Raw genomic sequence first — 72,089 nt, forward strand, 5'->3', positions numbered from 1 at the left:
TCTACTCAATTAATCAATCTAATCTACCACAAGGATAAACCGATTATTAATTGGATCCTCTTTTACCGAAACAAGTATTGTGCACACCAAAGATTGTAAAACCCAAGTCAGATCTTCAATATCTTCTTTGTCTTCAAATCTTCTTAAATCTTCAATAAAAACCTGCACACAATAACTTGAATCTCTAGTGATCAATCACGCACAGAATAGAGTCTGTTAACAATGGATTATCACAAGATCGTCTTTAGAGCTAACAACAGTCTAAAGATCCCTGTCGAAACTCTGAACTAGTTTGAGTGAATCTTATATCAGAAGAGAATATTTTCAAGAATAAACAAACTAGGTGCAATCAGATTTCAACCACCATTAGTCAATCAAATCAATCGAAAACAAAGATAAACCGCAATTATCTAGTTTCCCACCAATGGGTCGCTCTAGAGTTTCTCAATCCCAAAGAAGAATTTAAACTGAGCGGCCGTAAGAGATTTCACCTAATTAGATTACTCTCCTCTCTTATAGGCGGCTATACCAGTAACAACAACAAAAGAGTAAATCTGTTGTTACGAAGGATTAGTTTGCTAGAAAGGAAAACTTCGTGTATTTATAGACAAGGAAGTTTGGACACCAAGGAATTTCCAAAATTGAAAATATTCTCAAGATATTCATTAAATAAAAAATTCGGTTTCCATAATTCCTAGAAATTCTCTGTCCAAAAAATAACGATCGAAATCTCTCGGAAAATCTAATTAGTAAATGCACATTACCAATTCTGTAATTTCCCTAAAAAATGAAATTAATAACCTTAATTAAAAGATTCTTAACTTACTTATGTTTCGATCCTGGGATTCTCTTCCCTTAGCCGTTAAGGAATATCTTTGAACAATTATAGAAATAAACATTCATAGCACGTGTTCAAAGTTTGTCGACATCTTTACTTTGTAAGTTCTCTTTCACACTTACAACCTTGAAACCGATTTGCCACTCTTCCAAACAAGTTTAAAATTGGTTCATCTGACTTTTAAGAACTATGTGATTGATCAAACCAAAATTCAATCACAATCATGGGTTTAACGGTTCTACCAACACAAGTTTCGGTTCTACCTCCATGTGAGTACTACGCATAGTCACACTAGTTTCCCAAAGATTCGGTTGAATAGGTACTAGGATCGGTTCCCCACATATATATGGTATCTAACTTATATGTGTTGTACATGTCCATATGATCGGTTCCCCTTTCTGCTATAAACCTTGTTGCACCCCATACAAGGATCGGTTCCCCTTGATGTACTGCACCCCTTACAAGGATTGGTTCCCTTTACCTTACTAGGATCGGTTCCCTTTCCCTTACTAGGATCGGTCCCCTTTCCCCAAGGTCAGACATCCGATCATACCACAGGTGATTACTTAAGATTGAATCTGAACTAATAAAAGTTATACCTATACATAAGTCAGGACTTTGTGAATAGTTCTACCAAGAACACAACAAGTTGTGAGCGGTTATACTCTATCACACATATTGGTTGTTCATAAGATATGCAATGAATAACAAAACCAATAACTCCTGCCAATTTTCTATTTTACGTTTGCGGCAACACACTACTGCCGCAAATCGATCACAACCATCCAACTTCGCCAGCCGAATTGAGTGGCTTAAATTTAATTTTAGGTGACCCAGGGGATGTCAACGTGCTCGCTGGCGACCCACCTTTGTACATGGTCGATCGACCTACTCAAATACAAATGCAACACCTCGAATCGCTCGCTTAAAAGGGAGTTGGTTGATCTGCCTCCAAACGCTAAAAATCGCGTCAACAGCGTTGAACGACTGCCGCAAATCAATCACGACCATCCAACTTCGCCGTCTTAGTAGGACGGTGTAGATTTATTCTCAGAAAATTAACAACGTGGCATTGTGGACACCTCCCTTCACTCCTCCACAGGGAGTGATCGACCAGATGGTAGTTTTCCCATAAGATACTCGAACGACCACCCAAAGTGGTCGACCCCGCTTCCCTTTTAAGACGCTTATCCGTGACTTATTCAACCAGGCTCTAAAACAATGATGCTTCATACACATCGATTAAATTGAGCTTCTTTTATACGATGCTTCACATGCATCAAATACATACGATATTTTATGTCGGCCTCATTAACAACTTAGTTGTTTCACCTAATAACACCATGTTATTCTCCACGGCAGGTCCCACGACTTGACCCACTTATTCGAGACATCAAACATGTCACAAAATGTGGGATGCTTACTGGGGTATTGGTCTGGCGGCTTACAGCGTGCGGCGTGCAACGCGTCCATTACGAGAACGTGATAGGATAGACAGATGGTTAACAGTAGTGAAAGTAGTGGAAGGACGTGTGATCAGTCTTCCTTCGAAACACGATAATCACTACCTCTCGCACAAATACACTTCTCCACTACTTCACTTCCTCCACTTTCTAAGAGATCAGGGTGAGCTTAATGACTTGTATAAAAATATATTTTCAATCTATTTCAACGAGGAAGAACACAAGTGTTATCAACAAAAGTAGCCATAAACCATTTTCTGATACGCAAGTCATAAACAGCCACACCTTCATAATTCAACACTCTGATCTCAAACACCTTCTCCGCTTCCCTCCCTAAGATCAACTCTTCTCCTTAACTTTGTGACCGAATTGAATATGGAACGGACATTTCTTGGCTTAGGCCAGAGTCTTACAGATTGATCTCTCTAACCTAAAAGCATTCCCGTGCAATGCATTTGTTTAGGTTTTGAATTCGTTACTCATCAACACACCCAAAATTACCAAAAACAACAGAATCAGTTTTTACCCTTAAACAATTGGCGACCACAGTGGGAGATTGATCTCTCGATTGCAAAAAAAATCATTTTCCCTATCCTGTTTTTAATTTCCTAAAATTCTCAATATGGTTGATCTTAGGAATGGTTCAGAAACCCTCAATCCCAATTTTACTTCTCCCAGCACTGACAATACATCACATGTTATTCATGAATCCGTTCTTTCATTCAAAACCCTTGTCGAGGCTATGGAGTCTCAATATTTTAAAACTATTCATGATTTGATGAAAATCCTGAACGATATTATTAGGAATCAAGCTACTATTGTCAAGACGCAGGACGGAGTATTTGCGCTCTTGCAAGTCCTCACGGATCAACTATCGAAGGAGCCAACACGCATTCATTCTGAAGGAAACGCCATCGACAATCCATTTTGGATCAATACTGATGGTAGTAGTGCTTCTTCCAAGATTCATATTCCTATTCCTAGTGAGAAAGATGAAGCCTTGAAAGGAAAAGTAGCCACCAACCTAACTTGTCTGCTCATGAAGATTGAGAGATGCTTCCTCAAACTCAGAAAGGAGACTCGTGGGATTTAACACGATCTCATCAGAATTCTCGCAATGAAAAGGTGATTTCATTATGTGTGTCCTTCCTGGAAAGTATCAATTCCCATATTGCATCAGAAGCTGCTAAGAGATCCGTTGCTGCTTTAATCAGTCGATCCGAACCTTCCCAGAATGAAGAAACTCGTAAAGACGTTCAGGAGAGCAGGTGTCTTTCCAATAAAAGACCCAACCTCCAATTAATCACTCGTGAGGGTGGAAAGAGAAAGCATTCGGGGAACAACTATCAACAATCTAAACGTCTGACTTCCATTTCACATAGGACAAATGAGACTCCACCATTCCCAGATTTTTCCTTTCCAATGGAAGAGGTGACTGAAATCTTGGAGGTCTGGATACAAGATGACGTCATCAATCTACCTCGTGTCAAACGTCCTCCAACTAAACAAGAAATGGAAGATCCCAGGTATTGCCGCTTCCATAGGTTTGTCAACCATCCTACCAGTGACTGCAACAAATTGAAGGACGTCTTCGAGGAGAAGATCGACTCAGGGGAACTTCAACTAGGCACTTAAGGAGTGTAGAAATACCATCCTCCTATTAGAATCTGTTGCATGCTTTCTGGGGACTCCGTCTACAAAACTGCGCAGTCAACCATGGAACATGTGTGTGAAATTCTCCCTTTTTCCAAGGCACAATGTCAAGATATCTTTGCCGCTCTAAATTGTGTTGTACCGGGAAAGAAACTACCTTAGATCGATGAATCTTCCCCCAGGCCTAAATCTCTTCTGGAAGACATGATTGGCATAAACGGCTGGGGGCTCTTAGCCACTGCTTATCTTAGAGATGTCGAGTTGTGAAAAGCGTTGATTAAAGCAGGGACTACGAAGGGAAGTCCAAAAGCTCCATATCGTATATCCAGAGGCTCAAACGCACGAGTAAGTCTTCTCGAACAACCTCTTTTGCAGTCTGTTAATCCTCATCTCATCAAGAACTGGGGACTTGATCCGATCGTCATCCCGACTGCGACTAGGCGATGTGAAGAGGAAGCTGATCACTGTCGATATTTTATTAAATATTTAGAAGAAGTCTCGGTCGAGGACAAGAGGTCCAGAGGTCAAGTAGAAGGATCCTTACCTAGTTTCTGAAATTAAACAAGGTGACTATTGCAAACTCCTTGGTACTGACACCTGGGAGGAGTAGCAATACACACTAGATAGCTCCCATCAGTTTCTGAAACATTGTATTGCCATTTCCCTAGTATTTCCCTTGTTTTCATACAATACTTACGATTCATCCAAAATTTTTGCACCAATTTTCATTCATAGCTAAGGTTTCAGTGAAACACCATTTCTTTCAGAAAACAAAAACCTCTATTCTTCAAGAGTATCCACCTATCTGTTCAAAACCAAATCAAACCACAAAGGAATGTCTCGTCTTTCCAAAACACCTAAAGGAAAAAGTCATGGGAAGGCAATAAAGGCATTCAAGGGAAATCATTCAGCAACATTTCATCTTTTTTAGAGAAAACACTTTTTATATCCCAAAGAGTAGCCTGCTTCAACTTCAACTTCTGAGACAGTTTCTCAATGCAAATTTGGGAATTTGGAAATCCCTTCACATAACCAGGAAACATTAAATTCTAAGTCTACATACATGTCTTGAGGATACTTTCGATATTCGATCACTCATTTAGAAGCAGCGTGCCTGATCATATTACACATTTGGTTACGGAAATTATCCATACTTCTTCAATATTCGGGCGTACAATTCAGCATACTTCGCTGACACGTTGAGCCCCCTAATTAACACGTGATTTACATGAGGAGCGTCAAATTGAGGTTCGAGGGCGCATTCACGTCCTCAAAACCGTTGGTCGCCTCCATTACCTCTCGGTTCTTCCTGCAACGTCATCCCGGATACATGTAAGTCCAACAAGGGCGTTCATCTTCTCAAAGCATGAAAACTACAAAAGAAGTGGAGAAAGATTAGTTCAAAGCTATCCAGATAATTCGGCCAGTCAAACAGAGCAAAACATGTACATTCACGTACATCATAAGAATTGGAGACCACTGTAGCTACTCGAGCACCACCTGCAATCCTCTCTGACATAACCTATTTCTCCTGGGGACTGCCTCCACCTTGACTAGAGGATACCACTCATGCGCCCACCGAACAACTTAAAGTCAAGGACTTTTTCAATCGAGCACAACGGAGTTCGGAAAATTTTGAAATTTACTGGAGAGGTTGGAGACAGAAATTACACATTTCAGAGAAGTTCGATGGTACAGCTTCTACACCCTCTGTTCCAGGAAGAAGAATCGTCACGTGATTAAGATGAGTCCTAACAATTGTATAGGATACTTCGAAGAATCCATCATCCATATTGGGTGTGTCTTTGGAATCATTAATTCCCCTTGGCTTAGTAGCAGAAATATCCCCAGATTGCTTTGTTGCAGTTGATACTCGCTCCGCTGCTGACAAAGACAGTCAATCACATCGAATTGAACATGGATATTGCACTCACATTAATATTATGAAGACGAGATGGACTTACCTTGTTTGGTTTACATGAAGATGGGTGGGTCTTGATGTTGGTGAAAAACAGGAAAGAGCATAAGATCCCTTTACACCCGATGAAATTTTAAAGATGGAAAGGGTTTCTTCCTCTCGCTCATACGAACGGGATTTAGAGAATCTATTTGAGCTCCAAAGACTTGACCGGACATGCCGCTTTCTTTTTCTACCATTGATGAGCAAGAGCGGTGATTTGTTGGTAGCCCCTGATTAAAAGCTTCTTCGCCAGTACGGATGCAAAGGAAGTTCAAACCAAGCGATATACCTCTGGTAACATCTATCTACTTCATCTTATTGGTTTTGTTTTTCGTCTGTCACCATCTAGTGCTTACCCCACAACAATGTCACTGTTACGTGCTAATCAGGGGACTTAATGTTAATGGTGGTTTTTAGTTTAGGGCGAAAATTGTAAAATTCTATCTTCCTGACCCGACATCGGAAGTAATAGACCTTGATATGTTTATATTCCACAAGGAATTTGAAGAATATACCAAAATCTGATGAGTGCCTATGTCGCTCTTCATATTATGTTGAAACTCAAGTTCCTAGATGAATTGTTCACTAGTATAGAGCCTAATGAGTATTTAATCTCCTAGTTGCATTATTCACTAATGAAATGGATCCATTTAAAAGTGTTGAGTGCCTAAAGCCTCTTAGATCATATATGTATTGAGCAATTAAATATATTTATGTATATAAAATTTACTCAGAATGGTGCATGTAGCAACAATCCCAAATATTCGATAAATTTTATCTTGCACCAGCATTATTTACTAATGCATAGCCTGCCTAGCGTTTTCCTATGCTATATTCCCCAGCCGAACTCTCAAAATTGGAATGACATGACGATTAATGTTCACTCGCAACGGAGTAGCATGAATCTCCCGAAGTGTCAGTATTGGGACCTGCATGAAAACACCCACATAGGTAGGGATGAACATGGCTTCAGTTTTCCGCTGGAACCGGACCAAACCATACCAATTAGAAAGAAACCAAACCGAACCATTTCCTAATGGATTGGTTATGGTGTAGAAAGTGGAAAACCGATAGTGTTGGTTTTGGTTTGGTTTGACCTCTAAAACCGAACCAAAAACCATTGGAAAACCGATTAATTTTTAAACTTAATTTCTACCGTTGATTTACAAGTATTAGATATTACCCATTAATTTAGAGGATAAATAGAAACCCTAAATCTAATATTTCATTATGATACTCTCCCTCTTTCTCTTTCTCCTTCTCTCAGTCGCCTCCCTTCTCCACCCCCAACTACAGTCGCTGCTACTCGATTTTTTTCTTCCCGTCTTCCTTCTTTTTTATTTGTCAATAACTAAATTAAGATATATTATATATCTTCTTTTGTTCTCTAGAATTGGAGTAAGCTTTAACTATTCTTGATATTTTTTTTATTTTTTTTTTGTCTGTAAATTTGTGTAAACCAGTACTATCGACAACTATGATTTTTATATCTGTAAATTTGTGTTTTTTTTTTTGGTTTTACATAATTATTGGTTAACCAAAAACCACTGGGACAAACCGAAACCAACTGGAACCATTTGGAAACCGAACCAATGGTTAATGGATTGGTTTGGTTTAGATTTTTAGAAACCAATAGCATTGGTTTCGGTTTTGGTTTGGCTAGAAACCGAACCAAAACCGACCATGAACAGCCCTACACATAGGCTACACCACCCTATGAAAAAGAGATCAGCGCATTAGCACACCTTTTAATTAAAAGTTGGCGCGATCGAACACGCTTAAATTCCTTAAGGAAAATCTAGACTGTTAATATCAGTCTCAAAAATAATCACGGCCACACGATTTGGCCGCACGATTCAATAGACCTAGCGTGCTCCTAGCGGAATTAGGAAATCATTACGATAGCCACCGGAGGGCCCACTAAAGCCCTAGTTGATCGAGTTCTATTCAATTAACTTCGAAGCGCCCCGAACATCAACTCTAAGATGGGTGTTCGCGCAAGCTCAAACGAGCTAAGACCGTTAAAAATGGTCTTGGAAGCATCACGAATGTCCAACTTTTCCATCCTAGTTGGACAGCTTGGATTCTCCTACGAACAGCGCAAGCATGATAATCAGTGGGCCCATTAGTGACCTAGTCGATCGACTTGCATGCGGCAAACCTATAGAGTGCTCAATCGCTTACCCAAACATGGGCGTTCACGCTGTGTAAAATAGCTCAAACGAATTGAGATCGTCAAAGACGGTCTCAAAAGGCATTACATCCGTCCAACTTAGCCGGTCTAGTTGGACGACAAAGATTGCATCTTGAGGGATCAAATAAGCGTTGGCGTATCCACCGGCGACCCAGCTACACCCATGGTTGATCGACTTGCTCGCGGCAAGCCGATAACGTTTAGGTGACCCAGGGGATGTCAGCGTGCTCGCTGGAAACCCACCTTTGCACATGGTCGATCGACCTACTCAAATCCAAATGCAACACCTCGAATCGCTCGCTCAAAAGGGAGTTGGTTGATCGGCCTCCAAACCCTAAAAATCGCGTCAACGGCATTGAACAACTGCCGCAAATCAATCACGACCATCCAACTTCGCTAGCTTAGTAGAACAGAGTAGATTTATTCTCATAAAATTAACAAAGTTGCGCTGTGAACACCGGCCATCACTCCTCCATAGGGAGTGACCGACCAGATGGTAGTTTAACCATAATATACTCGAACAACCACCCAAAGTGGTCGACCCCGCTGGCCTTTTAAGACACTTATCCGCGACTTATTCAATTAGGCTCTAAAACAATGATGCTTAATACACATCGATTAAATTGAGATGCTTAAATACGATGCTTCACATGCATCAAATACATACGATATTTTATGTCGGCCTCATTAACAACTTGGTTGTTTCACCTAATCGCACCATGATATTCTCCGCGGAAGGTCCCACGACTTGACCCACTTATTTCAGACATCAAACATGTCACAAACTAGGGGATGCTTACTGGGTATTAGTCTGGTGGTTTACAACGAGCGGCGTGCAACGCGTCCATTACGAGAACGTGACAGGAAAGACGGACGGTTAACAGTAGTGAGAGTAGTGGAAGGACGTGTGATCAAATTTCTTTCGAAACACGATAATCACTACCTCCCGCACAAATCCACTTCTCCACTACTTCACTTCCTCCACTTCCTAAGAGATCAGGGTGCGCTCAATGACTTGTATAAAAACATATTATCGATCTATTTCAACGAGGAAGAACACAAGTGTCATCAACACAAGTAGCCAGAAACCATTTTATGATACCCAAGTCATAAACAACCACACCTTCATGATTCAACACTCTGATCTCAAACACCTTCTCCACTTCCCTCCCTAAGATCAACCCTTCTCCTTCACTTTGTGACCGAATTGAATATGGAACAACCATTTCTTGGTTTAGGCCAGAGTCTTCCAAATTGATCTCTCGAACCTAATAGAATTATCGTGCAATGCATTTGTTTAGGTTTGAATTCGTTTCTCATCAACACACCCCAAATTACCAAAAACAGCAAAATCAGTTTTTACCCTTAAACAATTGGATATGAGGACATTGTGTTATATGACCAAGAACCTGCTGGAGGTTGCCGACGAACTTACCAAGGTGGGGGATGGTCTTATTGACGTGTCCACCATCAGTAGCTGGGGATCTTCCGTACGATCAACCACTAATTTGAAGTTTCATATAAGCTGGTTGGAGGGATTGTTGCTGAAAGTGAAGAATCGTAAAGACCCTCGCGTCCAACTCACAACTCGGATAACTGAAAGCGAGGAGGAACTAAAAAAATGATCTGCGGAAACTGTGCAAAAAGAAAGAGGTAGTGAACCAATTGCTTGCCGAGGTAGGAGTGGAGAGTGATGAGATTATTCGGGCGGAGACCGCAAAGAAGAATGTTCGGGATGCCCTTGAGCAGAAACGGAAAGAACTGTTTTTTCTTCAATCCATTTGATGTGTTTTCACCTTGTGCTTGCTTGATTTTCTCCATGAAAAATTTTCATTCTTCCTTTCTACCCCCCCCCCCCTCTTGTAGAGTTGGATTAATGTTTACAGTTTTATCGTGGTTTAAATTTATGCATGCTTTCTATTCTCGTTTTGTTGTTTGTTGCTGTAAGGACTTGCTTCGAAGTACTATGCTTGCACGTTGGTGCTTAGGATTATGCTCAGCGTGTGATAAATGCACATATTCTCCCCTTGTTTGATTTTTCCTGTAGGGGAGTGGGCGGGCATATGATGAATGTGCCTACTCCCCCCTTGCTTTTGTATAAAGATAGGATGTGGGAGGGAAGGGCGTATGATAAATGTGCCTATTCCTCCCTTATTTGATTTTCCTTGTAGGGGAGGGGGCGCGCATATGATGAACGCGCCTACTCCCTCTTATTTTTTTGTGATAGGATGCGGGAGGGCAGGGCGTACAAGAAACGCGCCTACTCTCCCTCGGTTTGATTTTACTTGTAAGGGAGGGGGCGGGCATATCATGAATGTGCCTACTCCCCCTTGATTTTGTATAAAGCAAGGATGTGGGAGGTCGGGGCGTATGATAAACGCGCATATTCCCCTCTTGTTTGATTTTACTTGTAGGGGAGGGGCGGGAGTATGATGAACGCGCCTACTCCTCCTTGTTTTTGTGATAAGATGAGGGAGGGAATGGCATACAAGAAACGCGCCTACTCCCCCTCTGTTTGATTTTACTTGTAAGGGAGGGGGCGGGCATATATGAACACGCCTACTCCCCCCATTTTCTTTTGTATAAAGATAGGATGTGGGAGGGCAGGGCATATGATAAATGCGCTTATTCCCCCTTGTTTGATTTTACTTGTAGGGGAGGGGGCGGACATATGATGAACGCGCCTCCTCCTCCCCCCACCCTTTTTGCTTTTGCATAAATCTAGGATGTGGGAGGGCATGGCGTATGATAAATGCGCCTATTACCCCCTTTGTTTTTTCTCAATCGGGAAACGAGAGGGCGGGGTATATGTTAGCCGATCAGATGTTATTAGCATTCCCGTTGTCTTTTGTCAGTCGATCGGGAGCCATTGGCGTTCCTCAACCTTTTATCATTCGATCGGGATCCATTGGCGTTCCCGCAACCTTTGGTCAGTCGATCGGGCGCCATTGGCGTTTCCGTAACCTTTGGTCAGTCGATCGGGCGCCCTTGGCGTTCTGCAACCTTTTGTCAGTCGATCGGGCGTCATTGGCATTCCCGCAACCATTTGTCAGTCGATCGGGCGGCATTGGCGTTCCCGCAACCTTTTGTCAGTCGATCGGGCGCCATTGGCGTTCCGCAACCTTTTTTCAGTCGATCGGGCGCCATTGGCGTTCCGCAACCTTTTCTCACCCGATCGGGAGCCATTGGCGTCCCGCAACCTTTTGTCAGTCGATCGGGCGCCATTGGCGTTCCGCAACCTTTTGTCAGTCGATCGGGCACCATTGGCCTTCCCGCAACCTTTTGTCAGTCGATCGGGAGCCATTGGCGTTCCCGCAGACTTTTGTCAGTCGATCGGGAACCATTGGTGTTCCCTTAACCTTTTGAGAGTTTTTCTTTTTAAAGAACCTTCCTCCTTACCGAAAAGCACAATTTACAAGTTTGAATCGGAGCTTAAAATTATATCATTACACCTGATTTGCTTTCTCCTTTCTTTTTTAATGACGCGGGAAGGGGTCGCTTTCGATCATCTGCCTCGTCGCTTCAAACTCCCCGGATTCGCGTTTTCGTTCGAATATACTTCTTATTGCGAGACAATATACTGTTGGGTGCCCGATCCTCCTGAGATAATGACAGTATTTTGCAACATTTTTGTTCATTATCTACCACTGTTGGGGGTAGTTGGACCTCGCCCCTGGTGACCCATTGATTCAGGAGCCCAATTATTTGTTCCCTCCCATATGGCAACGGAGGAGGAGGAGGGGGTCTTGAATCTTTTCTGGTCCATCTGCTTCTTTTTTGGGGAGGCTCACTCATTTGTTTTCGGTTTCCACTTTCATTAGTGTTAGACCTCGGGTTATAGGGGGTTGCAGACGTGGTACTTACCGTGTATCTCCAGTTGAGATTTGCGGGTAACTCTTCTATGCAGTCGGAAATTCTTTCGTCTGCTTCTTCCAGTTCAACAAAAGTCTGGAATCTAAAATTGATCTGACTTCTTTTGAAGGATTGCACCATTCCTCGCACGCATATTTCTACGAGCTCCTCCTCTCTGACATTCTCATGGCAATCCAATGCCAACCTTCGAAATATCATGATATATTTTTCTACTTCCTTTCCCATCCTTTGAACCAGAAATAACACTATCATCATAAAGTTCATTTAGAGTAACAAATTCCTGATCACTATGCCTACAAATTTCAAATTCTTCATCAACACTATCCACATCATAATAAAATGTAAAATATCGAACCTCATCAAAACAAGTAGTGCTACCAATTCTAACCTTGTTATCTTGATTATGTAAATAACTATCTTCATTCTCAACGGTATTATTGGATACACTATATTGGCAATTCAAGTAATTTCGAGCATTTCTTTCGTTCGTCTCAGCTATCCGCTTGAGGTGGTCTTCTAAAGAAAGTTCACTCATTATTGTAGTTCTTTCGTCTATAATTATACTATTCATCTCAGCTAACTTACGCGTCGACTCAGCTAACTTCTTGAGGGACTCTTCTAAAGGAGGAATAGGAATAGAGGGATCATAAAAAGGACTACTTTTCAATAGTTTGATTGTATCCTCTAGAGACGAAGAACTATTACTATAATCTTCTTGCTCGTAAGACTGATGCATGTGTGGATAGTAATTGGGCTCACCAGGGTATGACCCATATCCTTCCAAAGGATGGCGTTCCCAACCACTATTCCCAACATGGTCATAAAAAGGATGATGTCCATATTCAAATTCAGGTCGATAATCATTGTATTGGCTTCTATCATGCCAGTTCGGCATTCTTAATTGCAAGGGAATTCTATACAATCACAAACAAGGCTGACTCGACCAAATCAAACCTATAAAATCTAGCAAACAACAAGCATGATGGCTCCACTTAGATTGTTTCTAGACCAGCTTCTAATCCTTCGAAAGGGAATTCGTTACAATTTAAGCAAACCCCTCTGGAATCAATCCGAGTCAAAGTAAGTTGAATTGAGGCGAGGGAAGGTCAGTGGAGCTTTGATACCCAAGGCCTCACCGCTATCACAAGGCGACGCAGTCATGCATTCAACTCACAGAAACCATCAAGAACTTTGAAGTATGCTTAAAAGAGTAACCAATATTTTTCGAAAGATTTTCCTACCAAGATCGTTACCCTATCGGTCTCGTTCTAATCAAATTTTAAGCTTGGGTTCGCGTTAGGTTTCGTTTTCCTAAGGCGGGCAAGAAGGGAACGGTGATGAAATCCGAACCCTTATCTTATATGGCCAGTTCTTGCCCTTTACTAGGAAATTAAAGTAGCTGGTTCAGTCCTCAACATATAATCACCTTAAGGCAGACAATAAACCCGCTGACAGGAGATTCGCGGGTGTTTAAAAGTTTACCTCCCGTACCAGACGGGCGAAGAACCGATGTAGTCGACTCGGGCCACTAACTCCGGTGTCAGTGTGCGAACCCGAGGGGCCGAGACGATATTGTAATCGTCGTCCTTCCCTGCAAACAATTTGTATTTAAGGGTACCCTTCCGTAGGGTTTAAAAAAAATAAATAAATAAACAATTGTCCAAATGTCCAAAATCCAAAATCCAAAGTAAAGTGCAAAAATATTACACAAACTTCCTAATACAATTCTAAAAAAAAAATTAAAAATTAAAAAAAAAAATAATAATAAAACTAAATCCTAAAAAATTATTTTTCTTTTTTTTTTCTTTTCTTTTAGCTTTGAGCTTTGTTCCAAGTCCTTAGTGTCCAATCTTCAAACCTGCAAATCAAAGACACAAACAAAGAAACGTAAAGAGGAACAAATGAAAATAATAAAAAAATAATAAAAACCTAAAAATTCTACCTAAGCACAAATCCGCGTCGGCGGCGCCAAAAGTTTTAATATTTTTGATTGTGGTTGTAGTAATGAGGTTCAAACTCTCAGACTTGTGAAGATTAAATTTAAAGATTTAATAAAATTATGTACAAAATTATTAACAATGGGTGCGTGAGGTAACCAAGACACTAGATTCCACTATTATGCAAAATTCAATGATAAATATTTCAAAACTCTATTCAATTCTTAAGTCCTCTTTTATCTTTAATTCACTATCAATCATACAGATTCTCAAACATTATTTGTAAACCTTAAGCATAGATTATCAAGAGATTAAACCAAGCATAACCTATCAAACTGAATAACAAATAATTAAGACAATCATTCAAACAATTTAAAACTCTGCAAAAGCAGCGATTAGGTGAATTATATAATTAAATGAAATAGTTACCACTTTATGTTGCGTGAATAGCTTCCTCCATTGCCTTGGTTACGAGGGAATTAGCTCATCATAATATAAATTCTCTCAAAATAATTTATTATGGCTCAAAAATGGTTTACAAATGGTGTAAACAGCTAATGTGCGACCCACAGGAAGCGTCACACAAGAACGATAAAAGAGAAGTGCTATTGTCGCTGTGGTTCTAAGACCCACACCTATGACCCACGAAGACTTGTCGTTGTCACTGTTGAAGAACGACGGTTCCTGGACGTCCGTTCTTCATGTTCTTGAGTTGCAGCAGCAGAAAACTTTTCCTGCAACTCGTGATTTCTTCGTTCTCTTGTATCTGCTAACTCTCCAAACTCTCGACACCCTTCTCCTCAACCCCATCAACCTATTTATACTCAACAGGTCGACCAAATCTTTGTAATAACTTCAATATAGTCCGGAAGTGAAAAGAATATTTTTGATATATTTTTTTTATTCTTCTGACTTGTTACGGGATTTGTTTCCTGGTTTATCTCTTTCACGCGTCTTCTCTGAGCTGTAGAATTTGTTTCCAATCAATACAGTCGACCCATGCACGTATCTTCCATCCAAAAATTCCGAGAATATAATATCTTCCCTGTTTTGAAAATATCTTCCATGTTTTGCATCCCACGATTTATCCAGCCCAAATAACTCGATTCGAACACCCATACCATCCCTGTTAGGCTATAATAGGTCCAACCCAATGAAAACTAGCCCTTGAATCTCCTTATATCACGTTCAAAATTTGCTTCAACAATTACGTAGGTGAAGAACTATTTTTCCCGCCAAAACTCGGTTCAAATGGAGAAGAACCTGGTAGCCCCCTATCCAGAGTAGGGGTGCGAATAGCAGCTGCCTTGGGGTGACCTGGGGGTGCCCCTTAGTAATTAGGTTACCCCTTATCCAAAAGCGAGAGTCCGAATAACACTTGTCCTCCGGGTGCCAAAATCAACTTTTCGAGCCGAATTTTCCAAAAATGTTTATTTCCTAAAAATACATAATAACACAATATTAGTACAAAAATAGAGTTCCAACAAGACGGACATTGAGGAAAAATTAGACACAAAAATGTGTTTATCAACTAACATAAACGAGCTTTACACAACGATGCTTCATGAACATCGATTATTTTGAGCTGCTTGCTTAAAAGCGATGCTTTATATGCATCGATTACAAACAATGTTTTATAAATATCGATTCCACGAATAATTTTCTTATTTGACCTAAAAGCATTACGTGTTGCTTTAGCAGCAAGTCTCACAACTTGACCCACTCATCATCTTGCTGTGTATATTTTTCTACAAAATACTCGAGACATCAAACATGTCACAAACTGGGGGATGCTTATCGGGATATTGGTCTGGCGGTATACAGCGTGCGGCGTGCAACACACCCATTACGATAAAGTGACAGCAAAGGCGGAAGGTCTTCTCTCATGATAGAGACGTGATTGTCACCACGATCCCCACTTCTCCACTACTTAACTGCCTTCACTTCCTATAAGATCAGGGTGCGCTCAATCATGACTTGTATGAATAGGATTTCAACCTATTTCGACAAAAAAAAATAAGTGTTATCAACACAAGTATCCAGAAACCACATTCTGATACAAATCATAAAACAACTACACCTTCATCATGATTCCAACACCTTCTTGGCTTCCCTCCCTAAGATCAACCCTTCTCCTTCATTTTGTTTCCGAAGCAAGACTGGAACGGCCATTTCTTGGTTTAGGCCAGAATTTTACAGATTGATATCTCGAATCTAAAGTACTCCCGTGCAGTGCATTTTTTTAGGGTTTAGATTCGTTTCTCGACGGCACACCCAAATTTACCATTTCCAGCAGAATCAGTTTTTACCCCAAAACAGGTTGTTAGACCCCCGCTTTTTCACTGAGGATCCAAAAAAATTTGAGGATATTGAGAATGATATTTGAGAGATATGATTCAAAGATTCAGTTATTATGAGAATACTAATCAATTGTTGAGTTATTTGTGTAAAGTCTATTCAAAACTTCAATAATATGAATGATTAAATGTTTATTTGAATATTTAGTAGAATTTTTTGTGGTAGTTTCGATTTCATAGCTTGTTGTGAATGAATATCTTTTATGCTTTGCTTTTGGTTATGGGATGTTATTTCGGTTACCCTAATTTTTGATCTTATATTGTGGTTATCTCTTATGATTTGTGTGACTTTTTGATTTTGCGGGATTAAGTTCTACCCTTTTTGGGTAGGGTTTATCAAAGGATCATGAAGAGATACTGATCAAAACTCATGTGTGAAAGTCACATTGATGCTATTATCCATTTATGTTTACATAAGTGTTGTATTTAGCATAACATATGAGTTTCGGTTTAGGCCTTTACTATTGGCACGTAATAGATTAAACCGGTTTCAACCTTTCGCTGGCAAAGGTTGTTTTTGTTGTTGTTCTTTTGTTTTGCAGGGGAATAACAACTGACAGGAGGAAAGTTCTTATAGAACAGGTGCTTAATGATAAATCTTTGTGGGGAGAGTGGCTATGGAAATCAAGGGAAGAACTATGCTTATAATCTTTCATGATATGAAAACTAAGTTAATTCTTATCTTGGTTTGTCATGTCGAAGCGTAAGGTACGGTTTTTGTGTTAGTTAATCCTTTTCCTATTAAGAAAAACTGATATTGCATATTCTTAGGTTTTTCTTAACGAAATACGGTGCAATTGTTATATTACTATTATGATGTATGGATTGGTATGATTCAAGTTTTCCGGTTATGAAAAACTTTGTCTGATTTTTGTTTTTGCATAAAGAAAAAGGGATAATTTGTATTAATCTCTTTCATTCGGATAAGAGTAACTACGTTAGTTCCGATCTTAGTTCAAGCTAGTCGAAATTTAGGCGTCGATTATTCAAGTCTAGTCGATTCCTTGATAAGAAAAACTAGTTAACTAACTTAGTTTTTGCTTGTCTAAAATAAGGTACATTTGTTTTAAGAATAATTTGAACATGATAAGAGAAATTTAGTTAATTCTAATCTCTTTTGAGTCTTGTCGAATAAAGCGATTATACATACATAATCTGTTCAACTTGTAGCTAAGATATCTTAGTTGACTAATCGGACTAAGAGAAAATATCTTCGGGCAATTGTTTCCTTGATAACATACTAAAACAAGATTACTTAGGTAGTTTCGGTTTTAGTATTTGTTATCTAAAATGGTATGTGAAACTTTCGAGCTTAACTCTTATAGGTTGTACAAGTATTATGGATTTGTAAGATCCTTTCGATTTTCTCTTATGTGTATTCGTTTCTTTGTCATTTTTGTGACAAAAGGGGGTAGAAATATATGGAGTAAACAAGTGATTTACAATCACTAAGAAGGGATATATGTGCTTAACCATAATATCTAACAAAGAGTAAAGCATAGACTAAGGGGAAGAAACATATCATGTAGTTGTACAGAATTTCATACTACAAAAGGGGAATAACATAGATGTTCGGATTGAATATATACCTAACTTTTCTCTAGGGAGAATAAATCTTTTGTTATTCAAATGTCAAAGTGGCATTTATTTTTTGAATATCGGCAGGATATTGTATTGTTGAAACTTGGAATCAAGCGTATGAAGAATGAGTTATTTTGTAATTCAGTTATCTCCATATGTATTAAAGTTTTGTCACTAAAATTGACAAAGGGGGAGATTGTTAGAGCATTACTCAGTTGGACCCACCCAGCGTTAGTATGCCAAGTTTGGTTGTCATATTTTAGTACCAAAACTCAATTAGAGTCGATTGATATCTTTTTACGGAAATAAGTTCTTAAAAACGGGACCGAAAAAAAAAGTTTATTCTTGAATATCCTTGGATCAAGTCATGACCTAAATTTTTTCTTATATAGAAATTATTTTTACATATATAGAGTATTCTTATATAGAGGTTCTACTATAATTCTTTCTGGATATACATTTGACTCTCGGCCATTTACATCCCGCGAAAATCCAAAATCTTGATTGATTTTTGACAGCCACCTTTTTGGAAGCTCGCTTATATTTTATTTTATTTTTTAATTACAGAGAAGTTTATTGAGAAAAAAATGTACAAGAAATATATAAAAGACAAATTACCAGAGGTAATTGAAACCAAAGATAAAAGAGAAAATTACAGCAAAATGGTGTCCCAATTGAAAGAGAAGTCAACAATTTTAAACTGGCCGACAATAAAAACAGAACCAAAGACCCAACATTCGTGTGAGACACTATTTCACCCAAAAGGGTTAACAGCTCCCAAAGCTATACTTCAACATGTAATTCCTAGAAACGCAACCATTAGACTTGTGTGGACCTGTTTCCAGATAGAGAAAGACGAAATATGGCGTTATAACAGTCAATTTGGGCATTACATCAGACATAAACAAACTGCACGTGGCTGATATAGAAAGGAAGTGTGTGCAAATCAAGTTACGCAACACGGTACTACTTAGTTTCTTGGTTGAGGAAATTAGGGGGAGACCCAAAAAAATAATATTCTCGTTCTCAAGCCCACAATTAATTTTGTATACCGTGACATCCATAATTATATGAAATTATTATATGAATCAATACATAACTGGTTATGCATACTACTATCTTTTCTCTTTTTCAGGGGTATAATTGGCAGCGCAACTTGGACATAACATATCTAAAAATCCGCGCCTTAGAATTTTATATCGTTGGAAATCTTTTTAAAAGAGCTACGCAACGAGTACAAACAAGAATATCAAAATTTTGTTATTAACGAAAAAATCGAAGGTGATCCTCATTTTAGGGAAATTTTTTGAAAACTTGATACTTAACCATTATGCAGTTACCAAAAACGATGCATAACACATTCTGCAGACGCATAACGAATTATGCAACCATTTTTCCGACTGCATAACAAAGTTATACATCTATAACAAGTTATGTAACCATTGTTTTGGTTGATTTTAGCCGTACATATAAAAAATTGATGCATAATGCAGTATGCATCCATATTTACGGATGCATATCATGTTATGCATCTATTTTCTCGATGCATAATGCATTATGTAGCCATATTTTCGGACGCATAACAGGTTATGCAGGTTTTCTGGACTGCATAACAAGTTATGCAACAAATTTTGTAGATGCATAACAGGTTATGCATCCATTTTCACGAATGCATAACATGTTATGCAGACAGTTTCTCGACTGAATGACATGTTATGCAGTCATAACCACATCGTCATCTTCTTTCATGTTTCATTAACTCCCACGCAAACCATTATCTTTCAGTTATTCGGGGCTCTTGGTCAAAATCATGTATTTACACCATCATCTTATTTCATGTATTTACACCATCATCTGCAATTAAACTTGCATAACAGGTTATGCAGGTTTTCGGGACTGCATAACAAGTTATGCAACAAATTTTGTAGATGCATAACATGTTATGCATCCATTTTCACAAATGCATAACATGTTATGAAGACAGTTTCTCGACTGAATGACATGTTATGCAGTCATAACCACATCATCATCTTCTTTCATGTTTCATTAACTCCCACGCAAACCATTATCTTTCAGTTATTCGGGGGCTCTTGGTCAAAATCATGTATTTACACCATCATCTTCTTTCATGTATTTACACCATCATCTGCAATTAAACCTTCTTCACAACTCATCCATACAATCTATAGCTAACAACATAGACATTTTTTGTAGCATTCATATCATCACATTCCTCCACCTCTCAATTGAACCCAATTTTAATCCACATCCAAAAATCCTCCGCAAATCTGTGTTGTTGCTGTTGTTGTAGACCACTGCTGCCTGCAATCACCCATCGAGTCGCTACAGCTTCATTGCATCTTCGACTTGGTCTCTGAAGCACAGAAATGCCGAACTCTCTCTTCGTTGCTCACTCCAGTCTCCATCAGCAATGTAGTAGAGAAGGACAGACACCATCTTTTTCAACTCCCCGTGTTCACAACATCTAAAGATATGTCTAGCACAACCACCAGTGGATTTGAAGCTCGAGTCTTCTCCATTTGTGTCTGCAATTCTTTCGACAACCATTGTTTAATCAAGAACAAAAATGGGTAAGAACCCATCTCCACGGAATCGATTCAATTAACCAAAGACCCCCAATTTCAGTTCAAAACCAGAATTCCCCAGAATCCCATTTTAGTTTCTGCCAGGTACTGTTGATTTTTCAAATACAAACCTCCAATTTCAGGCCACAGCAAAACCCCAGTTGACAGCAACAGTGGCATCTATTTCAGCTGGTTTTCTGGCATAACCAAAACTCCACCAAACTCTGTCTATATCCAGAGAACACTCGACGGAAATCAACACCAATTTGACCTGCAAACACCACCATTACCTTCATAATTTCTCTCTCAATCGAGCACCACACTGAACCCCAACAGATCCATTTCATTTATCCAACAACTCCATATAAAACCCGTTTCAGTTAACTTCAAAAATCCCCAAAATTTGTTGCTTAAACTTCCCGTATATAGCCATGAATCAATGGAAGAAACCCTAAGTCAAATCATCGAACAACACCAGTTCTTCAACCAACATACCCCAAATTATACCACCTGCAATCAATCCACAAGCAATCACACCCAAATTCAATCGTTGTTGTTGAGAGAATTGAAGCAATTGGCTTGAAATTCAACCCCCAAACACCACAAATCCATTCTCGTCATCGCTGCTTCAATCAATCCTTGATGTCTCCATTTCAGTTCAACTGCAGAAGCTCAAAATGATGCTCAGATCCCCTTTCAACCCCCAAATACGAAGATGTTGAGATTTACCCGTGAATTGAAGCTCCAATGAAGAACTGAGACGAAAACAGTAGGGAGATACGAATCGGAGAAGAAGAAAAAAGACTGAAATATAATTTCAGAAATTATGGGTTTGGGAGATATTTTGTCGTAGAAAATGGGTGCGCGCCTGTGTTTTTTTGAGCATGAGTTTCACAGTGGGAAGAATCTGTAAAATGGGTCTGTCTATAGTTTTCACTTCTTGGTTTTATCCTTCAATTTCCGGTGGTTAAGGCTTGTCATGGCCCCCTCATTTTTCTGTATTTTTGTTATTATTCTTTTGTTTTGGACAAAACTATTGGGAGGAATACTTTTTGCTAAGGCTGAGTACTTTCTTAATCTTCATATCAACCAAATCGTGCTTCTTGTTTTTGAGGAAATTCGAGTACCAGCGGGCAGATGATTTTGGTTGCCTCTTCAATTCCTTGTCTTCAAAATCAACATGAACAAGTCCATACCTAGTGGTGTATCCAAACAGCACCTCGAAAACGTCTACGAATGATCACACAAAGTATCCTCTTGTATTTGTTCCATTTCTGAAACAATAACGCAATATCGATTACAATTTGACAACGAGGAGAAAGTTTAATCAGTGGGATTTAATTACCTGATTGCCTTGAGTGTGCTTCCGATGAATCCATTCATGTAGTCAATTCTCACAATGTCGTTTAGTTCCTCATTCTTAGGTGCCGAGTAACCTGACACAGACCACAAATTTAAGCGTCATGTCGTTTAAGGAAGATCCCGTTTAAGCTCTATTACACACTCTACCATTAAAAAACAAATGTAGTGGGGGGACATGTACCATTTTCATGGATATAAACAGGAGGATTTCCATAATACTCTTTGAAGTACTGAAGCAACATCTGTAAGCCAGACGGGTTTGAGGGCATATAGCCAGTTGGATCAAATTGACCTCCCGGTGTATCGTTTTTCGTAACTGTAACACAACACCACACGCAGCACTCAAAGTTTACATACTAGATATTGAAAATCCTTAGTACTTAGAAAGGGAAAGATAAAGGGAAGAAGAAGAAAATCAACTGAAACCAAACATAGCTATCAAACATTTATGGCTCCCCTTCGGATTTATGAGATTATTGCACCGTGACTGATTAATTCATTGATGAGATTATTGTAATACTCGACGCCCTTCGGATTTATGGCTCCCCTGCCATCTACACATATATGCAACAACACAGGCAACAGTTTAAACAGTTTCACATAAATTTGGTTATGACCAAACATAGCTATCAAACACGGTTGAAGGTTTGTTGGTGCACACTAGTCAGCCAATTGTCTTGACGCGAAGACTGTCGCTTTTATGGGACCCCAAAATAAAATTCTTCCTTATTCTGTGGAGGTTTATTTTAGTATGAAAATTAAGTACCTGGAATGACCCTTGACCAAGATATGGAAAATCTATAAGCTTCAAGTCCTAAATCACTCATTAGTTTCACATCTTCCTGCAGTTGAAACTTGAACACTTGAGTTTAACAGTCTACTGGAGACGCATTAACAAAAGATCTGAACATTATAAAAACTAAAAATTCCAACCAGTTGGAATAGTGTATGATGATGAGAACAATTCACCTTATATTTGTGATATCCATCTGCTGCTATATCCCCTGTGCTTTTGTCAATGACCTTACCTGGTTAAAAACAAATATTAAACTCAATGATGGCCTATCCAACTCCAGGTAGAGTAGAGTGTAACTACAAGGATCTGCTTGCATCATGCGGTAAGCTTTCAGCAGTCCTCATAAGAGAGTCGCTCAAATCGAGACAAGAATCTGTACTATAAAATGGTTGGACCGAAATTGAATGGAATCGTTTGAATATATAACCTCGCAGCTAAATTGTTTTGTTATGGCCACTAACAATCGATCCATTGTTATTTGTATAGTGAGATAAACAAATGTTCTCTATCGAGCAAAAAAAAAATCTCGAGCTATATAAGGTCAAGCCAGTCGGGAAAATTTGAACAAAGTAGATAGAGCTGTAATAAAAATGAGACCTCCATGAGTGAAGATATCCCATACAGAGGGTTTCCTTCCGTCTTCTGCCACGGCTCCTTCAACCTATCCATAATAATATGATATCATTATAACATCGATATGCATAGTATCTCTAGAGCTCTAGAGACGACAGAGAGAGAACCTGATAAGCTGAAGTTCCAGCACCAAAAACGAAGTCAGATGGGAAATCATCTCTTCTAAGTTCATTAGTTTCTTGACAAAATCCAAGTGTTGCTAATTGTCCATCAAACGACACAACAAGAAGAAGAAGAAGAAACAGGAGACGCAGAATATTACTAATTGACATCTCTCTCTCGGTCTGTATTCTGTATGTGCTCATTGTCTACTGTATTTAAGTGTCTGCAGAAGCAAGAACCACCACAGACAGAACGAGTGGTCGAAGGGGCTAGCTTGTAGCAGTATGACACTACTAGAAAAAATGTAATGCCAGACAATGACTTTGAAGAATTAGTTAACAAATCTTAAAACCTTGGCAAATAAAATTAAAGATTAATTAGCCTAGACATTAAGAGTTCAAGTTGCATTCAAAGGTTCTTTTTCGTTTTGTAGTTAAGCTCACTACGACTCCTAGAATCATCGAGAACATGAACATCATCAGGTTAGTCGACAGATTAAATCAAATGCATTTTGGGGAAGTTTCATTGCGTTGACTAAATAGGGTTTTAAAGGAAGAAATTTACTCTGTTGTTGGTTTGTGGCACAAAAAAAAATCTCACAGACAAGACCAATACCAATTTAAGACTCTTCTCTTTGCTTATAGTAAATGTAATTTTTTTTTTTTTTGTTATAAACAAGGAACCTTTTCATTAATGGAAATTCAAGGTTACAATGAGTTTAACATCGAAAATAAGAGAATACAAAGTAACAAGAACATACCGTATAAGTACAATACCGAGAAATCCGACAAGAGAAAGAGAAGGATTATCGGAGTAAGACAAATACAAGTATGAATAAGATTCGATTAAATCGGAGGAAGAATGGTTTTTCGCGGAATTAGAATCCAACCATTAAGTTTGTTTTTCTTCTTTAGAAAGATATGCTCCCAAAATAGGAGTGATTTGCTCAAATCTCTTGAAACTAATGATGGAGCTTCCGTCGTCAAAGAAATCACCGATGGAGATGAAGATTTCGTCGTTGGAGATCATCACTATCGATCTTGAAACCCAACCCAATAACCAAGAACCGCCATTAAAGCGAAGATAAACCTCAAAAGAGTGAATAAAACCACCATAATGGTGTAGATAGGAATAAAACATAATAAAAATTAAACTATAACTATTAACTAACCTAGAAAACAAGAAATAGTGAAAAGATCTGCTCAGATCCAGTCCAAAATGGACTAGATCAGAGCAGAGAAGGGTTGTTTTCGATAGTGTTGTTGTTAAAGAAGAAGGAGCGAGAGAGGAGAGAAAGGACTGCTAAATTATTAAACTTAAAGGTAGACTGTTTTACTTATAGTAAATGTAAAGAGACAACATAAACTAGAAAGTAAAACCCGACAGTCTTCAAGAAGGTCACTACTTCTCCAAGCAACATTAGAATTGTCAACATTCACAAAATCCATCAACTGGAGACAATCATTAACAAAGATGACTTTGGAGAGATTCATCTCTTTAGCCCAAGAGATAGCCAAAATTAGAGAAGCAATTTCCGCACCCGCCGCATCTTGAATCACACCAAAATCAGAGCGAGTTCTTCTTATTCTTCCTGCAGTATCACACCAAACAACACCCAGACCCATATTAAAAAGCCTTGAAAGAGCCATCTATAAACATAAAATGATCCACTCCAGACCTGGAAACTTTTACATCCTTATTAACTTTACTAATCCCCGTCGGAGACGTAATATAAATATTCATCATTATTCTAATATCCATAATAACTTTATTCAAATCAATAGTAATATTTCTGAAACTAACATCACATCTTAACTTCCAACACCACATAACTATTGTACCAATACTCGGCCAATTAACTCTAAAAGGAGATAAACCAAGAGTAGAGTCATGCCAGTATAGAAAAATATCATCAAGAGACTCCAAATCAGAACTAATTAAATGTTGCAGAGAGACCTCAAACCATATATGAGCTGCAATATGATAGTTAACGAATAAATGCATAACAGTTTCTTCATGATTGTTACACAAAGGACATTTATCATCTACATAAGGGTTATAGAACCGCAAGAGAGAATTAACCGGCAGCAATTGCGCAAAATATTTCCATAAGAAGAATTTAATTTTCGGCAAACAATCTATGGCCCAAACCTTCCTCCAAAAGTTAGCATTTTCCAAAGAACTGTTCTCATTCATATAAATCCTGTAAGCATATTTAATAGTATAAGCACCATTTTTAGTGTGAGCCCACATTAGCTTATCACTCATATTCAGACTTAGTCTAATTGTCCTAATTCTGATAACTTCATCAGGCGAAAAAACATAGACAGTAAATCCACATTCTAGCAATTGTTTTGGACACCTATAAGATTACTAACATACATAAAACTATCATAATTAGGATGGCTAGAGACAGGAGGAGAACTAGAAGAAGGTATCCAATTAGACTACCAAATATAAGTTGGACAAGCATCATTGATCTTACTAACAACATTATTTCTTATAAAATTTAACCCATTAACAATACCTTTCCATATCCAAGAAGAAGAATCATCCTCTTTATCAATTTCCAACAAATTCTGATTAGGAAAATATTTATCTTTCAAAAAGACAGATACCAAGAGATTCGGATTATTGATAATTCTCCAACCTAGTTTGCAAATGAACACCCTATTTGTAGCATAAGTGTTTCTAACACCTAACCCACCACAAATTTTTGATTTGCCTATGTCCCTCAGGAACGAAAATAAGCCGCATGTTTCGGATTTTTCTTTGACCGCCAAAATGTTCTTTGTATGGAATCAATTTTGGAAGTAATCTTTTTCACATGGTAAACAGCCAAACTCGATAAAAACATGTTTTCTCACAACTGTCCTACCTGCCACATTCAAATTGGTCTTCTTAGAGGAGTTTAATCTAGAATAAAAATTCTCTATCAGAAAATGAAAGGATTTAGTTTTATCTCTACTTATAAACAAAGGAGTTTCTAGGTATTTCTCAGAATTGCTTAGAACTTTAACTTAAGAGTTTTAGACAGCAGCTTAATATATTTATGATGCATTCTTTTACTTGTAATAAAACCATACTTCTCAAAGCTGATAGCTTGACCTGAAGCTTTAGCAAAGATACTAATAATTTTCATAGGATTTCTAGCATAAGTAATAGAAGCTTTAGCAAACAACATGAAAAGATGAGGGTACCCAAATATACCACAATCTTAAACTTTTCCACCTATAAGTCCTCTTACCGAAATGGATTGTCTATGGACTGAGTCGAGACAATATAACGAATCGCTATTCACACTTTGTGCGATCGTCTATGGATACGAGATCGATATAATTCAACAATCAAAGTGTGATTACTTGATAATAGGTTCGGACTTAACCAAACTCTATGTGATAACTATCAAGTAATACGGAGTTAAAGTTTTTTTAATTTATTTTAAATTATAATAACAACAATTATAATTGCGGAAAACAAAAGTAAATGACATATCAAGATTTTGTTAACGAGGAAACCGTAAATGCGGAAAAACCCCGGGACCTAGTCCAGAAATGAATACTCTCAGAATTAAGCCGTTATACAAAATCAAACCAACTTCGTATAGTTGAGACCAAACAATTAAACCTATAGTTCACCTAGTTTATTCAGTATCCCTGCGCTTCCGACATTCAATAAGTGCACGTACTGGAACAATTCCTTTGGTTCGTATTCCAAACAGTAAAGGAACAACAAATCTATTCGATAACAACTCTATTCAATCTCAGTGATATGAGTTAGACAAAGGCTCTTCTGTTTAATCCAATAAACTCCTTTGTCGGGTTTAGATCTATCTATCCAACAACTACCAAAGTAGCAGAGTTTATATTTTGCAATAAAAAATAGGATCTATCAAGATAATATATAATTATGCCGATCTATGCAACTAATCAATCAAATCTATCAAGGATAAACCGATTATAGTTGGATCCCATCCGATCAAGTTTTATGCACACCAAATATTATGAACCCAATAAGAAATTTTCTTTGTCTTCAAATCATCTTTAATCTTAAATAAACACCTGCATACCATAACTTGAATCTCTTGTGATCCATCATGCACAGAACGGAGTCTATTAACAATGGATTATCAAAAGACGTCTTTAGATCTACAAACAGTTCTAAAGATCCATCCGACACTTCGATCTAGTTTGAGTGAATCTTATATCAGAAGAGAAGATTCTCAAGAATAAACAAACTAGGTGCAATCAAAGTTCGACAACCGTTAGTCAATCAAATCAAATAGAAAACTAGTAATAATGCAATTATCTAGTTTCCCACCAACGGTACTCGTAGAGCTTCTTGATCCCACAGAAGTCTTTAAATGAGCGGTCGTAAGAGATTTCGCCTAATTAGGGTACTTTCCTCTCCGAATAGACGGCTCCACCAGTAACAACACAACAAGGTAGTTTTGTTGTCTCTTAGGATAGTTTGCGCGAAATGCAAACTTGGATATTTGTAGACCAAGGAAGTTTGGACACCAAGTAATTTCCAAAACCGAATATTCTCAAGATATGCAATAAATGTCCAAATCGGTTTTCATAATTACTGGAAATGCTCTGTCCAAAATAACCGAAATCTCACTAGAAAATCTCCAATTAGTAAATGCACATTGCCGATTTTTATTTTCCAAAGATATCCATTTTAATTGCTGGTTTAAAAGCATATAAAATTAACAACCTTAATTAAAAGATTCTCAACTTATTTCGGTCTAGGATCTCCTTGAGTTGTTAATAAATATCTTTGAACAATGAAAGATAAGAGTTACTGAACATGTTCAAAGTATGTCGACATATTTTTCTTTGTAAATACTTTTTCATATTTACAATCTTTGAACCGATTATACCACATTTCCAAACAAGTTTAGAATTGGTTCATCTGATTTCCAAGAACTATGTGATTGATCAAATATCAATACACTAATCATGGGTTTATGGATCTACCAAACACAAGGATCGGTTCTACCTCAATATGGTTACTGGGACCAGTTACATCAGTTACCAGGATCGGTTACGTTAATTACCAGGACTGGTTACCATATTCTCATGGTATTACTTGTGATCGGTTACACTAATCACTAGGATCGGTTACACCAATTACCAGGACCGGTTACTCCAATTACAAGGATCGATTACAATTCTTTTGTGATCGGTCATACCAATTACCTGGATCGGTTACACCAATTACAAATATCGATCATACCATCTACGGTGATTACTTAGGATCGGTTACACTAACAAAAGTCATACCAATACATAAGTCAGGCATTATGACTAGTTTTACTAAGATACATAACAAGTTATGATCGGTTCTACTAACTCACACATATTCGTAATCCAAAGCTATGCAATGAATAACAATATCAATAAGATTTTTTCATATCGGTTTTGCAATGAGCATGAGACAGCGGATCATGTTTTTCTGCACTGTGCGTTTGCTTAGAAAGTTTGGGTTCACTTCATTAAGAAGCTAAAATGGTATTTTACAATGACTCCTGATGTAACTTTTGTTCTTATGTCTTGAACTTTTTCATTCGAAGATAAGACTCAAACTCAAATCTGGAGTATCATCCCGGTAATCATCTTATGGAGTCTTTGGAAAGAAAGAAACTCAAGAGCTTTTAATGGAACACAACACACTGCTACCACAGTCATCCGTAAAGCGCAGTATGAAATGTTTACATGGCGTTTGTTTTTTAAATATTTTTAGAATCTTTCTTTTGATGATGTAATAACGAATTGTCCTAGAGCTTATTTCAATCCTCCTTAACCTACAGATAGTGTGTAGTAACTGTCTTAGTTTTGAGGAGTGATTTTACTTTCTCTGTCTGGACAGTAGCCTGTTACTAGTCCTCTCTTGTTCCTTTCCGGGTAGTACAAGCCTTTTTGTACTCTCGTTTTTTGATCGATATAATCTTCTTTACCGATCAAAAAAAAATACCAATACCAATAAGCCTAGCAATTTCCCTTTCGACTCATAAAACAAGTTCATGAATGTACTCCCTTTAAACAAATGTAAACATTGTTTCCTAGGATGAAATCTTCACCTTTATCCATATATATAATCACAATAGAATTCATACGATTATGTCGATGTCTTATATACGAAGTTCAAAAGATAGGCGTTATACTTCGTATTCTAATTCCTTAACACTATGTCTACTAGATTATAATCATTCACAGCTTCGCAGTTATGTTTTCAATATAGCACGACTTGAAAGATACGTTGGGAATGAAACAGTTCAAGTCAAAATATTACTAACCTCAAGAGAAAGGATGATATCGTCGATGTAGCCTGTTACTCTTCACATTCTTCAAGTCTTCGAGTAATACTTGTATGTATCATTATCTTAATCTTTCTAGCCTAACCTATACGAAGTTGTCTCTAGTATATAATCAAGAGACTCTTTGAATGAGTTTTGATTCACTAAAATATGACAACCAAACTTGACATACCAACGCTTGGTGGGTTCAACCGAGCTATGCTCTAACAATCTCCCCCTTTGTCATTTTTAGTGACAAAACTCTTAATACATATGGATAAACAAATTACAAACAATTCATTATACATACGCTTGATTCAAAGTTTCAACAGCACAATACCCTGCATATATTCAATCCATAAATGTCGATGTTCACATTTAAATAACAAAGCTAATACTCCCCCTAAAGGTGAGATGGGTAAATTTTCAATCCGCACATCTTTGTTATTTCCCATTTATGGTCCAAATAACTATAATCATCATATGATATGTTTATCCCCCTTAGTCAATGATTTACTCTTCCGTTAGATATAACGTTTAACTACAATTGTCCTTTCCTAAATGATTACAAATCACTTTGTTTACTCCATATATTTGTCCCCATTTTTGTCATAAAATGACAAAAGTACTAGCAAATACCAAAAACCGAAAGGATCTTACAAATCTAAAAGAATTGTACAGCCTATAAGAGTTGAGAACGAAGGTTTCACATACCATTTTAGATAACCAATACCAAACTGAAACTACAAGTAATTTGGTTTAAATATGTTAGCAAGGAAACAATTTCCCGAAGAAATTTTCCTTAATAATTTAACAAATTGACTAAGAAACTTAGTTCCCTTGCTAAACCGATTGCACAAATACAATCGCTTATTTGGATAAGACCAAAATAAAGATCAGAAATAACTTTATTTTTCTCACCAGACTCTAATTATCCAGAAAATAACTTAGACCGTACACTTTAGACAACACAAATACTAGGTTAGTTAACTAATATTTCTTGTCAAGGCATTCGATTAGACTTGAATAACCGAGTCCTTTACTTTGATAAGTCTAACTAAGATCAGAATTAACTTAGTTTCTCTTATCCGGAATCGAATTGGACTAAACAAATGATCTTGTATTTTTTTAAGCCATAAACAATACATACAAACCAAATAAATTGACTTGCACAATTATTTCTCTTAATCGGAAGCAATTGAAACAAACGTAGACATTAAAGCAAATTGCACCGAAATTTCGTCAAATCTAAAACAATTAATACCAAACAATAAAAAAAGATATCAAACCAGTTTTTCTTAACTGGAAACAATTGAACCACACACACATACATCCATACACACATAATGGAATCAACATCAATTGTACCGAATTTTGTCAAGTAAAAGAAAAATATATGCAATAAACTCAAGCTTTTATTAAACAGGAAAACAATTAACTAAAAGATTCATTACCTCATATTCCGCATCCTCTTCTCCCCAGAAATATATATCATTAAGCGCAAGTTCAAGTTAGAACTCTCCCCCATTGTGTTGTCATCCTCTCGCAAGAACAAAAGAACAACAACAAAAGCAACCTTTACCAGAGAAAGGTTGAATCGGTTTTAACTAATGCGTGCCAATGCAAAAGTTGAAAACCCGAAACACATATGCTTTTATGTTAAACACAAATCAATTCAACATATTGTGACTTTTTCACATATGAGTTTCAATCGGAGTTAATATCACCATCCTTAATTGGATTAAGGATGGTGATATTAACTCCAATTTCTTGCATACTAGCATAAAAATAAGGCAAACTCAAAACTCCATTACTGAATTAGAAGATTCTAGTGGTAACATTATAACTGATTAACATGGCATATCCACAATTTTAATTGATTATTTCAGTAATAAATTTGCATATCAAGCTCCTCAGGTTAATGATTCCTTATTTGATGTTGTTCCTCATATTATATCTGATGATGACAATGTTTATTTGGAAGAATGTCCTAACGAAGATGAAATTAAGAAGACTGTATTTAATTTGAATCAAGATGGTGCCCCTGGTCCTGATGGATTCACTGGAGTTTTTTACAGAGCATTTTGGGATATCATCAAAGACAATCTAGTGGATATTATTCAATATTGCTGGAAAAACAATATGATCCCTAGTGGTATGAATTCCAACTTCCTTGTCTTAATTCCAAAAATGAAAGGTGCAAAAAATAATAAATATTAATAAAATAATGAGAGGCGCCCAAGGCCGGGCCCACCAGCCGGCCGGCCGGCCGAGCTCTAGCCATGGTCGGTCCGTGCCTCTACCATTATTTTCCTTATTTTTTGTTATTTCGTCAACTCACGAAAACTCTTTGGTTTTAGCAACTTTCCTTGTTTTTGCAAAACCCGTGAATTCTCCATAACTTCGTGGATTCACGAAATAATATTATAAAATAAGGAGAGGTGTGCGGGACCGGGCAACCCAGACGGCCGGCCATGCCCGAGCCGTGGTCGGTCCAACACCTCACAATCCTTAGCTTTCATAACTATTATTCCCTAATCTCAAAAAACTCCTCCGTTTCAACAAAAACTCATGGATTCTTCATAACTTCAAGGATTCATGAAAAATAATAAAATAGGGAAAGATGCGTGGGACCGGACAACCTAGCCGGCCGGCCATGCCCTAGCCATGGTCGGTCACACACCTTGCAAACCATAATCTTGCATAATTATTATTTTCCTCAATTCATCAAATTCCTGGGTTTGAGCAAAATTCATGATTTCTCGATATTTTCTCAAATATTGCTCAAATCACGAAAAACCAAAAGCCAACATAGTCACGCGACTGGCTAGCCTCTCACGGCAATTTTAAATATTAAAACACTTTTATTTTAATATTTTCAAAATATTGATGAATTGAGCATATATGCTTATCCAACAAAAACCGAGAATTCTCATCAAGATGAAACTCTTCTGAAAATTCACGATATTGCTCGAACGCGCATCATAAAATACTGAAACCCTCAGTATGGAAATACGGACACCACGGCAACACGTTCATGCCAGCATGACCGACCAGGGTCATTTCTAGGGCTTTCACAATGCCGGTACCACACGTTTTCATAATTCTAACCTAATTTGCTCAATTGCTCATACTGGGCCCGAACTCTCTCCAACCAACTGGGGGATTCTCCAAATGACCAAACACTGGTCCCGTGACCACCAAGATCCGGTCCCATGCTCTATTGGTCAGTCCTCATCTCTCATACCTAGGTTTTATCACCTAATGCTGAATCCAACAATATTTCAATAAATAATGAATCCTGCATTTAATCATCGTTTTTTCACCAACTCTTAAACTGAGAACCCTGGTGCGTGCTCACTCGAGCACTGGGCACCCAGGATGCTTATCATTCCATGTGGTTTTTCCCTCCTCACTCATGACTAATTTTCAGCAATTCACCAATTGATGAAGGATTGATAAAATTAGGGTTTCGAACAAACGCTCCACGAATCACCATTCTGAGCAAGTTCAAACACAAAATAATGTTGATTCATCAATCAACATCCAAATTAATAATATTCGGTAATTCACCAATATTTTTGATTAGTATTTTATTGGGTCACGACACCAGTAAATAATTCGTCGAATTGAGCAATACTTGCTCAGTTGCTCGAATATTGATCCAACCATCAATGTTCAGTAATTCATCAGTAGTTTGTCGAATTGAGCAACACTTTCTCAATTGCACGTCAAATTATCAATATTCAGTATTTTGTTGAATTGAGAAACACTTGCTTAGTTTCAGGCCAAAATTATCAAATTCGTCGAATTCAGCAATACTTGCTCAATTGCTCGACAAACTCTCAATATTCAGCAATTCGTCGAGTTGAGCAATACTTGCTCAGTCGCTCTAGTCAGTAATTCATTGACATCTCAGAGAACTACATGTTCAATCCATGAATCACTGAGCAATCACCACTTATGCTCGATTCAACAAAATTAGACTCACAGTCTAAGTCAGTCAACAACTGACTAACTAATACACGTCTGCCTTGCAGACTCCACGATTCTGAAATATCAATCACGTCACAAATGGGGGGATATCACTTAGGGTTTTGGTTTGGCGGTCTACGGCACGTGGATTCGTTCATAATAAGAAATGTGCGTAAGTCGTGTAAACGGTTGAAGGAGTTAGCAAAGTATTGGGTGAACGATCAGTCAAGTCTCCGCACGACATGGAACTGACTTTACCGCGATATCCCACTTTCCCACTCTTTCACTCAAGAAACCATCACATTTATAGGGATCAGTGGTACATCATTATTGCAATAAAAATAAGTCTAAATCGAGGAAATCAGGATACCATCAATCATCGATTATCATCATTATCCGTCAACAACTGGATATAAACTTATTCACAGAACTCAACTTCAGCAGTTCAACAATATTGCAGAAACCTTCAACACTCCCACAATCCTTGATCATCACTGATCCCACACAACTCTCAGCTTCCCTCCTACAGATCAACCCATCTCCCTCTTTGCGACCGAATTGACTCTGGAACGGACATTGTCTTGGTTTAGGCCGGAGTCATACAAATTGATTTCCCAAATCTAAGCACCCCCTTCGCAGCGGTGCATCTGTGTGAGGTTCAACAGTTCGCTCGGTTGAGGAGTCTCAACAACACGCTCGACTCTCCACTTTCCTAGAAAACCAGCAAACCGTTTTTCCCCATCTACATATTGGCGACCACAATGGGAGATTAATCTCTCGGTTGCAATCTCACATTTTCGCAAAATGGTTGATCTTAGGTCAGGTTCAGTTACAAATCCTAACGCGAACATCGCTAGTACTAGCAACAATGGTGGTATTCCAGAAACCATTCCTACTTACAGCAATTGGTGATAATACTCCTCCTTACACCAACAACGAAAATCAACCTCTCTTCGGCCGACGTCCTAAGGAAGTCAGGGATAATCCACCTACCGTAGCTGATCTCATGAAGGTGCAAGGGACTCTCGCCAAAAATCATATTGACATGGCCACCACTCAGAAAGAGTTGTGCAATTATCTGAAAACTCCCACTGACAAGATGTCAGGGAAAGCTCAGGAGAAAGGAAAATCCAAATAAACATCTCCGGTCGCTGGTCCTGAAGCCATTCTGATCCATGTAGTAGATGATGATGAAGTCCACAAGGTTGCAGATAACCAGCCAACAAAGAAACCTGCAGGCTTCATCACTCGTGAGGACATGAAACGCTTCATGGAGGATCGAGGAAAGAAAAGATACCATCTTTCCACCATCATCAACCTCCATATCTTGCTGCTACTCAAACAATTCGTCTCCCAAAGAGCTACACTTCCCCAACGTCCACACTATACAACGGAACAGGGAACGCTCGAGAACACGTGATTCATGGAGGCACCAGGAGAGCATGAACACAGCGGAATGATCCCAATCTACAGAGCCTTGTTGGAGAATCTGCGATTCCAGACTTTCTCAGAACTCCATGGAGCAGCCAAGCGATCAGCAATGCTTTACTGGAAAGAGCAAAGTCTGCAAGGTCGAGGAATCTCGAAGCATCCGACGCCTATTCAACAATCAGTACAATCTCCACAAATGTTGTTGCAGAAAGGAGCAAACATAAAGTCGAATCACAGCGCAAGCACGCTTCTCTAGCTCCTCCGAAATCACCAAAAAAGGGGTAGTCAAATCCGGGATGCACAAGCTCCAAATCAAAATCCAGATCCAGCAAAACCTGATTTCCCTTTCTCCATCGAAGAGGTGATCAAACTACTGGATGTATGGATCCAGGATGGTGCAATCAAGCTGCCATATGTCAGAAAAGAACCAACTGAAGAAGAAATGGAGAACCCTCGCTACTGCCGTTTCCATAGGTTCGTCAATCATCCCACCAGCGACTGCAGGATCTTGAAGCGCATAATCAAGGAAAAAATCGGATCTGGGAAACTTAACTTGGGGAATGAAATAATACACAAAGACCCTCTTCCAGTCAGAACTTTCACAATCTCCGAACAACCAGTCAAAGAAGCAGTTCAGTCAGGCATGTATGTGAATTGCTTTATCAAAAAGTCTCAAAAGGGATACATGTTCACGGCTTTGAACCATATTCTAGAAGTGCCTCCAGAACCTCCCGCCACAGACAAGGAGATGCACGACTAGGGACTTCTTACCACAGTCTATCTTAGAGGAAATGAATTCAAAAGAATCTTGATTGATGCTGACACCGCCATCAACATCATCCACTGAAATCCCTCAGAGTCACATGCATCAGTCGACAAGAAGCTACTCATGCACCCATCTCAATCAGAGACCATGAGGGAACGCTCAGAGATGCTTATGTCTACATCACTCTCAAGGTGAAAATACGTTCAACCTGAACATATAACAAGTTTCACATAATCAAGAAAATCCAAGATATGATGCAATAGCATGGACCCATGCTGAAAACATGACTACAAATAAAACGTCTTTTGTTGCACATCTATCCAACAAAGAAAGTTCTGATCCAGAAGATTTTGCGGACGTTCCATCATCAGAGCACTTGGAGAAAATTCGAACTCTGACGAGTTTGAAATAATAACCTGTAAAAGATACATATAAATTCATCAAGAGGTTTCGCATTCAGGAAAGTCTCATTCCTTCCATGTCTATGTCTTTCATTCCCTCACATGTTATTCTAGCATGAGGACTCAATTCAGCTAGCATCTCTGCTATTACAAGACGCTATGAGTGGGTAATCTCACTCCAGCAATATTTTACCAAGTGGTTGAACCTGACACCGTTTCGAATCGAGCATCTCACCGTGATATTCACCACTGAGAGATGACGGAAGCATGGCAAAGAATACTTTGGGAATTTCTCCATAGACTTGCAGGAATGTCCACGAGTGCCACAAAATCAGAAATCTCTGATGTCTGCACAAGTATTGAATCCCTCGCAGCGGAATGCTGAATCGACAGAAGACACAGGAAGCCAAGACGATCAGGCATAAGACATTCGACACTTCAGCGCTCAAGCACATAAGAAGCCTTCAAATTGTACTCCCAATCAAAGAGTACACCTTCAATAATAACGCCTCTAGCTTCAGCACAATATCTCGACGTGACACACCGGTTCAATACCGACACGATCAAAGTATATCTGAATTACAATCGATAAGCCTTCATTATCCCATGATAAGACCTCTGAAGTAGATGCAACACCGTTCATCAATGGATGATACAAACTTCTTCAACTCTGCTAAGTGAATGAGGGATGCACTGGGACTTGATTTTATTGGAAATATCAATTCAATATATTTCAAAAAATATTATCCACATAACAAGTCATTGCAACCTAATGTGATTCCATGAAGTTGTCAAACGGAACCCCTCTACACCAAAAGCCCCTGCACGATTGGGGAACTTCCTCTCTTCACCAATGATATCCAAAATGAAGACTGCTGCGGCTATCTACCGCGCAACAACATTGATTCCATGACGAAGCCACTTCACAGTAAAGTCATAACAGGAGGATTTGGGTTGCAATCCTAATACACCTTCATCTTAGGAATGCTCAACTCACCAATTAGTTCGTGCATGCTCACTGGACGGAAGAGCAAAGACTATCATGTTCGGTCTTTGTATCAACTCCAATGATAGTATCGACATCAGCATGTGGAGGAATTTTATTCATGGTCTCAGAATCAACAAGAATTTATGGAGAACTTCCAGTTGTAATCTCAACATCACTCTCGGGCGCAACATCCAACTTCATCAACTATCCATTCTATATAGATCATACTTCTTCAAGCCCTAATGATTCATATCAAGATGTGTAAACATGAAAACATGCTAACATGAACGTCTTCCCAAAGCTTGCCCGGCAGACGGGCACAAAACCAAAATCTTCTACAAGATGTTCTCATCTCCTTTACAAGTGAGATACGACATGCTCCAGGACATGGGTTTACAAAAACGTACCAATGGGTGAGGAATGGAACAATACTTCCTCAAACAAAGATGTTTTTCTATGTTTCTTCTACAACATACCAAAAGGGCGCATCAATCAGGCATACAAGCTGAAAGATATGGCCTTTACCGTTAGGTCTACGACATCTGAAAAATTTGTACGGGATTACAAATTAAAAATGTGCACGCTTAGTTGGATGACCTCTTCAACTCCAAATTGTGTGATTCTTTTCTTATGTGATAACTCAGTCTCTTAGCTTCAAAAATTGGGGTCAAGCATCGAATTTCAACGTCGTATGAGGTTCCTACAACTTCCAGAGAATACAACATGCAAGCAGCAATACTTAGACGGGATTCATAACCTCCACAGTCGATCGATGTCCACCAGGTCCTTCCGCTAAATCCTTCATCAAGGTACCTCCAACTTCGACCACCTAGGTCTTTACATCAATTTTTCTATCTAGGTCTCACCAGAAGAAGGGAAAACGAAAGGGAGAGACTTAACAAAATACTGGAGACTGACGGTCCACTGGTCAAGACGATCGATTTCACAACCCAAAACCAATCAAGAAATCAAAACCAAATTAAAACCTCGCATCACTGAGAAGTCCAAGGTTCAAGATATCATGGAAAGAAAACTAAAGAAAGTCAGCAAAATAAGATTTCTGCTTTTCTGCATCCTCCAAGACTTGCAAAGCAGCTTTTTCCGCCTCCAGCTTCTTGGTCAGCTCAGCAGCTTCATCCATCTTCTTCAACACGGCATCACTGGTGGTGAAAGGAGTGTTACCTTCCACTGCTTTCCTGATAGCATCAATCTTTTGACGAAGACACTTCAGATTTAAGCCAAGTTCTTCAGCTTTCTTCAAGTTGTACTCCCAATCAAAGAGTACATCCCGGGTGACAGTATTTCTAGCTGTGATACGGATATCATTTATAACACGCAAGATGACTTTTACTTGCCTCGTCAAGAAATAGCTATGCTCCGGATCCTTGGTAACGACGATGTGCCCATACATATTCCACGGTTTCTTGTACATAGCAGCATATCCAATGGGAATGCCAAATCCACCAAGAAACCTGTGATATGGGAGTATCTCACCAAATAGAGGATTAAAAGCAGTCCCTGCGTTGGGATACTCATGAACTATTATCCGGTTCTCAGTCGCTGGAACAGCGTCAGCAATCGTAGGAACAACTTCGGTTGGAGCAGCTTCTTCCATTCTCGATTCGGGTTCCACCATCTCACGCACAATTGGAGTTTCAGTCACCTCCACGGAATCAACAGCAAGTGTTACATGACCTTGAGGTACAGGGATGGAGGTCTCATTATCAACGGCTCCATGGTTGCTCAAGTCATCATTGTTGGATCCATTATTCCTAACTTCAGCATTTGGCACATAATGTGAAGATTACATGGGATTAGAATGACTCAAGCGTGGAAACCCAACACAACCATAAAATCCAGCATGTAAGTGAACTAACATCATCTAATTTCTTTGCTATGCATATAAAACATGAGCAAATAGTGTAGAAGCCATGAAACACATTTTTCAGACAAGCTCATCTGAAGAGATTCTACATTTCCCTATATTAAACGACGAACTGGGAGCAATTGGTAAGGAATTTAAGGTTGGGTCATATACCATTCTCTTCGTATGGATGTTTTATACAACATATCAAAATTTCATAGCAATCGGATGAACGATCTAACAGATGTGGCCAAAACATCGGACAACATACAACCTGGAAAAGTTCTGAAGGTCTCCTGGAAGTTCACTATTTAGCCTTTTTCAGGCCCTAAAAATGCTCAGAATTCAAAAAGCTTATTGCTAAAGCTTGGAAATTTCCTGGGCTTGAAGATACATACGCAGAATGAGAAAATACGACTTCGGACGAGGATTCTACAGCGTTTCTAGTAAAATATGAAGTCTGAAATTTTCTGGTGACGTATTTCGGCAAAGTTATCCATAAATTTACATGGATTCTCATTCATTCATTCAAAAATCAACAATTTCATACTTCTATGAAGAAATTACATGAGATATACTTACTAAGAGAGTCTCTAAATCATTTGAAGGCTCGGCAACACCGGGATCTCCATTGGCAACGCCGTTATCTGCATTCGGTTCGGGATTTCGGGAATTCTCCATATTCCCATGTCCCAAAGAAGAGCACGCTTCATCAACATGCTGCTTATCTACAATTATTTCTTCCTGGATTCATCAACAACAATTATTATTATTTCATTCAAGGAGATGCGCACAAAAAAGATACTTACATCGACTTCTTCATCAGTGCTGGATTCCTGAATTTTGCCCGGGAACAAGTTGAAGAACGTCAATCGATGGAGCAAAAGTCTGAAAAGAAATAACAAACCTTGGTCTCGTGATCCTAATTGCACGGTCAAATTCATGACACAAGGAGTGCTAACAACTCACCAAAGAAACGGCTGGGGGACTGCACGTCATTTGCTAACCTCTTGTAGTCCTTACTTCTGGGTTCTCCGCTCCCATAGACTTTCTTCCATTTCCGTGGAATATACATTGATCCTGGATTTCACTATACGATCATCCTGCGATAAAGCTAATAAAATAACCAGAAGTACAACTCGGTATGAAGGATCTCTCACCATCACTCAGAGGTCCCAGGAGTACCATTTCTTAAAGTTTCATCCGTAGAGATGTCATCCCTGGAAACGTCGTCTTTGAAAGTGTCATCATGGGAGTCCGTCATTCTTGCAAAGTGGTTGTGACAGATGCATAACATTCAGCGTATCATCCATATAAAGCGCAAGATTCAACAAAACAATGAATCATGGAATAGAGATGCTCACATCAGCATCTGCAAAAATGGTAATCCCCAACTCTTACCTATTTTACGATTTCACTAGACTTTAGTGATGACACGAAACTTCGAAAACTTGCTCACTCTTTCGAACCTGCGAAGACGAACAAAACTTATAATTCTAGAGTCAACACTGACTTTTCACAAAACTATGAATAGTTCACATAACCTTTCATGTGAACATTCGCTGATTTTCTACATGTGTGCATACACCATAAAATCACCAAACTCAAACATACATTATTTCATCACATATACAATTGTTTGCTTTCAGCAATTGCTCAAAAATCATAAACTAATTTTCATAAAACCGTGAGCAACCCACGTAAATTTTACTGTGTGAACATCCACTGATTTTCCAAAATTGGACAAACGTGCATTCTATACTTGTGAAAACTCAGACATTATTTAACCATGTATGATTCTCTACTTTCAACAGTTGTTCAAAATCAAAACATTGATTTTACAGAAAATATTTTTAACGTGAAACTCACGTAAATTTGAAAATATATATTTTGCTCCCTTGTGCGAGCATCCGTCTTTGAAACAAGAGCATATTTTCAAAAATAAAAATTTTCATAAAAGCTCATAGACACAATTTTATGTCATTAGACTCAGGTCTATTTTGTTTGTTTCTTAAACTAACGATCGAACGTCTGTTCCTAAAACAAGGATTTCCTTTTTTGGTTGAGCCCATAAATGCTAAACTGACCAAAACTGGACTTTCAACAGACCAAGTCAGCGATGCTTCATCTCTGTGCTCACGGAATCACACTCTATCATACCATCAGGGTCCTCACCCAAACATTTGCTCGTACATGACACCATTGGAGCAAATCGAGGATTCTGACTATACCTTTGTAGACTGAGTTCAACCACTGATCTCGTCGACTGAAAATCACCATTTAATGCTTACTGCGGAACATGACTGTTCCTTACTAAGCAGGGGACTTAATGTAGATGGTGGATTTTCAACAAAGGGTAAAAATCGTAAAATCATGAGGCATGTTTTTGACACGGCTTTAAGGCATGCAGCGCTTCATATTTTACGAATCCATGATGAATATGTTTTCGAAAAGCCTCCACCAACTGAGCGTTCGATCACTGGCATTTCGTCGTGACCTCTATGCAGAATAAAGTATTTGGGCGGTTCTCCGTAGATTGAGAGCTTAACGCCTTCAGGACGTCGGTGATACTCATTGTTCCTTGACTGCAGGAGACAGGCCCACCTCCACATAGAAGAATAGTTGGGCGGCGGACGCTTTCAGGACGTCGGTGACACTCACCGTTCACTGATTATGTGGAGAGACTGTGCATAGATTCAGACGGTTCTATGTAAATTGATAACACTAACGCCTTCAGGTCGTAAATAACATTGTGACTCCCTGACTATGCACCATTCAGAATAGATGTGACGCTTTAACTGGCTAACATCTTTTCTGCAATAGGTTAATTCTGTCGTGATATTCACTACTGAACTCCCATAATAATCTATTATTGCTCCTATTCCATGGTCGAATCCACGGCCTGATCCCATGGAATGGCAATAACAATTGCTCTGATTCCATGATAGAATCCACGGCTTGATCTCATAGAATGGCAATAAAACAACTGTACTATCTCATTACTCCGATTTCATGATCGAATCCACAGCTGATCTCATGAAATGGTGATAGATAATTTTAATTACTCTGATTCTATGGTCGAATATACAATCCCATAGGGTGGTAATGCTTGTTTTATTATTCTGAATTCGTAGTCGAATCCACAGCTGATCCTATGAATTAATAATAAACAACTATTCATTTTATTGCTCAGTTTCATGAATTATTTTCCACTTAAATTCATAAATTAGTAATAAGTACTCAACAACCGGGCATCTGGACCATTACTGAGTAAGCCCCACAAAATGGTGCGAGTGTACTCGACAATGATGCACGACTGAGCACCGGATCCACGAACGAGTGTCCAAAAATATGAAATAATGAGGAATCCTTCGCAAAACAGGAGAAAACAATAAATATTAATAAAATATAAGAGGCGCCCAAGGCCTGGCCCACCATCCGGCCGTGCCCTAGCCATGGTCGGTCCGTGCCTCTCCCATTATTTTTCTTATTTTTTGTTATTTCGTAAGCTCACGAAAATTCCTTGGTTTTAGCAACTTTCCTTGTTTTTGCAAAACCCGTGAATTCTCCATAACTTCGTGGATTCACGAAATAATATTATAAAATAAGGAGAGGTGTGTGGGACAGGGAAACCCAGCCGACCGGCCATTCCCGAGTCGTGGTCGGTCCCACACCGCACAATCCTTAGCTTTCATAATTATTATTCCCTAATCTCACGAAACTCCTCCGTTTCAACAAAAACTCATGGATTCTCCATAACTTCAAGGATTCTCCATAACTTCAAGGATTCATGAAAAATAATAAAATAAGGAAAAGTGTGTGGGACCGGACAGCCTAGCCGGCCGGCCATGCCTTATCCATGGTCGGTCCCACACCTTGTAATCCCTAATCTTACATAATTATTGTTTTCCTCAATTCATGAAACTCCTGGATTTGAGAAAAATTCATGATTTCTCCATATTTTCTCAAATATTGCTCAAATCACGAAAAACCAAAAGCCAACATAGTCATACGACTGGCTAGCCTCTCACGGTAATTTTAAATATTAAAACACTTTTATTTTAATATTTTCAAAATATTGATGAATTGAGCATACATGCTTATTCCAACAAAAATCGAGAATTCTCATCAAGATGAAACTCTTCTGAAAATTCACGATATTGTTCGAACGCGCATCATAAAATACTGAAACCCTCAGTATGGAAACACGGACACCACGACAACACGTGCACACCTTCATGACCGACCAGGGTGATTCCTAGGGCTTGCACAAGGCCGGTCCCACACGTTTTTACAATTCTGACCTAATTTGCTCAATTGCTCATACTGGGCCCGAACTCTCTCCAACCAACCGGGGGATTCTCCAAATGACCAACAACTGGTCCCATGACCACCAAGATCCGGTACCATTCTCTCTTGGTCGGTCCTCATCTCTCATACCTAGGTTTTATCACCTAATGCTGAATCCAGCAATATTTCAATAAATAATGAATCCTGCATTTAATCATCGTTTTTTCACCAACTCTCAAACTGAGAACCCTGGTGCGTGCTCACTCGAGCACTGGGAACCCAGGATGCTCATCATTCCATGTGGTTTGTCCCTCCTCACTCATGATCAATTTTCAGCAATTCACCAATTGATGAAGGATTGATAAAATTAGGGTTTCGAACAAACGCTCCACGAATCACCATTTTGAGCAAGTTCAAACACAAAATAATGTTGATTCAACAATCAACATCCAAATTAATAATATTCGGTAATTCAGCAATATTTTTGATTAATATTTTATTGGGTCACGGCACCAGTAAATAATTCGTCGAATTGAGCAATACTTGCTCAGTTTCTCGAATATTGATCCAACCATCAACGTTCAGTAATTCATCAGTAGTTTGTCGAATTGAGCAACACTTGCTCAATTGCACGTCAAATTATCAATATTCGGTATTTTGTTGAATTGAGCAACACTTGCTCAGTTGCACGCCAAAATTATCAAATTCGTCGAATTGAGCAATACTTGCTCAATTGCTCGACAAACTCTCAATATTCAGCAATTCGTCGAGTTGAGCAATACTTGCTCAGTCGCTCTAGTAAGTAATTCATTGACATCTCAGAGAACTACATGTTCAATCCATGAATCACTGAACATTCACCACTTATGCTCGATTCAACAAAACTAGACTCACAGTCTAAATCAGTCAACAACTGACTAACTAATACACGTCTTCCTTGCAGACTCCACGATTCATGAAATATCAATCACGTCACAAATGGGGGGATATCACTTAGGGTTTTGGTCTGGCTGTCTACGGCACGTGGATTCATCCACAACGAGAAATGTGTGTAAGTCTTGTAAAAGGTTGAAGGAGTTAGCAAAGTAGTGGGTGCACGATCAGTCAAGTCTCTGCACGACATGGAACTGACTTTACCACGATCTCCCACTTTCCCACTCTTTCACTCAAGAAACCGTCACACTTACAGGGATCAGTGGTACATCATTCTTGCAATAAAAATAAGTCTAAATCGAGGACATCAGGATACCATCAATCATCGATTATCATCATTATCCGTCAACAACTCGATATAAATTTATTCACAGAACTCAACTTCAGCAATCCAGCAATATTGCAGAAACCTTCAACACACCCACAATCCTTGATCATCACTGATCCCACAAAACTCTCAGTTTTCCTCCTACAGATCAACCCATCTCCCTGTTTGCGACCGAATTGACTCTGGAACGTCCATTGTCTTGGTTTAGGCCGGAGTCATACAGATTGATTTCCCGAATCTAAGCACCTCCTTTGCAGTGGTGCATCTGTGTGAGGTTCAACAATTCGCTCGGCTAAGGAGTCTCGATAGCACGCTCGACTTTCTACTTTCCTAGAAAACCAGCACACCGTTTTTCCCCATCTACACAGAGTATTCAAAGTAGTATGGACTTTGTGTTCAAGTTCAGTTTCGGGATCGTAGGAGATGGAAAAAATATATGCACATGGAATTGGATACATGGGAGACAGACACCACTTGTACCGGCAGAAGAGTCTCAACATGTATAACAGTTTATCCATGTGAGTGACCTGATTGACCAAGACACCAGAGCTTAAAAAGTAAATCTTGCACAGAGATTATTTGGGCAGGCGGATGCGACAAAAATTCTGCAGATGAGAATTCAGTATAACACAGAAGATAGATTAATCTGGACATTGACGCTTAAGTCGATGAGGATACAACTAAGTTTTAAAAGAATCTTTGGGCCATTCCTACTATGCCAAGGGTAAAGCATTTCTTATGGAAATGTATTATAGATATTGTGTCATCGAGTGAGAGAATGTCTAGAGCAATGGTTACCCAGGGGAGCAATGTAAGATGTGTAAGAATGGTATTGAAACAACAAGGCACGTATTGTGGGAGTGTTCTTTCTCTAGAGCAGTATGGACATCTAGACCAGGGGCTAGGAGAAGCATGTTGAACCCAGATACAAGCGTTCAAGACTGGATAAAAAGTTGCTTTAGTAATGATTTTTGCAAGCTTGAGGATGATTGGATTGTCAAGATGGAAAACACAATCTGGGAGATATGGAAGGAGCGTTGTAAATGCGTTTTTGAAGATGTCAACCAAATCCAGTTGGGATCATCAGATCAATTGAGTTATTAAACAACTCTACAGGGCAGAAAATGTTGCAAAAACATCAAGCTTGTGTTAATGCCACTGATAATGGGTCACCAGTTATCAAATGGATACCACCTTCTGCACCTTATTACTCAATATGTTGTGATGCGTCTTTTAAAACTGTTAATAATGTTAGTCATTCAAGATGGGGACTTATCTGTCGTGATTTTGCAGGACACTTCATCCGAGCTGAATGCGCCTATACCAATGGACTCTTGAATGTGGAGGAAGCTGAATGCAAAGGACTGATACAAGCTACGCAAGCTGCTGAAGATTTAGAGCTACAGATGGTGTTCTTTGAGATGGAAGCAAAGCTGGTCATCGATGTTGTTAATGGTGATCTCCAAGCAGTAACATGGCAGAATCAAGTTTTAATTTTAGAGATTAGATCGATTTTAGAAAGACGCCCATTATGGTTTTGCAAGTTTTTAAGTAGGAAATTAAATAAGCCAGCTGATAAAATGACTAGGCACGCGAGAAATCTTAGAGTATCTCATGTTTGGCATTCTTATCCTCCACTTTTCATTGCTTCTGCAATTCTGGAGGACGCTGAAAACTATGTTTACCGTTCTCATTAATATCATTACCTTGTTTTGCATCAAAAAAAAACGGGCATGAGTTATAACCCCAAAGGTGTCACTATTCATCCACAAAAAACCCATCAAAACAAAAGCAACACAAAAACCCCAAATAATATGAATATTTGGGTTTTTTATATCAATATCCACCACTACCATCACCAACCACCACCACTACCATCACCAACCACCACCACCATATCCAACCACCACCACCATGTCCACCATCAATATATACCAACACTATCATTACCAACCACTACGATCACCAACCACCACCACCATGTCCACCATCAACTACCACTACTAGCAACCAACACCACATCCACCAACAAATACTAGCACTATCATCACAAAAAGAAAGCACCACCACTAACCAACACCACTACTAACCGGAAACAATACCACCAAAATTTGATTTCGTCATAAACTTACTGTTTCATCATTAAAATCTTTGGTTTCATGATAAAAAAAAAGGCAAAAAAAGATGAAACCAATTTTGGTTTCATCATAGAATTTGAAGAAACCAAATTTTGTTTGGGATTTTTGTATCAATATTTAAAAATTTAGGATTTTTTTATCAATTTTATTTAATATGGAGTTTTAATGAATCCCAACATTCATTTGAATGAAGTTTTTGTACTCCAAATTTGATCATCTTGGTGTTTTTACTACTAGTTTTGAAAAATAAAAGTACAACAAAGAGAGACAAGCTAACACTAAAGGGAGAACACATCACACAGTGGATGGACACCCATCAGCGGATTAGTAGGGTTTTTCTGGTTAAGGTCCCATTCTCTACGTGGGTCGGTCAATGTAGCATTCGAAATTAGGATTGGAGAAAGATTTTAAGAAAATAGCAGTATATCCCCACACGATCCGTTGAAGAAACGCCAAGTACCTTGAAAAACTCCACATCCATTGATCAATGCGATGGTGAGCACATTCGGTTACCATCCTTTCGCTAAGGGGTGTGATTCGTGTAAAGGTCTAGAATCTTTGATATTACACTTTTGACCGTCATTCGGACTAAGGTAATGACAGTTGAAACTTGAAAGTACAGTCTTTGCTCGTGGGAGTGGGTCAAGATTTGTGAAAAAATCCTAATCAGGTTATCAAGGTTGTGATCTTCAACCGTGTTTTTGTGAATAGGTCTTTCTCCGAATGCGCAACGAAATTAAGGGCATTTTGCCTCCTGATCTTCATAGGCTACAGCAAAGTGCCTTTATTTTGGCAGATGAGACTTTCCATGTGATTCCACTACCACTACTTGTTGTCCGCCATTATTTCGGCAGATGAGGCTTTCCATGTGATTCCACTACCACTACTTGCTGTCCTGGTTACTGGTATAGCCTTGTCAGCACCTCTGACTGTTGGCTGATTTTTTGTAGCAAGCGATTGTATGGCTGACTAATTATTCACACAACTATTGGCATCTCACTGTTTATGATCCAAGGCTGCAACCAAATAAGTCTGTTACGGACTTGCCAACTTCTGAAGCAATACCCACTTGTAAAGTTATTTTCTTCTTTAGAAGCTCTAGAAGAACAGGAAAAGATATGCTAGGATACAGATCCAGATGTATTAGGGCAGAAACATTCAAGTAAGAATCCAGTACTACACACTTAGTGCTCCAGATGCTATGTATTCGCATAATGTTCATGTTAAAAATCATAAGATAAAGACTAGATATTTTCGTACCAATGTCGAAACGAAAAATATTGAAACTGTCCTTGTGAAAGGTGTAAGCAATATTTTCTTTTTCTAATTCTTGTTTCCAACTACATTGCATCAACAGAGGAGAAAGCCTTCTTTCTAAGAACACAAAAGTAACACAGACAAAAAGAAGAAGGGAATAAGTCTGAACAGCCACCGCCCATACCATTACCTTACAGAAGAGGTATTAGGGTTTCTTCGCCATAAGAATCAGCTTACTTCCCTTTTACTGCACAAATACTATTTTTACGGTATTAACTCTCAGTTCAGCCACATTCACAAGTACAAGCTGCTCAAGATTCTGCAAAACCAGCTAACCAAAATGTAGTGAATAAAACAGGAAATAGATATGTATACCAGATTCCAACAGTTTAGAGGGATGACTAACTTATTGGCAGCTAACATGCTTGACCAAAATATTGCAAAGATAGTCCTTAACAAGAACATCAAAGATAGACCTGAGCTTCCATATAGTATCATGACGTCAAGTTAATTATTATAGTACTGAAGGCCATAAATTGTTGTGATTTTGAACTTTACCCTGTAATACAACACTGATATGTCCATTATTTAATGTGCCACATTATATTTCCAGCTGATCAACAAACTTAGAGGAGGTCAAAGCTATGTAGTTGCAAGAAAGAAGAAAGACACATGGGTTCTTGATGAAGGAAAAAATGACATTCAATGAGCATCATACACTTACGTTGTTCTCTGAACTTTCTGGCCACCGTCCACCTCTGCTAGTCAAGAATCTGAAGGTGGTTGCTGTTGTTGTGGAGGCTGGGGCCACATGTAAGGATGGGCAGGTTGAGCATACATAGCTTGGTCAACAGGTTTACCCATGATCATCCCAGGAGTACCTACCTGTGGAGCATTCATATAGTAATATGGAAGTGCATCTGCTGGACCTCCAACAGGCATTGTCCCTCCTCTCGGAATTGAGCCAAGGACTTCATCTTTTAAATCCTCTCTCGGCACGATATCAACAAGGAAATCAAAGATGTCGGTCCTTGTAATTGCTGCTGCAATGTCATTTTTCTGAAGCGTCCTCCTCTTGTTCTCTTCAGTGTGGTTCCAAGAGCGAAGTGTTAACTCCAGAATGAACATTTCGCAGGCCCTGGCAAATATAACGGGAGCCTCTGCCGAGATCATCCTAACATCCTCATCTGCCTTCATGATCTTCTTTATCCTAGCCAATGGCAGGCTGTGATTCTTGAAATCAGTAGTCTGTTCAATTTCTTGAAACTGGTTTGCCCAAAAAGTTTGGAGTTGTTGCTGTAGTTGATGTTGCTGCTGGATGTGGATATGTTGATAAGCAAGTTGTTGATGTTGTGCGAGTTGAGAAGGAGAAGCAGCAAACCCTGTTGTTTGACCAGGGGATTGGGTGGATCTTCCTGAAGTGGGAATTGATCCCGACTGGGTAGTCCCAACCATTTGATTAGCCTGACATGGGTTTGCACCATATGGCATTTGCGCTACCCCCATGACGGGGGGGTGTCCATGCCCTTGTTGATCCATAAAACTAGGTCGAGACTAAATCTTTATGTTTCTGGAATCAATGACAATTGTAATAAGTACCCATCAGTAGACTTTCTTAGCTAATAAAACATGTCACATTTTCAATTTCATAAATACCAAAATCTGGAAACACACCAAATTTTGTTGACTGGTCACACTAATTACGGAGAATAAGATTCGAAGCTATCTTGTCTATTGTTGTTGTTGATCAGTCCCACTGCAAAGTGACTAAGCTTATGCAATCTTAACAGCCTCTTCACAGCCAAGTCGGGTCATAGACTCTCACCAATCTCTAGAACACTTTTCATAAGGGCTACCCCTGGCGCCTAGACCCATCAGAAAATCATTCATAGGTAACATTTCTGCTACTAGGGGGTTGCCAAGAGTATACAGGAAAAATTCAGCTAATCTCCGAATTCAAGTTTACTCAACTATGGAAATTGTGTCCACAGCAGGTCACAGCATATGATAAGGTGTCTGTGACCTCCAAAGCATTCAACCCTCATGATTGCGTAATTCATAGGGACAGATGAGTACAACCACATATTGCTGCTATACGAGGAATTCTAGTCAAAGAAAGGTGTCCCAAGACAACGCATAAGTAATGTTCTCTTAACAGATCTAGCCTCTGAAGATAGTGATGTGATCAATACTTATTGTCACAAATAGAGGCATATCTCTGTCAAGATCAACCAACCTCCTTAATTCCTTGATAATATATCCTATATCTACTCTCACATTCCCTTGTCTCACAGCCTAGGGTTCTCTAAACACACTGAGCTCGTACCAATCACTAACTTATTTTTCGGAAACCAACCGACTCTCCAGCTACCTCCTTACAGAAGACCATGGCATCATCAAAACACAAGACAAATATAACCACCTCAGTCATAATTTCTCCCTCTCTCTTCCAATTTCTCATTATACAGGACAAATCACAAGGGTGCATCTAATGTTAAGTTTTGCATGAGTTAACAACCAAAAAAATAAAATTACTCTAAAAAACACAGTTCTGAACAAAAATAAAGTAGCCAAAAACGAGCGTAATAAGATCTATACTGGCAACTATTCCATGAGTTATGACCAACCCCAAGAAGAAAACACCTTTCCGATGTAAAGAAAACCAAACTGAAAAACATCTTTATCGTTTACTACAGCAGATTGAAGATATCAAATGAGAAATTTTACTAATTATAATCCTATTTAAACTAGAGAGAAAATATAAATAAGTAATGAGATTACAAACTCGTACCTTTTACTCAAAACCTAAAAACCCTTCTTTGTTGCAGAGATAGAAGAGTGAGAGATCTTTATTACTTGTTTAGGGTTTTGAATCAAGGGAGAAAGAGAGAGCTGTAATGAATGTTATTATGACCCGAGAAAAAGTTATTTTTGGCGTTTGGTTTAGTTTGGTTTGGTTGAAGTGGAATGAACGAACTTGTAACTTTTCACTTACCATTATACCCCTGCCAGTTTCTTTTACTTTTTGCATTGGTGTTGTTTTTTTCTCTTATAAACTAGTATGGGCACACGTGCGATGCACATGTTTGAATTTTTATTCATCCAACAATACTAAACTTGAAAGCCATGAATTTTTTCTCCTAAAACAAAAATTTACTATTATTATTTGTACTCGTTACGTAGATAACTGAAAGAGTTTTTCAAATATATAAATTTTTTAAAAAATCCGGTATATATTTTGAAAGATATTAAGTTTTTAAAATCCGGTGTATAGACTAGATATCACTTCTTCTGTTTCTCAGGATGATAGATTTGTTCAAGAACAAATTAATGAATGTGGCCTCATCATGGATTTAGGTTATATTGGTAAAGATTTTACTTGGTCTAGTAACAATGTAGGTACTGGTATTAGAAAGTCTAGAATTGATATGGCTTTAGGGAATCAACGGTGGTGTAATGAATTCCCTAATGCTAAACTCTATCATCTTGTTCAAGCTGGCTCTGATCACTGACCCAGTATGCTAAATATTGAACATCATAATCAACACTTGTGGAAACCTTTTAAATTTTTTATAATGTGGATAAAGCATGTCGTTTTTAAAACACAACTTGAAACTGCTTGGAATTCAAACATTTTAGGTTCCCTTACCCACCAATTATCTGAAAGGCATAAGATAACTAAGAAAAGACTCTCCAATTGGAACAAGATAGAATTTGAGGATATTGACAGCAATATCAATACTCTACAAAACCAGTTACTTTCTATTCAGAATGAACCTATATCCAGTATACAAAATGACAAACTTATTGAGGTTAACAAAAAACTTGAATTCTGGTTTGAGATCAAGACTGCTTTTTATAAACAAAAATCTGGAGATATGTTTATCATTGATGTAGAAAACAATTCTAGATACTTTCATACTCTTGCTAATAGAAGAATGCATAGGGAAAATATTGATTGCTTGTATGATATGAATGGGTACTGGTATGATAAGAGAGATGATATGGATAATATTCTAATCCAACATTTTAGCTCTGTCAGTACTGCCAATTTTCAGCTTCTTCCTGATGATATCTTTGATATTATTCCAACAATTATCACTAATAATTTGTCTGAGAATTTTACTAGAATACCATCTGCTGAGGATATTCTTACTGTGGTTAAATCCATGGATTGTTGGAGCTCTCCAGGGCCTGATGGCTTTCAAGCTGGCTTTTATAAATCCAATTGGAGCATTGTTGGGGATACTGTTGTTCAAGCTGTTCAAAACTTCTTTGTCACTGGCAACATGCCTAGAGAGTTTAAAAAAACTTTTCTTACTTTGATTCCTAAAGTTTATATTGCTAAATATCCTGCCGATTTTAGACCTATAGGTTTGTGTAATACAATCTATAAAATTATCTCTAAGATTTTAGCAAATAGGATGAAACCTTTTCTTAAGAAAATTGTTTCCCCTTATCAGTCAGCTTTTATTCCTGGGAGAGCAATTCAGGACATCATAATCATAGCTCATGAAATGATCCACAACATGAAACACAAAGAAGGAGTTAGTGGCACTATGGCTCTGAAATTAGACCTGTCTAAGGCCTTTGATAGACTTGAATGGCCTTTTCTTTTAGGAATGTTGAGAAAAATAGGTTTCCCTGAGAAATTTTGTAAGTACATTGAACAATGTATTTCCACAACAAATATCTCTATCTCACTCAATGGTTCACCCACAGATGAGTACTGTCCTACCAGAGGTTTAAGACAAGGGGATCCTTTATCCCCTTATCTTTTTATTATTTCCATAGATTACTTATCTAGATTGCTTGTTAATGCTTCTTCTAACCGTATCATTGCTGGTGTTAAAGCTGCTAGGAATGCTCCTGCAATTACTCATCTTTTATTTGCAGATGATATTCTTATATTCACCAAAGCTGATATGCATAATGTTGCAGGTATTCTTGATACTCTCAATTTTTTTGGTAAGTTCTCTGGTCAAATGCTTAATCTGAATAAATCTAGTGTTTACTTCAGCCATAATATCAGCCCTACGGCCAAAATAGATCTTTGTAATGCTCTTGGTATGATTGAAATGAAGGATACTGACAAATAATTAGGTGTTACTTTGGTGATAGGCAGGGACAAATCTAAAGCTTTAAAACCCATTTTGCAGAATTTCAATTCTAGACTGATTCCTTGGAAAGGAAAAAGTATGAACTATGCTGCTAGATCAACTATGGTAAAGCATGTGCTCAATGCTCTACCTACTCATCAGATGGGAGTTTTTAGAATTCCTAAGAATATTGATTAATATTTTTTTTTGGGGTTGTAGTAAATAGGATTCGTTTCAGACTTGTGAAGGAAATGGAATTTTTAGATTTAATAAAAAAAAATATATATATACAAAAAATATTAACAATGGGCGAGAGATACTGGGACTAAGGATTTGGCCGAATTCACTACACAGGGTTCATTCATATATTCTTTGACAAATAAAACTCAATAAAATTAACATAGACTCTGATTTTGCCAAGATAGATTCTCAAAACATCGATTGTAAGTCCTAAGCATGATGTATCAAAACACCTAAGCTAAGCATACATCATCAAATTAAATAACAACCAATTAATTCAAATTATATTTCAATTTTAGATTAATGCAAAAGTCATAAAAAAGAATAAAATAAATTTACCCGTTTATGAAATTCACCCTCCTTCGCCGTCCCAGTGTTGGGTTTTAGCTCATCATGATAAAAACACGCTCAAAATATTTATTTATTGCTCAAATGGTGTTTACAATGAAGAGAAGAAGATAAAATGGTGTAAAACTGTAATCTGCGACGCACAAAAAGCTTCACAAAATGAACGATAAAAAACAAGTGCTGCTGCTGTTTAGGCTGCACTGCGACCCACGGCTGTGCGTCTTAGACACTGTTGATAAACCACTGTCCTTGCGAGTCTGTTCTTCGTGTTCTTCATCAGCAGCAACAGCAGAAACAGAGTTTCATCAACTCTTGATTTCTGCTTCTCTGGACCTTCTCTCGACCCCAAACTCTCGACACCCCCTCTAGGACTCCTAGGGAACCTATTTAAACCAAAAACACGCGTTGAATCTCCTCCATTAATCCCAAATAATCTTCTTTTACTCGGGATATTTTCTTTCCTTTTTCAAAGAAATACGGGATTTTCTTTCCTTTAATTCCTCTTCCGCGCTTCTGTTGATGTGGAACACACTTCAAACAAGTTTCTACAACATCCCAAACACGTACAAACACGGTGAATCCCGTGAACAACTCTTCCCTGCACGTATTCCCCTTTTTTCAGCTCGTGGATTGCCTAGCCAATTCAAGCCAATTATGGTCGAACCAAACACCCATACCATCTTTATTATGATATATCACATCTTTCCACAAAGTTTCAGCGATTGAATCACACAAAATCACGTCCAAATGTCTGATCAAACTTCTGCCAGTTGCATGCATCATTTTTCCCGCCTTTTTCTTATTTCAAATTTTGGAAGAAAGGGACCTCCCCTTTATCCATTCCTGGGGTCCCTTTAGCAATTGGGCCGGAAATAGTAATTTTTATGGGTGTTTTTAACAACTCCTCCGGGTGCTTTTAGCGTATGTCTTGGGTGCCTTTAACACTTTATCCTGGGGTGTAAAACACCACTTTTTAAGCCCATTTCTCCGCAAGGGCTTATTTCTCTAAAATTTCCTACAAAGACATAAAATAACACAATAAATACAAAATCGAGCACTAAAAATACATACAATTGAGACATATTAGACACATAAATGTGTCTATCAACACCCCCAAACTTATTATTTGTTAGTCCTCGAGCAAAACTAATATGGAAAATAAAATCCTAACTCACTAGGTGTCCCTAGTGACCGAGTTAATCTCGGGAGGGTTTACTAGAGCTGTACCCACAAAACCAATACTCCAGACCCTAGCAATCTACGCAGAACCTTGGAAGGAACTAAAGAATCTCCTTGGTTGGCATACAATCATTGACTATAGGAGGAAGTACCCTGATGCGAAATTCCAATTATTGTACACGAGTTTGCACTCAAGCATACTAAAATTCATATAAAGTGACAGAGCTCTACTCAGATAGTTGCACTATGAACATCATATTCGGAGTCAAACTAATCATATGGATAGAAAAAGGAGATGGAAATAGAAAAATGTAGATGGTTTTGATGTTAACCAAATGATCGATGTTTCACATATCTGTCTGAAGGCCACTGCCAGAATGAACCTATCCTAATGGACTGAGATACCGGTCTGACTAATATCAACACAACTGGCACATACAAGGGAACCAATGGTCAATAACTTAAATCTAGATCAACAAACTAGCAAATACAAGGGAACCAGCAGTTGACTACACAGAACAATAACCATTTTTTTTTATTAACTTAACGGCATGAATAAATCTTTTTGATCCAAGCGCATGCTTCTTGTCAGCAGATTACACGATAGTTCCCACGGGTCCTGCATTCCACGTTTGCTTAGGCGACGGAAACAGGGAGAACACACGCATATTGCTATCCAAGTGTTAATACTTATTCCGATTGGTCTAACTGGTCCGGTATTTTTTTTTTTTTTTTTGTAACTCAGTCACTCTAATTCACCTTAGCAGTGGTAACAACTTGAATCGTGTGCCCCACCTAATCACTTAGAGAAACATAGTTTAAAAAGAAAAAATAAAATGAAAAAAAAGAAATGAAAAGGACTCAACGAGATATGGTGCAACTATCATGTTATTTCTAACACCTGAGCTCTGTGCTTTTATGAATAGACTCTATAGATGTTTCCATCTAATCAGATTGGTTCCTCAACTCCTACAACCAAGATGCTTCCATCTACTTAGATTAGTTAGTGCCATCCTGAATACGCATAAATCTCTAGGCTCTGGAGCGTATTTATTTATTGCAACTAAAAGATTTTCCCATACCCCCAGACTTAAATCTAACATTGTCCTCAATGTTCTAAAGATGAAACTAAAAGCATGAACAAGGAGAAACTGTTACCATTTGAAGCGAAAGAGTTAAGGAAAGATATTACCGTGTTGCATGAGCATGGGATACCTCCCAAGAAGTGCTAAGTTTAAAGTCTTCAGCCAGACTTAGGAAAGGATTAGTCAACTCGAACCATAAAGTAACAATCGAAATAACTGTGGGTCTTCAAAACTAAATAAAGCTGAACAAAGGAAACTGCAATGAACTAAGAAAGTGAACAAGACTAGCATGCCCTTACTTAGTTTCCTGATTAAGAAATTTATATCTAATTGTGGTTCAGGTTCAGGTTCTATGAAAGGGTATAAATAGAAAATTTTCATTGGCTGCGTTTCTTCATAGGTGGGATCCGAATCATTAGGTCCTAGAGTCTGGAAAAACTCAAATATGATCTTAGAAGCGCACAATAATAACCTAAATAACTGAGGATCCTCTAAGTAAATAAGATTTGACTTACATGATTGACCACAATGAGAGTAGTGGTCATTCTTAAGCAAATGTGTCGATTCTAATTTCCTAAAGCATTTAGGTTTAGTCTCACAACTTAATATTCGACACATTTGGAATATAAACGTTCCCACAGTTGGAAAAAAACTATTTGGTGGGAAAACAAAGTCAATCTGGGGATCATAGCCTGGGCAAACCACATCAACCATAGGATGGGTTTCTAACGACTGAACTTCTTCCTGGACATCATTAGGTTCGGGAAAACGAGTATGAGGTAATCTTGTAAAATTGTCGAGGCAGAGATATCAAGTCCTAAGTGAAGGTACTTTCTGAGAGTTAAAGGTAAGGCACTAGGAAGGTGATAATCACCCCCAAACTTAGAGTTTTCAGTGTCTCTAGATAGACTAGTTACAATCTCCCTAATTTCTAGATCATTGGAATCCTGAAAATAGTCAATTGCTCCTTCGAGGTTATACTCAAGCGACGCATCCTTACTCATATTTAATAGCTCTACGAGTTCATTTTCTTCGTCTAAGACTATTGTTTCTAAGTCGCTAGACTCTAAAACAGCATTTTCGGAATAAACCCGTTCCTCTAAAGCATTATCGGCTTCGTAATCAAAAGGAAAAACTACATCGTCTAAAACGGTGGTATCCCTAATCAAATCCTCGTCCTTTTGAATAGGTGAATAATCATAAAAATTATTTGGATTTGAACTAGAATCATTATAAAGCTCAATTGGATTAATAGATTCCTGATCACTATGCCTACACATTTCAGATTCTTCATTACTACTATCCTCATAATAGTACGAAGATGATTGAACCTTATCTAAATAAGTAGTGTCTTTTATTCTAAACTCATCCTCTAAATTAGGCAAATATTCACTATTGATATCAAAGGTAGAATTAGAAACACTATTTTGGAAATTTAGATCATTTCGAGCAGCATTAGCTAACTGTTCATTTTCTACCTCTAGACGTGCCTGAATTTCACTGAGCATAACACTTATACGTTCACTACTCTCGTTTATCATCTCAGAATATCGTGTAGACTCTTATTTTATACTATTCATTGCAACTAAACGTTTATACGTCCTTTCAATCCGTTGTTGGGTCTCTTCTAGAGATGGAACAGGTTCAGAAATATCATAATCATGACTAGTTTCCAAAAACGAGTAACCAGTACTACAGTGTTCCTGATTTTCTTGCTCGTAAGACCAATTCGCGTGTGTATGGTAATTGGGCTCACCATCGTATGAACCATAACCTTGAAAAGGTTGGCGTTCCCAACTACTATTCCCACCATGGTCATAAAAAGGATGATGTCCATATTCAAATTCAGGTCGATACTCATTGTATTGGCTTCTATCATACCAGTTCGACATTCTTAATTGCAAGGGAATTCTACACAATCACAAACAAGGATGACTCGACCAAATCAAACCTATAGAATCTAGCAAACAAAAAGAATGATGGCTCCACTTAGATTGTTTTCTAGACCAGCTTCTATTCCTTCGAAAAGGAATTCGTTACAATTTGAGCACACCCTTATGGAATCAATCCGAGCTAATGTAAGTTGAATCGAGGCGAGGGAATCTCAGTGGAGCTTTGATACCCAAAGCCTCACCGGTATTACAAGGCGGCGCAATCACGCATTCAACTTACAGAAACCATCAAGAACTTTGAAGTATGCTTAAAAGAGTAACCAATATTTTTCGAAAGATTTTCCAACCAAGCTCGTTACCCTATCGGTCTCGTTCTAATCAAATTTTAAGCTTGGGTTCGCGTTAGGTTTCGTTTACCTAAGGCGGGCAAGAAGAGAGCGGTGATGAAATCCGAACCCTTATATTGTATTGGCTAGGCCTTGCCCTTTACTAGGAATTTAAAAACAGTCCAAATTCGTCCTCAATCAATGAATCACCTTAAGAAATACAGTAACTCGCTTACAGGAGATTCGCGAGTGTTTCGATGGACTTAACTCCCGTACCAGATGGGGGATGAACCGTTGAAGTCGAATCGGGCCACGACTCCTATGTCATGTACGAACCCGAGGGGCCGAGACGATATAGTAATCGTCGTCCTTCCCTGCACACAGTTTATATATAATTTTTTTTATATATAACCCTTCCGTAGGGTTTAAAATTAAAATAAATTGTCCAAAGTCCATTCCAATGAAAAGAAATACAAAAAATAATAATAATAATTACAAAAAAAAAAATGGAAAGTCTCTTAAAAAAAGAATAAATAAAATAAATCTCTCTTTTTTTTTCTCTTTTTTTTCTTTTTTTTTTGCTTTGTCTTTTTTCCTTCTCTTTTAGCTTTAAGCTTTGATTCCAAGGTCTTTAGTATCCAACTTCAAACCTGTAATACAAAGACACAACCAGAGAGACGTAAAAAGAACAAATGGAATAATAAAAAATAATAAAAACCTAAAAATTCTACCTAAGCACAAATCCGCGTCGGCGGCGCCAAAATGATTAATATTTTTTTTTTTTTGGGTTGTAGTAAATAGGATTCGTTTCAGACTTGTGAAGGAAATGGAATTTTTAGATTTAATAAAAAAAATATATATACAAAAAATATTAACAATGGGCGAGAGGTACTGGGACTAAGGGTTTGGCCGAATTCACTACACAGGTTCATTCATATATTCTTTGACAAATAAAACTCAATAAAATTAGCATAGACTCTGATTTTGCCAAGATAGATTCTCAAAACACCGATTGTAAGTCCAAAGAATGATGTATCAAAACACCTAAGCTAAGCATACATCATCAAATTAAATAACAACCAATTAATTCAAATCATATTTCAATTTTAGATTAATGCAAAAGTCATTAAAAAAATTATTCGTGTATGAAATTCACCCTCCTTCGTCGTCCCAGTGTTGGGTTTTATCTCATCATGATAAAAACACGCTCAAAATATTTATTTATTGCTCAAATGGTGTTTACAATGAAGAGAAGGAGAGCAAATGGTGTAAAACTGTAATCTGCGACGCACAAAAAGCGTCACAAAATGAACGATAAAAAACAAGTGCTGCTGCTGTTTAGACTGCACTGCGACCCACGGCTGTGCGTCTTAGACACTGTTGATAAACCACTGTCCTTGCGAGTCTGTTCTTCGTGTTCTTCATCATCAACAGCAGCAGAAACAGAGTTTCATCAACTCTTGATTTCTGCTTCTCTGGACTTTCTCTCGACCCCAAACTCTCGACACCCCCTCTAGGACTCCCAGGGAACCTATTTAAACCAAAAATACGCGTTGAATCTCCTCCATTAATCCCAAATAATCTTCTTTTACTCGGGATATTTTCTTTCCTTTTTCAAAGAAATACGGGATTTTCTTTCCTTTAATTCCTCTTCTGCGCTTCTGTTGATGTGGAACACACTCCAAACAAGTTTCTACAGCATCCCAACTCCATCCAAACACGTACAAACACGCTGAATCCCGTAAAAAACTCTTCCCTGCACGTATTCCCCTTTTTCCAGCTCGTGGATTGCCTAGCCAATTATGGTCGAACCAAACACCCATACCATCTTTATTATGATATATCACATCTTTCCACAAAGTTTCAGCGATTGAATCGCACAAAATCACGTCCAAATATCCGATCAAACTTCTGCCAGTTGCATGCATCATTTTTCCCGCCTTTTTCTGATTTCAAATTTTGGAAGAAAGGGACCTCCCCTTTATCCATTCCTGGGGTCCCTTTAGCAATTGGGGCGGAAATAGTAATTTTTCTTGGTGTTTTTAACAACTCCTCCGGGTGCTTTTAGCGTATTTCTGGGGTGCCTTTAACACTTTATCCTGGGGTGTAAAACACCACTTTTTAAGCCCATTTCGCCGCAAGGGCTTATTTCTCTAAAATTTCTACAAAGACATAAAATAACACAATAAATACAAAATCGAGCACTAACAATACATATACAATTGAGACATATTACAGACATAAATGTGTCTATCAAATATCATAAATCAGTTAGACTCCATCCAAAGAAAGTTCTGGTGGGGAAAAGAAGGTAATTCTAAAGATATCTACTTTATAGGATGGGATATACTTCAGATTCCTAAAGCCTTATGTGGACTAGGATTTAGAAATCTTGAAAATTTTAACACTGCCCTTCTCACTAAAGTAGACTGGAAAGCATGTAATGATGATAACTCTCTTTGTTATCAAGTCCTCAAAGCTAATTATTCTAGGAATGGAAATTTTCTTCATATGGACAAGCTTAAGGATGATTTCTCTTGGTTATGGAGAAGTATTTACTCTGGTTTGGAAATTGTGCAACAAAACACAATGTTGTTAGTTAGAAGTGGTACTAAAGTTAATATATGGCTATACTGTTGGGTTATAGGATTAAATAGCCCACTTGTACCTACTGTAGGTTCATCTAGCTTTGGAAGATATTCTCTGGTCTGTGATTTGTTCCTAGACGACACTAGACAATGGAATGCAGATGTGATTAATGTTATATTTTCTCCTGACTGTGCTAATTTAATTTTGAAGTATGATAATTCCAACTACAGGAGAATATTTGATGATTTGGAAACCTGACATAAAAGGTAAATTTTCTGTTAAAAGTGCTTATAATACTATATGCACAAGTGAGGTTAATACAATTGTTGTTAATAGTAATATCCCAAGGGATGTCTGGAAAAACTTGTGGAACTTTAAAGTTCCACATAGAGTGCAAATCTTTGTATGGAAATGCATTAAAAGAATTGTACCAGTTAGAACTACCATCTCTAAATATAAACGAGACATTGAAACTCAATGTTGTTTCTGTAGCTCTAATGATGAAACAATGAACCATCTGCTTATTGAATGCAGTTTTGTTAGAGCCATTTGGTTTGCTATGAACATTAACATTGATGAAATCAAGCATGAATTTGATGACTTTGAGAACTGGATTATAAATTAGTTTTATTCTACAGATACTAATACCTCTGCTTTGTGTTTGAATGAAGGCTAGGTGTTCAGTTATTTTCAGAATAAGAACCCTATTATGCAGACTATGATTGCTAGAATAAATCATTTGTATTCACAATGTGTTCATCTTACTACTGCATAAAAATATACTGTCACCAATATCATCCAAACAAAAATTTGGATACCACCAGATAAGAAGTTTGTGAAAGTAAATTTAGATGGTTATTATATCCCTCGAACCGAAAAAGGAAGCATAGGTCTGATAATTCGTGATTTTGCAGGGATTTTCTTAGGATTGAAAGGACTATGTTGTCAAGAGGAGGTGGAAGAAGAATATGGGGCTGAGTACTTTGAGTGCAAGGCTTTGGAGGTAGCTGTTGATTGGATGGAGGATCTTAGAGCAACAAAAGTAATTTTTGAAACGGACTGCGTATCAGTAGTGAATTCCATAGCTGGGAATGAACTGTAGGTGCATTGCTTCAACCAGAATAAACTTCAATTTATCAAAAACAAGTTCAATAGTAGTAATCTTTGGTTTTGTAAGTCTATAAATAGACTATGTAATAATGTAGCTCATAGCATAGCTAAACAGGCTAGAGAACAGTCTGATGTCTTTCATTTTACAGGAAATTTTCCAGGTTATATCTCTACTCTAGTAGAGGAAGACAAATGTAAAATTTTCAGTTAAATGAATGAATTTCTTTAGTACCAAAATAAAATAATAATAATAAATAAATAAATAAATTTATCTATTTTTAAAACAACGGTATTTATGTAAATATGTAAAAAATGGGGACAACTATGTAATTTAGGGGGTCTCCTACCAAAAAGAGCTCTTTTTTTTTATATTAGTAAGTTGTCAAAGACAACACATAACTCAAAGTTGCAGGTCGGTGTTCCGCTGGGTTAGGATTAGCACCAAGCCGAACGACCTCATTATAATACATAGGGGTGGGATTTGGATTGGGTTAACCCATCCAACCCATGCCCAACCCGAATGTTGGACGAACATGGGCAGCGTATTTCGAAACTTTGGGAAAGTTTGGGCATAAATTTTATAAACCCGAGTTAAATTTGGGCAAGTATGGGAACAAATATTTCTAACCCAAACAACCCGCCCAATCCGAAGAACTGTGAAATAGTTATATAAAACTATTTTTATAATTGGTATTATTATCTATGAGGTAGGATCCATGGACACTCTTAGATGGACAAGGTCAGACAAGATTTGCGTCATTTTCTCCGCAAAACCCAAACGACAATGAATTTAATTTTAATATTTTGATGATATGTTCCTCTTATAAGACTCTACATTCCTATAAAAAATGTACACAATTAGAGATAGCAAACCTCACCATCTACCAATCTTAATTTCAACCGTTAAAATTGAACGACTGATATTCAAAGGGGTAGATGGTCGTTTATACATCTCGGATTGTGTTTATTTTTTGTAGGAATGTAAAAGTCTTATAAGAGGAACATATCATCAAAATATTACACTTAAATTCATTGTCGTTTGGGTTTTGCGAAGAAAATGACACAAATCTTGTCCGACCTTGTCCATCTAAGAGTGTCCATAGATCCTCCCTCATTCTCTATTTAGAGTCATTTTAGATATTATCTCCAAACCTAATAATGAAAATATAAATTATATTTATTCATTATCATTCAATATGAAAAAGTTTATATTATTGTAAATAATCTTCAGTTATTTGGAAAATTGAGATAAATGGAGCAATTAATCTTTTTATTACTAAAATTTATTATTATGATATTAACAAAATCGTATGTACAACGAAACTTGGGACAAATCGAGGAACCCGGGGAACCTGAGGAACATAACTTGGGCGGACTTGGGCAGTACCTCCATGGGTTTCATGGGTTCGATGGGCAATCTGGGAAAAGGTATCCTAGCTCGGGTCTTCCTCGGACAAGTCTTCTAGCTATCCCAACCAACCCAAGTCCTACCCCTGGTAATACATAACATTGGTGTTGTGAATAATATCTGAAATATCAAAAGATTGAAGAGTAGTGAGGAATTGCTAGAGGTATGGCCCTCTGTAGTTGAAGTTTTCTAGATAATTAGACTGAATAGCTAATTTTGTTCCACTTTGGTTAAATTGCCTAGGACAAAATCAATAGCTTCAAAATTTCCTCCCTGCATCTGGTTGAATCCTAGGTGATATCTGCCTTGAAATTCTCTATGGTATCCTTCCTTGATTGCTTGAAGAGTTGCATCATCTTGTGCTGCAAAATCTATGTTGGATTTATGCATCTTCTTCCCCAACCCCAATGCTAAATTAGCTCCTCTTATTGCTATGTTGAGCCCAAGGATAATGTCCTTGTAGTTCCTTTCTCTCATACAGTTCCCTGAGAAAGACATGGCAATTAGAGGAAAATTAGTATATAGAAAGATTTCACCATTAGAACTGTGAGAAAAAACTTCCATAGTACTTATGCTAATAGTGATTCCAACTTTTCTTTGTAAGTTTTTATGAGTCTGTCGGAATTGACATCATAGCTTCTTTGATAGTAAAGATAGTTTAGAATGTGCCCTGGATTGTGAACCACTTTGTTAAAGGAGAAGAGGTGTTGAGTGATCTTATTGGAAGTAGATTCTGCTATAGATGGGATATTTCTGAAGATGAAGTCACATCGTACTTTCCAGATAAACCAGCATATAGTAGCAAAGGTGGTATTCCAGCTTGCAATATGAGAAGTTGAAATGAACCATTGACTAAGCCAATCATGAAAGTATGAGGAGTTTTCAAACATATGATGTTGAATACCAAAAAGTTTGATCCAAACCGCTGGGGAAGCAGGACAAGACATCAACACATGAGTAGTATCCTCCTGAGCACACTTGAAAATCTTGCATATAGGATCGATATAGTGCGGAGTGCTGGCAGTTTTGGCATTGGGAGGGAGAATACTATGAGAACATATCCAATCAAAAGATGAATAGGTAAAGAGGTATCCAATTTCCATATTTCCCCCCAAGAGGTATTAGGAGTATCATTGGTATACTTGTCAGATATCTGCTTGTCATAGAGAGACTTGGCAGTCAAATCTCCTCTATTGAACAAGCTCCAGGTTATCATATCATCGGCATCACTATTATGATTTGTGTGCTGAATGGCATTCTTGACATCCTGAGAAAACCAAAGATCCAAGATACTCAAGTTTCATTCTCCAGAATTATTGAGAAGTTTATCAACAGTTATAAGATCAGAGGGGCATTGTGGTGGTCTTCTTAGGATATCATCTTTCCCATAAATCCGTTTATCTTCCCAAATATAGATTTGAGTTCCATTTCCAAACCTCCAGAGGAAGTATTTTTTAATGTTAGCAATACCTTCAAGGATGCCTTTCCAAATCCATGAATCAGTAGGCTTAGGTTTTATGCACATTCTTGTTACCTCCTGATTAGGAAAATGAGAAGCTCTCATAGAATATGAACAAAGAGAGTGATATTCAGTAATAATTCTCCAAGAAATATTTGTGATCATAGCATTATTGAAGAATTCCATATTCTTGAAGCCCGAGCCACCTAACTCTTTAAATTTTTTGACAGCATCCTAGGCAATATAATACAAGTCTTTTGGTTTGTCCTGATCTTTATTCTAGAAGAAATACCTTTGAATAGAGTTTATCTCCTTGCAAATAGCTTTTGGAAGCTTGAAGGAATTCATTTGATAGATGCTTGAAGTAGAGGTAACGGTTTGGATCATGGTCACTTTCCCAGCTGTAGACATAGTAGATTCCCAACCAGACAATCTGAATTTTAATTTATCAATGAAAGGTTTGAAAGCTTGCACTTCTTCCCATTTTAGTGAATAAAGGAGAACCCAAGTATTTATATTTTATATATATCTTTTGAACAACCATAAAAGTGTTGATGTTATCAGCAGTATCTGGAGCACTGTTCTTGCTGAAAAATATACATGATTTAGAAAAGTTAATCATCTGACCAGAAGAGAGGCTGAAATCCTTGAACACTTGAACTAAATTTTTGCATTCATCCATGTTGGCCTTGCAGAAGATCATACAGTCATCAGCAAATAGAAGATGGCTGATGGTAGGAGCATTGGCACATATTTTGGTTCCATGAATAAAATTCTGATTCTCTGCATTAATAAGGATTCTGGATAGAGCTTCCATGTTGAAGAGGAAAAAATAGGGAAATATAGGATCCCCTTGTCTGAGACATCTGTAAGGTTTGAAGAATTTTCCAAGAGATCCATTAACCAGCACAACCAAGTTGATGGTGGAGATGCATTGGTGAATGAGGTGCACCACTTGTTACTGAATCCCATTTGAATCATAATGCTCATGAGAATTCCCAGTTGACTCTGTCAAAGGCTTTAGCCATATCAATTTTAATGCACATAAAAACCTTAGTACCTTTCTTACCACTTTCTGGAGTTCATATAATGGATGAGCTCATGGGAAATAACTATATTGTCATATATTTGTCTACCATGAATGAAAGCAGATTGAAAAGGGGAAATGAGCTTAGATAGGAGGGGTTTGAGTCTTTGGTCAAGAAGTTTGAAGATGATCTTGTAGGTAGTGTTACACAAGGATATGGGTCTGAAGTGATAGGGTGGGGTTGGGTTTTCAATTTTTAGTATAAAGGATATGAAGGTGGAATTCATTTCCTTTAGGATGAAGCTAGAGTTGAAGAAGTTATGTACCATAGAAATAATGTCAGTACCCACAACCTCCCAGTTAGCTTAAAAGAAATTTGGTGGAAATCCATTAGGACCAGGGGCTTTATCACCAGCTATGCTGAACAAGATATTTTTGATTTACATGGTATTATGGACCAATAATAGGTGTTCATTTTCTGAGTTGGCAATGGGGTATAATATTGATGATGGTATGGTTTATGGAGATGGTATCAGCAGTGGCCATGTTTTCAAAGTGAGAGGTGATATAATCATAAATTTCCTTAATGTTATAAATCCACTAGCCATACCCATTTTGAATTGAATCAATTTTGTTTCTTCTGGTTCTTTTCTTGGAAGAGTCATTAAATAATTTGGTATTTTTATCCCTCAGCTTGATGAATTGATCCCTACTTTTTGTTTTCCAAAAAATTTCTTGAATGTCCTGCCAATGTTCTTAGCTTTTCTGATGTCTTTTCCCCTATTAGTATCAAATTGGTTATAATTATCCATTCAATGTGTTGTAGGCTCTATTCTAGGTTGTATTTGATGTTATTATAAAAATCTTTGTTCCAAATCTTGAATTTCACTTTGACATCTTTCAGTTTCCTTGCTATGGTGAAGGCAGAAGATCCAGAGTGTCTCTTATTCCATCATTCAACAATAATGTCTTTGTAGTCTTGATGATCAAGCCATGGGCCAAAGAATTTGAAGGGGATTTGAGCAGAGTTACAGTTGAAGTTGGTATTGAGAAAAATTGGATTGTGATCAGACCCAATGGAAGAAATGTTAGAGATGGTAGTTTTAGGGAAGAAATCTAGTCAATTGGAAGTATGTAATCCCATATCCAGTCTTTGCTCAGTGAGATGATTGCGCATTCTTCTATTAGTCCAGGTGAAAGGACATTCAATGAATTCTAGATCAGTTAGGTTAGCTTCCTCATTTTTATTTTTATTTTTAAATCTCATCTTCAGAAGAGTCTATGGGGTGGAGCCAATGCCACCAGCCAAGAAGAGAAGCACTCAGGATAAAGATCTGGAGATGGATCATCTGAAAAATATGACTACTACCAACCTTGTGCGAGTTAATCCATTCTTGCATACTGAGGTAACCTCTAAACTCCTTTATCCGAATTTACATGCTTTAATCATTTTTTAAGCATAAGCCTGGTCACATGAAAACTCTTCATCCCTCCTGAATTCATTATATCATGTTTAACAATTACATATGCATCCTTAGTAGCATAGGTTACTTAATCCTCATATTTGTTCATCCTAAGGTGTTATATTTTTGGCAATTTTTTACAGTCATGACATAGAACTGCCAAGGCATAGGGAAACACAACACAAGTAGAAATATCAATGACGTTTTAAACAAGCAAAACACTGATATATTCTTTATATCTGAAACCAAACAACAATCCAAAAACCTGAAGTCTATCTTAATAAAATATGGGTCACTAATTATTGGTTTGTGGAACCAAAAGGGATTGTTGGCATTGCTGGGGGGATTCCTCTAGATTGGAAAAACAATATCAACTTATATATCCTGGACTTCTCTAACAACCATATCAGTGCTATCATTATCCCTAGCAATGGAAATCCTTGGTTATTTACAGGCTATTATGGCAGTCCTTATACTACTAAGGACAAGCTGAATTCTTGGAAAATGTTAGAAAACACTGAGGGGAATAACTCTCTTCCTTGGATCATTATGGAAGACTTAAATATTGTTCTAAATAAACATGAGAAATACAGTTTTGCATTTGTGTTGATGTCGACAAATACAAACCTTGTATCTCGATACATTAAATGTTTCATTATGTTATATCGGGTTACACTGTGCATGTAATATGTTATGCCCAAATAAATTGGAAATTGATAAATGGTTTAAAACATCAAGGTGACCAAACATATAGTATACAAAAAAATAACAGTCAAAAGTTATATTCATTAAAACTTTATAATCATAAAAACTTCATATTTAATCAAAATGATATAATAACCCAAAATTCTTTACAAAGTTTAAATTATATTATTTTTATTCATAGCTTCTCTTTTATCTTTTATATTTTATTTTTTCATTTTTCTTCTTTTCTTCTATTTATTCTTTTCCATCGCTTCCACTCTCTTTGATTTCATTTCTTATTTTTCACTGCATCTTCCTTTCACACCGCCACCACCACCTCCTCCTCATTCTACTCCCACACCACCACCAAAATTACAATCAATTTCTGATCCTCTAACAACATTGTTTCCTTCTTTTCTTCCTTCTCCCCCACCAATACCACCGGCATTTATTTCGTTTTTCTCTCACTACACCATGTTTATATCCGCCACCACAAAACCCGCTACGATATTCAGATATGGCACTTACAGCACATATACCCCCTCCTCTGCCGCCACCAAACCATCACATCATTTTCTTATTTCAATTTACTATTATTATGCAAAAAGTGGAATCAACCAGAAAATGATGATACATCGTCATCGTCGAAACCAATGTTTGTGTTGGTGAAATGTTAAAATCAATTTTTTATGTTGAAACTAAATTTGGTTTCAATATATTTTGACAAAGTTATATTGAAAAGGATAGGGTACCAAGTACACCACCAAAATTTTCATTCGGCAACGTGTATGGACAAAACCTAATGCAATGACAAGTAGGTCAAAAACAAAGACACTAAATAAGATATATGTTTAAACCAAGGGTTCATGAGCTTGATTGGGTAAAAGAGTTCTTGGACAATCTCAAAAATCAATATCCAAGATCAATCTAGTCGTATCTGAATTAAGAGGATCCGAATTCTAACAAGTATGGGACTTGCAACCTTTATTTCAAGATGTGAATTCAACAAGAGAAACTCATGTTTTTGATCTCAATTAATAAGGAATTAAACTATCTAGATTGAGAACGTATTACTTGTGTTATTCCAATTATAAAGATAAAACAACATAATGCGGAAACGGAAAAATAACAGACACCAGAAGTTTTGTTAACAAGGAAAACTGCACCTATAGAAAAACCCCGAGACCTCGTCCATATTTAAACCACACACTGTATTAAACCGCTACAGACACTAGCCTACCCTCAAACTTCGAACTGGAATGTAACTGAGACCGAATTAACCCTCCAACCAATTCAATTTAATTTGTGTTCCTTATGCTTCTTGAACCTCGTAAGATTCTACACACTTGATTCCCTTAGTTGACTTCCTTTACATTCTAAGAGTTGCTTCAAACTCAATGAAGACTTTTGATACCAATCGGCCTCTAACAGATGAGCCTATTTTATTTTTCTTTTGATTTTTTAATCTAGGTTTGGAAATCTGTTTGCATCACACAAAGTCCAGCAAACCTCACGGATCTGGAACACTTATACTTAATTAACTGAAAAGCATGGATTACTAACCACCTCTCAAGAACAATCCAAACGAATCGAAGAAGAGTTTAGATATCTATCTCGAGGAATCATAAAGTCCAAGACGAAGAGAAATTTGTGATTTCTATATATCTCATTTCAGATATGAGGTTACTGAAAACTTCGAAGATCAATAAGATACAAGAACTATCATGTAAAAAATAGACTGGCTGGGTTTCATGAATTCCTTGATAAAGTCTTCATAATCGTAACCTAATTATGTTTCTCAAAGCAAACCTAGGTTATAGAGGATGACTCTAGCTTAGAAACTGGGACACAAGAGTACGAAGGATTGAAAAATCCTACTGCAAATGTCTCTCTATTTATAGATTTTCAAGGCTTTATCTAGCTTTGAGTTCAAGATAAGATAACTTGAGATCTAAGCAAATACTTTCTGATAGACACATTTTTGTGTCTAATCTGTCCTCAATGTTCTGTATTGTTGGTACTCGATTTCGTACTTATTTTGGTGTTTTATGTGTTTGTAGGTATTTTTGGGAAATAAACATTTTGGAAATTTCGGCCCGAAAAGTTGTTAAAGGCACCCTGGAAAAATTACTAAAGGCACCCTCTTTTTGGATAAGGGCATCCTCAGGCAAACCTAGATGTTAAAGGCACCCATGTTTTGGATCAGGGCACTTCATCCTCTACATTTTGAATTTCCATTTTGGCGGGAAAATAATGTAGATTACTGCGTGAGAATTGGAGCGAGTTTTCAAGAGATTTAATCAGATATTTCGGTTGGATTGGGCTTGACTTAGTGAAACATGCGTAGTCTGGTGGTTTAATTCAACGGAGATGGGCCAGATAATCAGTTTTTGATAAAACAGGAAAGTGATAAATACTCGATATTCTGTGGGATACTTTGAATTTGATGTGGAGGTGTTTCAGCAAGATTAAATCGCTGGAATTCGTTGGTCCGGCTTGTTTTGCCTTAACAGGCATCATATGGGTTTGTGGTTCAACTAAGTTTGGCTGGATAGCTCGAGTGAAAGAAAACAGGGAAGAGGAAGTAAACTCGTTGTTGACCAGAGAATATCACGAGAAATAATGTGTAGATAGCGTTCTTGCACGAGTGTTATTTCACCAGAGACTCATTCTCAGCATGTTTCGAGGATGCAGGCGTGTGGAAGAGATAAAAAAGAGAGAAAATCGAAATTATTCTCGTGCTACTACAAGTAAGGAAAGAGAATTGGTGAGAGTTATTACGCTTGATTTCTTTGTCCTGTTGGGTATAAAAGAGAAGTATGGGAGGCGTACAAGGGGATGGAGAGTTTGGGGAGCAGTTAGAACGAACAGAGAGTTGGGAAATCAAAGTTGCAGGAAATGCCATTTCTGCTGCTGCATAGTTGAAGAACACGAAGAACAGACCAACCAAGACAGTCTTTTATCAACAGTGATAACGACACATAGCCATAGGTCTTAGAAGCTACAGTCTCAGCTACTGTTGCGCAGCAGTCGTTTTGCTATAGTTACAACGACAGTTATTAGTTACAGTTCTCTGTAACAATTGAGTTTGTAACAAATATAAGTGTTACAACCCGATTTTTATTATTCTTCTCCTATTTCATTATTGTGAACACCCTTTTGAGCAATGGAAAATTCCTTTGAGTGTGTTTTCACCATGCGAAGCTAGAACCCATCACTGGGACGATGGAGGAAGTGTGTTTTTCACCCATGTGGTAATTAAATTAATTCTTTTATAACTATTTGCATAGAATTTAATTGTTTTATGATTTCTATTAATTATTTTGTATGATGTCGCATGCTTATTTTTAATTACTTTTGATGCGTCATGCTCACAACTTACAACTAATGTTTTATGAAAACTACTTTGGCAAAGAATAGAGTTAATATTTCTTTTATTTTGAGCTATAATTGCCTAGGATTGATTTCTGAACTACTTGAATATGAAAAACAATGAAATCCTGAGTCCCAGTAAATTCTTCATCATGTGACATGTTTTGTATATATTTTCTTATTTTTAATATTTTCGTATTTAAGCCGAGAATCAATCTCAACAAAGTCCGAGTGAACGACAACTCTATTTACCACTATCTAAAATTCGATCAATTTTTGGCACCGCCTACGCGGATTTGTTTATAGATTTGTTTGTAGGTTTTATTTTATTTGTTCTTTTTTACGCGTTTTGGTATTTTTGTTTGCTTTCAGATTTGGAGCTAAGCTAAAGGAAAAAGAGAAAGTGCTGAAAAAAAGGAAAAGCCCAAAAAGGAAAGAAATGAGAAATCCAAAAGGAGTGAAGAAGAAGATTTTGTAAATAATTTTATTTTTATTTTTTTAGAAACTGTAATTAAGATTTTTATTTTTGGACATTTTTTTTCTTTTCTTTTGGACGTTGAACATTGGACTTTATTTTTAAAACCCTAAGGAAGGGTTAGTTTAAATATAAATTGCACAGGGAAGGACGGCGATTACGATATCGCCTCGGCCCCTCGGGTTCGTACATGACATAGAAGTCGTGGCCCGAGTCGACTACAACGGTTCATCCCCCGTATGGTACGGGAGGTAAGTTTGTCGAAATACTCGCGAATCCCCTGTCAGCGAGTTACTGTATTCCTTCGTTTGCATATATGCTGAAGAT

The 72,089-nt window shown here is 37.8% G+C and overlaps 2 protein-coding genes across 2 annotated transcripts; both read right to left on the minus strand.

The window, feature by feature from the left end:
- Positions 1-19,944: 19,944 nt before the first annotated feature.
- On the minus strand, positions 19,945-23,537 carry LOC113352552 (beta-glucosidase 31-like). The gene is made up of 7 exons (XM_026596363.1): positions 23,340-23,537; positions 23,197-23,260; positions 22,773-22,831; positions 22,570-22,645; positions 21,985-22,357; positions 21,787-21,877; positions 19,945-21,715 (listed from the first exon to the last, which is right to left on the minus strand). Exons 1-5 carry the CDS (start codon positions 23,535-23,537, stop codon positions 22,269-22,271), a joined length of 486 nt encoding a protein of 161 aa, XP_026452148.1. The 3' UTR covers positions 19,945-21,715; positions 21,787-21,877; positions 21,985-22,268.
- Positions 23,538-47,909: 24,372 nt separating this feature from the next.
- Positions 47,910-50,954, minus strand: LOC113350127 (nuclear transcription factor Y subunit C-9-like). The gene is made up of 3 exons (XM_026594208.1): positions 50,798-50,954; positions 48,731-49,576; positions 47,910-48,325 (listed from the first exon to the last, which is right to left on the minus strand). Exon 2 carries the CDS (start codon positions 49,543-49,545, stop codon positions 48,772-48,774), a length of 774 nt encoding a protein of 257 aa, XP_026449993.1. The 5' UTR covers positions 49,546-49,576; positions 50,798-50,954; the 3' UTR covers positions 47,910-48,325; positions 48,731-48,771.
- Positions 50,955-72,089: the final 21,135 nt, after the last annotated feature.

The sequence above is a fragment of the Papaver somniferum genome, chromosome 2, assembly GCF_003573695.1.
Source record: "Papaver somniferum cultivar HN1 chromosome 2, ASM357369v1, whole genome shotgun sequence".
Lineage (NCBI taxonomy): Eukaryota > Viridiplantae > Streptophyta > Magnoliopsida > Ranunculales > Papaveraceae > Papaver > Papaver somniferum.

Coding starts and splice junctions, on each gene's coding strand:
- LOC113352552 (XM_026596363.1), bottom strand. CDS start 23,537: ATGAGCACATACAGAATACAGACCGAGAGAGAGATGTCAATTAGTAAT. Junction 22,646..22,772: donor ATGGATATCACAAATATAAG/GTGAATTGTTCT, acceptor TTTCAACTGCAG/GAAGATGTGAAACTAATGAG. Junction 22,358..22,569: donor TTGGTCAAGGGTCATTCCAG/GTACTTAATTTT, acceptor ATATATGTGTAG/ATGGCAGGGGAGCCATAAAT.
- LOC113350127 (XM_026594208.1), bottom strand. CDS start 49,545: ATGGATCAACAAGGGCATGGACACCCCCCCGTCATGGGGGTAGCGCAA.